This window comes from Cetorhinus maximus, chromosome 23, assembly GCF_964194155.1.
Source record: "Cetorhinus maximus chromosome 23, sCetMax3.hap1.1, whole genome shotgun sequence".
Lineage (NCBI taxonomy): Eukaryota > Metazoa > Chordata > Chondrichthyes > Lamniformes > Cetorhinidae > Cetorhinus > Cetorhinus maximus.
The window spans coordinates 10141245-10213333 of NC_135901.1; the positions used below are offsets into that span (position 1 = coordinate 10141245).

Sequence of the window (72089 nt, forward strand, 5' to 3'; positions counted from 1 at the left end):
ATCTCGCTACTTTTGTAATCTATGCCTCGATTGATAAAGGCAAATGTCCCATATGCCATTTTCACCACCCCACTAACATGCCCCTCCACCTTCAGAGATCTATGGACACTCATGCCAAGGTCCCTTTATTCCTCAGAACTTCCTGGTGTCATGCCATTCATTGAATATTTCCTTGTCAAATTACTCCTTCCAAAGTGTATCACCTCACACTTTTCAGGGTTAAATTCCATCTGCCACTTAACTGCCCATTTGACCATCCGGTCTATATCTTCCTGTAGCCCAAGACACTCAACCTCACTGTTAACCACCCGGCCAATCTTTGTGTCATCCGCAAACTTACTAATCCTACCCCCCACACAGTCATCTATGTCGTTTATATAAATGACAAAAAATAGGGGACCCAGCACAGATCCCTGTGGTACGCCACTGGACACTGGCTTCCAGTCACTAAAGCATCCTTCTGTCATCACCCTCTGTCTCCTACAACTAAGCCAATTTTGAATCCACCTTATCAAATTACCCTGTATCCCATATGCATTTGCCTTCTTTATAAGTCTTCCATGTGGGACCTTGTCAGAGGCTTTGCTGAAATCCATATAAACTACATCAACTGCACTACCCTCATCTGCACACCTGGTCACCTCCTCAAAAAATTTAATCAAATTTGTTCGGCATGACCTCCCTCTGACAAAGCCATGCTGACTACCCTGATCAAACCTTGCCTCTCCAAGTGGAGATAGATTCTCTCCTTCAGAGTTTTCTCCAGTAGTTTCCCTACCACTGACATGAGACTCACTGGCCTGTAGTTCCCGGGCTTATCTCGACAACCCTTCTTAAATAGCGGAACATTAGCTGTTTTCCAGTCCTCTGGCACCTCCCCCGTGGCCAGAGAGGAATTAAAAAACTGCCCAAGAAACAAGTCTAATGAAACTTTGCTGCACTCTCTTCAAGGTAAGTGTATCCTTCCATGGGTAAGTTGTCCAGAACTACACACATTATGACAGAAGCTTTTAGAATCTGATTTGGTGTCTTTTTTCTAGTTTCCTCTCCTATTCTATTTTCTCTTTCTTTATCAATTACTTGGTCATCATTTCCTGAATATTAAAATCCACCCAATCCTCAGGTTTACTATTCTAACATTATAAGTCTCTTCCATGAATCTCATACCATCCTCAGCTTCCCTTGTTGTAGGAATTCTTTCTCCATGGGTGTTTTTATTCTTTAATGGAATGTATATACGTTGCAAATTTGAATTAATTCTTGAAATGTTTGTCGTTGTTTATTCTCCATCATGTCTTTCAATTTATTTTCCCAATTTATCATTAAAATTATTTGGTCATTTCATCTCATTGCTGTTTGTGGGATCTTGCTGTGCATAATTTGTCTCCTGCCTTTCCTACATTGCAACAGTGACGACACTTCAAAAAGTACTTCATTAGTTGTGATATACTTTGGGATGTCCTGAGTTTGTGAAAGGAGCTCTGTAAATGCAGGTTACTATCAGAGGAGGTGAACTTTGGTTCAATCTGTAAGTTGGAATCGTAGAATCATAAAACCTTACAGCACAGAAGGAGGCCACTCAGCCCATTGTGCCGGTGCTGGCTCTCTGAAAGAGCAGTCGTGTTTAGTCCCACACTCCTGCTTTTTGTCTGTAACCCTCTAAGTTCTTCCTCCTCAGGTAGCTCTCAACTCCCTTTGAAAATTATTGATGGATCAGCTTCCACCATCTTATCAGTTAGAGTTTTCCAGAGCCCAACAACTCTCCGAGTGAAAACAATTCTCCTCACCTCCCTTCTCGATCTATTGCCAATGACTTTAAGTCATGTTATTGACCCACTCACTGGAGGGATGAGTTTGTCTATATCTAACCTATCAAAACTGCAGGATTGGAAGTCCCTCCAACCGGGAAATTTATGGAATAGAAAAATCCAAACCCATGGACATGTTTTGACCTCATGTTTTGAACAATAACATACAAAACCCAAGCTGCAGCCAACAGCACAGGGCTGGGCAGCAAGCGGCTAATTCGGACATTTCGTAAAAGACAATGGCTCATCAAAAGGATTCAGACATTGACTGATTTCTATCTTGGGACAATAGTACCAGGGAAATGCCAATAACCTGCCATTGGCTAATGCGATTAAGAGACTGATTACCCTATACGGTGGTACAAGGAACATGCCATCCTCATAATACAATTGAGGAATTGTAACTCAGGCCGGCATCATAGACAACGATTCTGGAATCTGGCCATTGTAACTATGAGTGGTTCCTCTCGAGGAGAGGAATGATTCATTCTAACCTTCATTAATCTAGGTGCTGTTACTGTACTGCTTCAAGACAGCAGGAGAATTGTTTAAACAGTATGAGAGCTGATCATATTCATCTGGGCTATTTTTCTCTGGAATGACTGTCTTGTTTCAACCAGCATAAGCTGATCATGTTCGTCAGGACTTTGTGTGAAATAAACTAAGAAGGTGTTAATTACTGGACATTGGTACAGCATGAACAACAGGAAATATGTTTGAGTTGAATCATTATAAAAAGAAGAGCATATCGGAGTGTGGGGGCTGCAGGTGGAAGAAGGGTCAGGACTGATCATCTTGTCTCAAGACCAACAATCAACATTAGACAGATCAGCCATGTTGGGTACTGTAAGTGTGTCAGCTAAATGGTAGTGATATTAGTCTAAGGATTTGTCAGGTTTTGGGATAAAGGTGTAATGTTTTCGTCTGTATTTTGTCAGATTTTAACAAGTTGCAGTGACTTTGTTATGGCTCAAGGGGGACAGCGGTCAACTCACAGGATGGATCAGCTGGAAATTGAAGGTGCTCATTTCAGTTAGCCGCAGGGGGATTTGAACTGGGGTATTTGCGTCAATTTTGGGGAACTTTTGTAGAACGTCGAAATAAAAACAGAAAATGCTGGAAAATCTCAGCAGGTCTGACAGGATCTGTGGAGAGAGAAACAGAGTTGACGTTTCCAGTCTGTATGACTTTTCTTTGGAGCTTTTATTTTGCTTTCATTTTGTAGAAGGTCTGTTTATTTTTTGTGAGCTTGGGGTCTGTCAGTCAAACCCCAGGGCCTTTTGTACTGGGGACAGGTTGTTTATTTTTCTGGGGGGTGGTTTCTGTGCCATTTCAACTAATCATAGAGGTATCTGTACTGGTGATATTAGTAGGTACAATAAAGCAACAAATTTATGGTTGAGCCAAACCCTGTTTGTTCTTTGTAAATCCTAACGTCGAAGAATTATTTGTAAGCACTGGGGAGGGGGGCACCGGTAACCTTTTACAAAACTGCACACCGTCTATTAGGTCACCTCTGAACCTTCTCTGTTCCAACTTCAACAGCAACTTGTATTTATACAGCGCCTTTAACATCGTAAAACATCCCACGGTGAATAAAACAAAATTTAACACCAAGCCACATAAGGAGATATTAAGGCAGACGACCAAATGCTTGTTCAAAGATTTTTATGATTGGAAAAGTGTCTTAAAGGAAGGGAGAGAAGTGGAGAGGTTTAAGGAGGCAATTCCGGAGCTTCCAAAGAGAACAGTCCAAGCATTTCAGAATTCTCCTCAAGTCCCTCATCCCTGGTAACATCCTGGTACAAACATCCTCTGTACCCTTTCTAAGGTATTCACATCTTCCCTGAAGTCTGTTGCTCAGAATTGTGTTTCTAGCATCATTTGACTGCCCAGCCTTCTGTTTCCAAAATCCTCTCTTGGTGTCTGTTCTGTTCCTGAAAACTCTGCATCCAAAAACCTTCCTCTCTCAGGCTGACCATTTAACACAATGGGTTTTTTTTATTCATTCACGTGATGTGGGCTTCGCTGGCTGGGCCAACATTTATTGCCCATCCCTAATTGCCCTTGAGAAGGTGGTGGTGAGCTGCTTTCTTGAACTGCTGCAGTCCCTGTGGCATAGGTACACCCACAGTGCTGTTAGGAAGGGAGTTCCAGGATTTTGACCCAGCAACAATGAGGAATGGAGATATATTTCCAAGTCAGGATGATGAGTGACTTGGAGGGGAACTTCCAGGTGGTGGTGTTCCCATGTGTCTGCTGCCCTTGTCCTTCTAGATGGTAGTGGTTATTGGGTTTGGAAGGTGCTGTGTAAGGAGCCTTGGTGAGTTTCTGCAGTACGTCTTTGTTATGACCGATGCTGTTGGAACAGCTGAGTTACTTAAAAATCCCAGAGGGATACTTTAAACAACTGTCATAACCTATCATTTTAAGTGTTATGTTTGAGATGCGACTCTAAATTCGGGAATCAAGCCACCAGTTCAAGGTTTTACATTAAACTAAATGAAAGATTTTATGAATTTACACCTTAAAATACACATACACATGGCTACAAATTGCCCATATAAATCCCTTCAGGCTGTATGAACCAGAGAATGTTGGTCATGATATGTAAATGCAAGTTAGTGAGACAACTCATGTCCTGTCTTGAAAGAAGCTGATCTGTCTGGTGTTTCATGTGACATCAAATTTAAACTGTTATGTAATGTACTGTTAACAATATTATGAATAATGTACATTTTTTGCCTCATTATCTCTCCCTCAGGGAGATATCTGTACACTGACTGGTGTCCCTCAATCCCTCTCTCTCAGGGAGATATCTGTACACTGACTGGTGTCCCTCAGTCCCTCTCTCTCAGGGAGATATCTGTACACTGACTGGTGTCCCTCAGTCCCTCTCTCTCTAAGGGAGATATCTGTACACTGACTGGTGTCCCTCAGTCTGTCTCTCTCTATCAGGGAGATATCTGTACACTGACTGGTGTCTCTCAGTCCCCTCTCTCTCAGGGAGATATCTGTACACTGACTGGTGTCTCTCAGTCCCCTCTCTCTCTCTCAGGGAGATATCTGTACACTGACTGGTGTCTCAGTCCCTCTCCCTCAGGGAGATATCTGTACACTGACTGGTGTCTCTCTGCTCCTCTCTCTCAGGGAGATATCTGTACACTGACTGGTGTCTCTCAGTCCCTCTCTCTCAGGGAGATATCTGTACACTGACTGGTGTCTCTCAGTCCCTCTCTCTCAGGGAGATATCTGCACACTGACTGGTGTCTCTCAGTCCCTCTCTCTCAGGGAGATATCTGCACACTGACTGGTGTCCCTCAGTCCTCCTCTCTCAGGGAGTTTTGCAGTGACTGGTGTTTCAGTTTATCTGCTGTGCACAAACTGCTTAACTTTGAAATAAATAAACAGGACAAATCTTTAATCTTACTATTGCTGCTGATCCTCCGCCTGTTGAATATTATTTACCTTTGAGATAAGTAACCAGGACAAAGTGTGACTGAATCTTAAATCTAATATTGTTGCTGATCCTCCACCTGTTGAATAAATAAATAACTTGTAGAGAATTGAAATCTGTGCTGGAGGCGGGGACAGGAAGCTGAGCTTCTGGTTTCAGTGGGTGGGGCTGCTGTTTAAACTGTGGGACCCTCACTCACTCCACTTCCCTATTTAAACAGCACTGACTCCGGCTCCAAACAAAGGCGCCCTGAAGCAGCCGATTTCTGGAGTGGCTCAGTCTGTGTCTGAAAACACAGGGCGATGGGGTTTGCTTCTTATCTCTGTGTCCTTCTGCTCTGTCTGACAGGTGAGAGGTCCCATGGCTTTATCCCCACACAGTGCGGCTGCTTATTCAGAGATTCTTTGACCCTCTGTTTATCCAATGGGTTTATTAACTTCTTTTTCTCTTTTATTAACAGGTGTCCGGTCCGCTATCGTGCTGACCCAGCCTGAGTCAGTTGTGAAAAAGCTGGGGGAGTCTCTCAGACTGTCCTGTACAGTGAGCGGGTACGATATCAACAGCTACTACATGCACTGGGTGAAACAGGTCCCCGGAAAAGGGCTGGAATGGTTACTTGCTTACAAGCGAGGAGAAACCACTTACTACGCGCCTGGAATTCAGGGTCGAATTACGTTTTCAACTGAATCTTCCACAACGTCCATTGAGATTCCTAATCTGAGAGTGGACGACACCGCCATCTATTACTGTGCGGGTGGCACAGTGAGAGGAAGCAGGGCTGGGCTGGTACAAAAACTCAGTGAGAGAATCTGCAGTCAGGGGAATGAGTGAAAGGGGAGGAATGATCGCTCACCCTCAGTTATCAGCACAGCTTTATTCTCATCCTTATTGTGTTGGGATCTGCCGTCCCTGGAAATGGGAATGGGATTATTCACTGAGGATTCCTGGGCTGGAGATGTGATGGGAAACCTGGGAGCCGACAGAAACTCGGGCTCGGGACACGTTTAAAAAAATCTCTATAAACTGTAACACCGCATCCCAAACCATCGTCAGTGTGAATCCGAGAGCAGGATTGCTCACTTGTAGCAGTGTCAGTGTGGTTTAAATGTGAAGTGACTGGGCTCAGTGACAGTGAAAGGGGAGGAGGTTAATGTACGGGTGTGGATCACAGTGTCTATACTACGTGGCACAGTGAGAGAGATGGGGGATCCCTCCATTCAAAAACCTGTCACAGGAAAACTATTTAAACTGGATCCTTTGGGCGATACCACCGACCTTGGTCCTGATTCGTGGATATAAATCAGATCCCGATTACATAATCTGGCTGTGTGAACAACTTTCATTGAAGATGTTATTTGAAAGACAGAAACAAGAGTGAGTAACAGCTGTAGGGTGAAGAGGTCACTGTCAAGTCTGACATTTGTTCCCCATCCCTCGTTACCCTGAGAAGGTGATGGTAACTGAGAGCCTCACTGACCCCTTCAGAGGGCAGGTAAGAGTCAACCACATTGAGTGTGGGACTGGAGTCACCTATAGACCAGACCGGATTTCCTTTCATTCAGGACAAGAGTGAACCAGTTGGGTTATTCTATGACAATTCAACAGATTCATGGTCACTTTTACTGATCCCAGCATTTTCCCCAGATTTTTAAAGCAAAATTCCCAGATTCCCACAGAGGGATTGAACTCGGGATTCCCTGGATCATTAAGACCAAGCCTTCAGATCACTGATCCAGTAACAGAACCACTGAAACATCACATCCCAAACCATCGTCAGTGTGAATCCGAGAGCAGGATTGCTCACTTGTAGCAGTGTCAGTGTGGTTTAAATGTGAAGTGACTGGGCTCAGTGACAGTGAAAGGGGAGGAGGTTAATGTACGGGTGTGGATCACAGTGTCTATACTGGAGTGACACAGTGAGAGAGATGGGGGATCCCTCCATTCAAAAACCTGTCACAGGAAAACTATTTAAACTGAACCCTTCGGGCAATATCACCGACCTTGGTCCTGATCCGTGGATATAAATCAGATCCCGATTAAATAATCTGGCTGTGTGAACAACTTTCTTTGAAGATATTATTTGAAAGGTGAAAGAACAGTGAGTAACAGAGAGAAGATGAAGAACAATGGAAACTCCTTGTGGATTATCTCATCTACCTGTAAAGTCCTGGAAAACCCTGAGTTTGACACCTGGTGCGTGGGAGACACACGGATACAGACTGAGGAGTTAATAAAACTATTGGCTGCTTGTTTGGGACATTTTGTTTCAGGTTGGATCTTATACCCATGGTTTATGATCTGGGGTGAAGCACTGTGATATGGAACCACAGCAGTAGAGAGCTTGACACAAACTCCCCCGCCACAAATGACCATGTGTATCAGAGTCTGTATCCATGGATTCCACACTTGTGTTTCCCAGACTGAAATATTTAAACACTGACTTGGATTGTTGGAGGAAAATGTCGATTTCAGGGAACATAAAACACAAAAAAGAGGCGATTTTGTTTGTTGGTAATGTGCAGGAGCTGGTGTCCGCAGAAAAGAAAACTGCAAAAATACTTCATTTATTCAGACATTTGTAACAGGTTTAGGGTGGAATTTCAGATTAAAATACAGGAAACGCTGTTCCAGGTTAAAACACGGTTTATGTTTACATTACCCTGAGATTATTACATATCGTGGACAAGTTCAATTATTGTATTGGGTGAATGAGGAGACGGAGCACAGTGATTACTGGGGCACCGGAACCTTCCTGGAAGTGACTTCAGGTAAGAAACATCTCAATTCCTCCCTTATCTAATATTTATTTTCTTTAATTTTTGTTTTTTGTGAATTTGGTAATTCAAGTGCAATGTATGATTCACCTGAAATCAGTGAGATATTTAGCACAATTACATGATCCTGCCTGAGAGAGTTGGATTTCTGTAGAGTCAAGAATATACCCAGTATTTGGAGCTGAAATCTGATAACTGGATTTACTCTCAAGTGTTAAGATTTAACACTGCAGAATTGATTCTTGGAATGTAATAAAGCTTCCAGCATCTGTGTAATATGTTCTACATGATCCAGATTATAGTTTTCAGGACTCTTGTTATGTTGGGGCAGGTTTGGTGATTTTGGACTTTAGGATATTTGCAAGCAGTTTAGGATTTTGTTGTAATCTGAGTTAAAACACATCATCCAATTGTGTTGTGATTTAATATTTGGTGTCACAGTTGATAAAAATTTTATTTGCTGAAACAGTTTTTAGGTGTAAAAAGAATAAGTTCCGTATTTCACTTGATAAGCTAGTGATCACGGAGGGAAAATGGTTTACACAGAGTGAGAAATACGGATTTGTGTTTATTAAAAATGCCTCATCCCAACAAGCTTGTAGCATAAACCAGTGAAATGTCCAGGCAGACAGGGAACAGACTGCATGTGGAATAGGATTACGTCTCATTGAGACAGGATTTGATTTGTGCTTTAATAATAATTGTTTAACGATCGGTGATGTACGAGCTCTCAATAGAGAGTTTAAATCATCTGTCGCCTCGAAACCTCAGCTCCAACTGAACCCACACTGAAGGGTTGAGAACTGGAAGGGTTTCTGTGTGGCTCAAATTGTTCTTGGGACAATAACTGTTAGTTATTAATTTATTGATATCATATTTTTCTCATCACTGTTTCAATGTTTACAATTATTGGATTAAAACAATGGAATTTCATGGACATATATTAACTCAACAATTAAATATCACCCTGACTATAAATCCAATGGACAGGGAAAATATTTCTTGTTGCAATGTTAGTGGAACAAGTGTTTAATATTCAGGGGGTTCTGATCGCTCCTTTTTGATGGAGACAGTTTCCCAAATTAAAGTTCAACTTGAGGGAAACAAGATCCTTTTTCAGGGGCAGGTTTATGATCCATTCGAGGTAAAGGAGTTTCAGTGGTGGCTTTAAACCTGCCAGGGTGGGAGAGCCAAGGTTTTGTGAAGGGAATTGCATTTCTCTGAATATTTCTGGGAATGGTAAATTCTCCCAGGATCTATTTATACTAATTTTTCTGCAACTGATTGAAATTTGTGTGTTTCAATTGCATCATTTACTCGATTAACATGAAAAGGACAATGATGATTTCAATATGTCCCTCACAGGAGCTTTACCCAAACAACTGAATTTTATAAAAAGCGCACGGTAGAATTTCATTCCACCTCGTATGTCTACATGGATTCAGTGGGGTGGAAATTCGTCTCGGGTGGTGGTGCGAAACCGGCGGTATCAGAGCGGCCGCCTGTTAAACCCAGTGCCTGATATTTAATTCCACTGACTGAAATGGAACTGAATAACAGGCTCTGTGTATAACTAGTGGGTGGTCCGATAACCACCCATTTAGTGTCACAGCTCGAGATGAATTTCTAGCCTGGAGTGTTTGATTCTAACATCACTGAGCACAAATACTAAGCGAGGGGTTAATTTAACTGGAATAAAATACCTCGGTCTGTGCGATTCCAATTCACATTCTTCTTTCCCAGAAAGATGTTGAAAACTGGACAGTCAAACATTTCTTGCGCCCAGATGATTTTAGACATAGCTTTTTTGCAGTGGTTATCTTTTTTCATTCATTTATGGGATGTAGGCTTCGCTGGCTGGGTCAGCATTTATTGCCCATCCCTAATTGCCCCTTGAGGTAGTGGTGTTGAGTTGGTTTCTTGAAGCGCTGCAGTCCATGTGGTGTAGGTACACCCACAATGCTGTTAGGGAGGGAGTTCCAGGATTTTGACCCAGCAACAGCGAAGGAATGGCCGATATATTTCCAAGTCAGGATGGTGAGGGGCTCGGAGGGGAACGTCCAGGTGGTGGTGTTCCCATGTGTCTGCTGCCCTTGTCCTTCTAGATGGTAGTGGTCGTGGGTTTGGAAGGTGCTGTTGAAGGAGCTTTGGTGAATTCCTGCAGAGCATCTTGTAGATGGTACACATACTGCTGCTACTGTGCGTCGGTGGGGGAGGAAGTGAATGTTTGTGGATGAGGTGCCAATCTAGCGGGGCTGCTTTGTCCTGAACGGTGTCAAGCTTCTTGAGTGTTGTGGGAGCTGCGCTCATCCAGGCAAGCGGAGAGTACTCCATCACACTCCTGACTTGTGCCTTGCAGATGGTGGATAGGTTTTGGAAAATCTGGAGGTGAGTTACTCGCCACCGAATTCCCAGCCTCTAATTTGCTCTTGTAGCCACAATATGTTCTAGTTCAGTTTCTGGTCAATGGTAACTCCCAGGTTGTTGGTAGTGGGGGATTCAGCAACAGTAATGCCATTGAATGTCAAGGGGCGAGGGTAGATTCTCTCTTGTTGGAGATGGTCATTGCCTGGCACCTGTGTGGCGTGAATGTTACTTATTGTTCAGCATCTTGCCTGAATTTACTCACTGGGTTCCCCTTCCTTCCTTTTTCCCACAGCAGAGAGGTGGGGGGAGAGAGAGAGAGAGAGAGAGAGAGAAAGAATAAAGAAAGAGGTTAAGAAATAATAAAGGAGAAGAGAACATAAGGCCAAAAAGGAAAGAAACTGAAGGATGAAAGATAAGAAAGAGGGAAGGAAAGAGGAAGAAAGGAAGGAGATTGTTCTCTTTCTCTCCCTGGGTCCGACAAATCCAGTAGAACAGTCCGACCATCTATTAATCGGGGAAAAGCTTGGGCAGGCCTGGAAAGATGTTGAAAGGATTAGTTCAGTGTGAGCAGGGAGGGCTGCAGTGCGATGTCGGTGCTGTACCGGAATGTACTGTATGAGGCCCATTCCACTTTAATGTATTTGCTTCAGTGGACATGTAAAATGCTTCGGGATTAATTGTTTAGGTTGGATACAGAGTAAAGCTACCTCTACAGTGTGCCCATCAAACACTCCCAGGACAGGTACAGCATGGGGTTAGATACAGAGTAAAGCTCCCTCCACACTGTCCCCATCAAACACTCCCAGGACAGGTACAGCACGTGGTTAAATACAGAGTAAAGCTCCCTCTACACTGCCCCATCAAACACTCCCAGGAAATGTACAGCGCGGGGTTAGATACAAAGTAATACTCCCTCTACACTGTCCCCATGAAACACTCCCAGGGCAGGGACAGCATGGAATTAGATACAGAGTAATGCTCCCTCTACACTGTCCCCATCAAACACTCCCAGGGCAGGGACAGCATGGGGTTAGTTACACAGTAAAGCTTCCTCTAGTCTAAACTGTCCCCATCAAATAGTCACAGGTTAGTTACTTCGAGATCCGTATATTTTGCTTCATTTGAAGCAAACCTTTGCAGTTTGATTAAAAAACTCAAAGCAAATGAGAGGTATGTCCAAACTCTGATTGTCTGCATGCCAAGTATAATCTACCTGAAAGAAAGATATTCTGAATTTCAACATTTTGGGACGCTCAATACCTGAATAATTTTTTCTTAATTGGGATGTCAGTGATTAAAGTCTGGTTTAATTCTGAATAAATTAACATTTCTGATGTATTATTGAGCTTTACTTTTCAAATGAACTGCTAGTTTTTAGTTCGGTCTCTAAGGAAGCACTGCACCAATTCCACATCATCCTTTATAACCCAACTGAGTACAAGTCAGTTTGAGGTAGAGGGACAAAGGGATTTCGAAATACAAATACAGCAGCCACTAAATTTTGGCCACAGTTTAGTAAGACCATAAATAAAAAGCAAACAAGCACTAGCACTTTATTTCAAGCAGGATAGAGTTGAAAAGTAGGGAAGTTGTGCGAAACCAGTATCGAACCTTAGACCACAAGTATTGTGTGCAGTTCTGATGCCATATTATAAGAAAGGATTGCAAGGTATTGGAAAGGGGGCAGAGAGGCTTTACAGGGCTAATACCAGAATAGAGTCTGTGTACATATCAGGAAAAGATTGACTGGCTGGGTATCTACTCTTTTGAAAAGAGAGTTACAGGGAAAAGACAGGAGATTGGTACTAAGTTAAAATGCTCAGAGAGAATGGCCTCCTTCTACAGCACAACAATTCTGTGATTCTGAGAAAACTGATGGGGTGGGGACCTAATAGAGGTCTTTAAAACGATGAAAGGTTTTGATAGAGGGGATACAGAGAGAATGTTTCCTCTTGTGGGGAAGTGCATAACTAGAGACCGTCAGCATAGGATCATCATCTCGAAATCCAATCAGGAATTCAGGAGAAACTCCTTTGCCCAGAGAGTGATGAGAATGTGGAACTCACTACCACAGGGAGCGGCTGAAGCAAACAGTATCGATACATTTAAGGAGAAGCCAGACAAAGATATGAATGAGAAGGGAATAGAGGGTTACAATGGTAGATTTATACAGGGAAAGATGGGAGGAGGCTCGAGTGGAACCAGCATCGACCAGTTGGGCCGAATGGTCTGTTTCTGTGCCATATATTCGATGTAATCCTATGTAGTTATCAAAGCTCTCTGTTATATTAGCCAATATTAATTGTCAATTATTAAAAGTAGATGTGACAGAGAGCACTTGCACTTATATAGCGCCTTTCATAACCTCAGGATGTCCCTGAGCATTTCACAGCCAATGAAGTACTTTTGAAGTGTTGTCAGTGTTGTGATGTAGTGAATACATCGGCTAATTTGTCCTCACCTGGACCCCAGGAACAACAATGAGATATCGACCAGATAAACTGTTTTTGATGATGTTGGTTGAGGGATAAATGTTGGTCAGGACATCGAGGAGTCAGTTTAATGTCAGCACTTCCTCAGTAATGCACTAGAATATTAGCCCAGATTTTGTGCTCAAGTGTCCAAAGAGGGGCTTGAACCCACAACATTCTGACTCTGAGCAGAGGATGAGCCTCAGCCCCGTGAACACCTAGCACCTGTGTTACACCAGTGCCCAAAGTGGCCATTATCCTGCTCATGTCTGCCACAGAAAATAACACCAGGCTGCTTCATCCTTCCCCCTCATTAAACTTCCTGAAACTCTGAACCATCCTGGATCTGCATCACCATACACTCCCGTGCACCAGAGTGTCCTTTGTCATTATTGGGTGATCCAGAATTGCACACAGACTTCTAGGTGAGGTTTCACCAACCACCAAAGATGCAATAGGGGTGAATTTAGTCGCGACTGTAGCACAAACCAGGTGACAGTAAATCACTTGCTTGTTTTACAGATGCCCAGATTTTCTATCCCACTGACTATAATAGGAAAGAGAATGGGACAGTGTGTAACCCAGGCTGATGATTCACTCTCAGCTGATTTACACAATCACACCAGACTAGTTTCACCCCCAATATAAGCTCTCTGCTGATGCAGCCAAGTTCATCATTCTTCTCTTTAGTGCAATACTTCAGCTTGATGCTGAGCGGATCAAACAGTGTTGTGATCTGGTGATCAAGAAATGGATCTGGGGATAACTTTGATAAACCCCTGAGACTCTCAGCGTCTGTAAAACACCCCAGTGTCAGCCTCGGGTAACTCATTAACACGTTCAAATCTTCCTGAATTTAGCTCTTTTTTTCATTCACACTGTCTTCATTTTTATAAAATAGGCAAATTTGTCGTGATTGTTTTGGAATACCTTTCTCCAGAGAATAACATTTTGGGAGATGGTATATGAACAATTAGAGACATGACATGTGGTGAGTGCAGCATGCTTAGCAGGAACAGGTGACTCTGGGCCTATGGTTCCCAAAGGTCTCCATCACTGGGGTTTCTCCATCTCGTGCCTTGATCTGTTGTGGAATAATCAATAGAGATTGAATGCTATGATTGGTCCACAACTTGATGCTCATATCAAATCTAACAGGATGGTGGAAGGTCATCTCGTTGGATCTTTTGGTCCAGTAACTCCTATATTCCTAAGACATTCATGTCAATGTAAAATAGCAAGATTCCTAAGACCGTGCATTAAAATTCCACAAGCCATTTCCAACCCAAGAACCCATCAGTGGATACTCTGTGTTCCCAGATTGTCTGTCTGGCACCATACCTAATGGTTTCTTTTCTGGAACACTTTACTTATGGCACGGATTGGTTTTTGTGGCTATTTAACAGAAGCTGCATCACCAGAGGCCAGAATTAGATCAGCAATTTGCTGGTCTGGCACTGTCTGTTTTAGCCTGAGTAATCTAGAAGGGATAAAGAAGAGAGACAATTTCTCTCTTCTGCCCTCACTTCTATCCCTGCGAATCATGTGCATTAGCCCAATACTGCAAAATTTCTTGTGAAGCCATCAAAATTGCTAACTATGAAAAGCATGTTTAACAATTCAGTTGCAAATATTAATTATTTTGTTAAATCATGTCCATTGTTATTTACGAGTTTTCTGCCTTCTATTTGAGAACAGGAATTCAACAACTTTTTCTTTATTCTTTCATGGGATGTGGGCATCACTGGCAAGGGCAGCATTTGTTGCCCATCCCTAATGGTATATCTCTTTCTCTTGAACAAACTTTCATGTAAAGTAAATATTTAGTTATTCTGCTATTCCCTTGACTGCAAATTCTGGATTCCCGCTTTTGTTTCTAGTTTTAAGTCTGCTCATCTGAAGATGGTCTTCCTGCTGTGTAGGACTCTTATGTATTCTTGGTTTTCGAACAAACCTTTTAGCTTAACCTGTCACTGAGGAACTGACTGGTTTGGGTGAAACACCGGTTTTACACCTTGCTCTATATGACAGTCCATTGGAATTGGTGAGAATAATATTGGGATGGGTATAAAACCGACAACTCACACACTCCATCAGATTCACCGCCCGGCGATTTAGTTTAAACTTACCCAATGCTGACCTTTGCACTGTCCTCCTTTTCTCATCTGTCATTTGGAATTGGTTTTGGAAATGGCTGGTTTGACTTACAAGAAAAGCTCTCCAGTTGCATCCAACATCCTGAATGGAACATAACAGATGCGGAGGGGACTTGACAGCATGGATACCGAGAGGATGTTTTTCCTTGTGGGAGAGACTAGAACTAGGGAACATGTTTTAAAAATAACGGGTCTCACATTTAAGATGGAGATGAGGATTTTTATTCCTCTCATAGGGTCGATAGTATGTGGAATATGTGGAATTCTCTTCCCTAGAGAGCAATGGAGGCAGGGTCATAGAATATTCTCAAGGCTGAGTTAGATAGATTTTTGATTAACAAGGGAGTCAAAGGTGAAAGAGGGTAGACAGGAAAGTAGATTGAGGCCACAATCAGATCAGCCATTCTCAAACGGCAGAGCAGGCTCAAAGGGCCAAAAGGCCCACTCCTGCTCCTAGTTCGTATATTTGTATGTGTTTATTTACGAGGCTTATCTGTGTGAAACTATTTACATTTCAGTTGCCCAGTCTGCACCATTGGTCTACATCCCCAACCCTTCCTGTGGCATGAACTCGAACCAAGATGAGGTCAGCCTCCTCTGCCTGATCAAGGACTTTCATTCTAAGAGCATCACTCAGACATGGTCCAGTAACAATGGGGTCATTACCACTGGAATTCAGAAGTATGCAGCAGTCCAGGGGAATGATAAGAAGTACACGATGAGCAGCGTGCTCAAAGTCTCTGCGTCGGATTGGAATGCCAATACAGTCTACCACTGTAAGGCAGGTTACAAGTCAAATGAAATGGTGGAGCGTCAGATCAAGATACCTAAAGGTTAGTACAAGATATTATTTGTCATTTAAAGCTGTACTGGTGTTGGAGTGGGTGATGATGAAATCGGACAAGAAAACATCAGCCACCAATGTAAGAGGTTGTTGCACAATAGAACCTGAATGAATTCTTGGACCCATATATTTTATCCCTGCATGCCAGCAGTACTGCGGTAACAAAAGGAAGGACAATGAGGTCCCATCAGATTGTAAAATAGTGACTGTGATTCCTCTATTCAAGAAAGGAAGGAGACAGAAAGCAGAAAACTGCAGGCCAGTTTGTTTAAAATCTATCGTAGGGAAACTGTTGGAATCTAGCATTAAAATAGTTATAGTGGGGCACTTAGAAAATCTCAATGCAATGAGGCAGAGTCAACACGGCTTTGTGAAAAAGAAATAATTTTTAACTAATTTATTGGAGTTCTATAAGGAAGTAACAAGCAACATCCATAAAGGGGAACTTGTGGATGTGCTGTGCTTAGATTTCCAGAAGGCATCTGACAAGATGCCACATAAAAGATTATGATGCAAAATAAGAGCCCCTGGCGTAGGGGGAAACATATTAGCACGGATAGAGTATTGGTTAGCTAACAGAAAGCAGAGAATAGGGACAAATGGGTCTTTTTTGTGTTGAACAGATGTGATGAGTAGAGTGTCGCAGGGATCAGTGCTGAGGCCTCAAATATTTACAATTTATATCAACGACTTGGATGAAGGGACCAAATGTATATTTGCTAAATTTGTTGATGACACAGAGAAAGGTAGGAAAGTAAGTTGTGAAGAGGATATAAGGAGTCTGCAAAGGGACATAGATAGGTTAAATGAGTGGAAAAAATTTGGCAGATGGAGTATAATGTGGGAAAATGTGAACTTGTCTACTTTCGCAGGAAGAATAGAAAAGCAGCATATTATTTAAATGGAAAGAGACTGCACAATTCTGAGGTGCAGAGGGATCTGGATGTCCTGGTACATGAATCAGGAAAAGTTAGAATATAGACACAGCAAGTGGTTAGGAAGGCAAATGGAATGTTGTTGCTTATTGCAAGGGGAATGGAATAGAAAAGTAAGGGTGTTTTGCTACAGTTGTATGGGACATTGGTGGGACCACATCGAGGGTACTGTGCACAGTTTTGGTCTTCTTATTTAGGAAAGGGTTTAAATGCATTAGAAGCAGTTCAGAGGAGGTTCACTCGACTGATACCTGGGATGGGGGCGTTATCTCATGAGGATAGGTTGGACAGGCTGGGCCTGTATCCATTGGAGTTTAGAAAATTGAGAGGTGATCTCATTGAAACATATCAGATCCTGAGGGGACTTGACATGCTGAAAGGACGTTTCCCCTTGTGGGAGAGACTTGAACTTGGGGGAACAGTTTAAAAATAAGGGGTCTCCCATTTAAGATGGAGATGAGAAGAAATCTTTTCTCTCATAGTGTCGTGAATCTTTGGAACTCTCTTACCCAGAGAGCGGTGGAGTCAGGGTCAATGAATATTTTTAAGGCAGATGAAGATAGATTCTTGATTAAGGGAGTCAAAGGTTATTGAGGGAATGTCGAGTTGAGGTTAAACTTGTCCCCGTTATTATGGAGAATTGTAAATTCTGTCTGAAATTCCCAAAGTGTCAGCAACAACTTTATGAAATGCTACCCTATTGGTGCCAATCTCAGACCGGTTATCGGCACGGTGAGATTGTCAGGTACCAGTAAGAAAAAGTTGAACGTGTGCAGTAAGAAACACGGGAACTAAAATTTGAAAGGTTCAGCCCATTTGCCGGAATCTAAAACTGAAAGGATTAGCAAATATTTCAGGGGAGGGTCAGAGTGAACCCAGTCAAATCGATAATGAATGGGGGTTGGCATCGTGCCGGTTACTCTAGATGCTGAAGGAATAGAGTACATCTTTCCTGTGGCAAAACAACAGTATAATCTGAAACATTGAATTGTGTTACAGCTCTAGCGCCGATTGTCACCACCCTTGTTCCATCTGCGGAGTTTGTCTACAATCAAACTACCACTGTCCTGGGCTGTATGATATCCGGATTTGCTCCCGACAGCATACAGGTTTCCTGGAAGAAAGGCCAAGTGGACCAAACGGGTTTTGTTCTGCCTTCCCGACCGGGAACAGACGCTACATTTGAAACAGTCACTTACCTGACTGTTCCTGTGGCGGAATGGAAGAAAGGGGATGAGTATGCCTGTGAAGTGTCCCATACACCTTCGAGCTTCAATAAGAGGATCAGCATGAGATACCAAGAGGGTAAGTGGTGTCTGAGGGGGAAGAAATGAATATATCATCAGTAATTCAGACTTGTATTAACTTAAGATAAAAGCAAAATACTGCCGATGCTGGAAATCTGAAATAAAAACAGAAAATGCTGGAAAAACTCAGCAGATCTGACAGCATCTGTGGGGAGAGGAACAGTTAACGTTTTCACTCTGTATGACCTTTCTTCAGAGTCATATTGGGCTCAAAATGTTAACTCAGTTTCTCTCCCCACAGATGCTGTCAGACCTGCTGAGTTTTTTCCAGCATTTTCTGTTTTTGTCGTATTAACTTAAGGTGCAAACGCCCACCCTCAATCTGTGAATTGCTGTCGCTAATATCAACCCTGTTGGGAAAGGTGAATGTTTAGTATTTTGTGTTTTGTTATTGAAGCTACACTTAAGGGGAGTAACTTTAACCTAACGCAGCAAGCAGTGAAGCTGCTGGAATTGGGTCAGCTGCCTGTTTACACCCTAATCCAATGTGACTCTCTGTGACTAGAATTGAAAATGGGACAGGGTGTGAAATGGTCCATCTGATACATCCCATCTGATACCAACCTATCTAATACCATCCACGGTTCAAGTCGTCTAACTTTTCCTTTTCTACTCCCTCCCAAGTGCTGTTTTAAGAAGGAAATCTTTCCAATTTTGCATTTGAAGGAATTGCGTGGATCTGCTTCACCGTCTCCTGAGCCTGTTCCAGAGATTGATCAATCTATTGCTCCATTAATTTTGAATTGAATCCACCCCCCTTCCCCCTTCAAGCACAAGTCATTTCCCCTGATCTTACTATTCTAGACAAGGTGAACCAGCTTTTCATTGTCCACCTGATCAGGTTCCTTTAGGATCCTACAAAGACAGGACTGAGCAGAGTTTTGAGGCCGTGTGGAGTTCCCACTTACCCAGCACGGAGTAGGGGAGGTGAAAATGTATAACGCTTAAATCTGCAACTCTTCCAATTCCAGGTGTAAACGCATGTCGTCCAGTTCCACGTTCTCCTTGTTCTTGTTCTGGCTGTACGCCGATGTTTCTCTACCAGACTAACCTCAATGTGACCCTCAAAAATGGTGATCAGCTCCAATATGACTGCTACCAACAAAAATGTGAAATAAAGTGATGAGTTTGTGAATGGAATTGGCCATTGAATTTTATTACAATCAGGCAGGTTCAAATCTATCCCAGGGTATCTGTCTGAATGAAAGTGTGAATACTGCGAGAAGTTACAGCCCTAGTTTGGGTTCCCCCAGACAACCCACTCCTGATCTAAATGGTCATTTTTTTGTGACCTGCGCTGGGTCAGAGTGAATAAGGACCCGACCCCACCGACTGACCATTGTCTCTCAAGTCTGACTCAAGTTGGAAAGGATTAGAAGCCTGTTTGTCACCCAGAGAGGCCGGGAGGTGCTGGAGTGGGACTCATTGATCCAGTGAAATGGCCGGGTTGGCCCCCTTCAATGATCCTGAGGCAAGTTGGTGATTCAGCACACAAGGATTTAACTGGTGCCCTGAATGGCCTGGTCAGTTTTAGATGAAATTCTGGGTTGCAGAAATAGAAACAGTTCCCTTCACTCTCCCAACCTGGATACTCATCTCAGTCAATGACAGGAGCTCAATGTTCACAGGAATCCAAGTCGGGGAAGTGTTTTTTCAAAATTCCGCACAAAGGGTAAATGGAATTAAACACCTCTTGCCCAATAATGTTATTATTTTACAGGGATAAGGGGACTGTTCCCGGCCCTGTGAGGTTTTATCATGGGAGAGCAACGTGAAAAAGGGACTGTTAAACATCTGGGCTTAATCATTAATATATTGAGCAATCCCAATCTGGAAGGAAATTAATCAACATTTTGTTTAAAAGGCAAGAGAGAGAAACAGAATAAATAACCTAATAAAAGACACAGTCCTATTAGACAGACACTGAACATCAGTTGAAACTGCAGCTGGAAGAGTTAATATGTGGTGTCATGACAGGTTTTGATATGGACACAGATAGAGTAATCCAGTCTCTCTGTAAGTGTTAACATTACGAGAGAGAACAATTTATGTGGATCAAACCAGTTGTGATTCACGCAGTGAATGTGTGTGTGCGTGTGTGTGTGTATATGTGCGTGTGTATATGCGTGTGTCTCTGTGTTAACAGTGTACAGAACACGCAATGAGCTGCGGGATATCCGAAGAGATTGTGATCCGTGGGAGATGAGCACAAAGGAGAAAATGTGAAGAATTCAATCAATCATTCCCTTCCCGGGCCAGTAAATTCCGGAATGAAACAAGGGGAAGTACGTGTTATGCAGAAATGATCCCCAACCTGCAGGGAGAGAGGACTTCTGTTATTCCCTCTGATTCATGGGGGTTGTTCTCCCAATGAAAACTAACCTTCTTTGACAGGGAATGATCACCAATGATAACTTGAGTTGATATAGAGACTTTAATGTAGTAAAACATCCCAAGGTGCTTCACAGGACCAAAGCCAAAGCAAAACTGATGCTGAGCCTCCAGGAGGGGATCTCGTGGCCAAAATCTTGGCGAAAGAGAGGGTTTAAGGAGCGTCTCAAATGAGGGGAGAGGTGGCAGGTCGCTGAGGTTTAGGCAGTGAATTCCAGGCATTAGAGCCTAGATGGCTGAAGACACGGCCACCAATGCAGGGGGAAAGGGAGATAAGGATGTACAAGTGTCTAGAGTTGTGCAGAGTTTCTGGGCGGCTGTAGGGCTGGAGAAGGTTATAGGTGAGGTGAAGCCATGAACATTAGGATAAGAATTTTAAAACTGATGTGATCCGGGCCGGCTCCACTTAGAGGAAGAAAAGTAAAGGAAGGCTTACATTTACATGTCGTCTTTCGTGACCACAGGACATGCCAAAATGCCTCACAGTGAATGAAGTACTTTCGAAGTGTAGTCACTGTTGTAAAGTTGGAAACACAGCAGCCAATTTACACACATCAAAGAGTAATGTGACAATAACCAGGGAACCTGTTTTTGTGATGTTGAGTGAGGGATATATACTGATCAGGGCATTGGAACGAGCTCCCCTGATGTCCTTCTTTTACGCCTACCTAAGGCGGCATTCGGCACCTCATTTTCAGTTCTCATCCAAAAGGCAGTGCTCTGACAGTGCAGCACTCCCTCAATACTGCAGTGGAGTATCAACTTTGAGTTTTATGGGACATGATCTGGCACAACGTTCTGATTCGTAGGTGAGCGTGCTACCAACTGAGCCACAGCTAAAAGAAATGGGCCCTTCATTCATTCAGGGTGCTCAATGTCAAAAATCATTCCACAACCCCACGCAGTGAAAAAGCATTTACTGAATTGTTCCTTTTGCTAAGCAGTTTGTTTCTCTGTTTCACTCCATTTCACAAACCATTTTTGCTAACATTGTCACGTCTAAAAGCCACTCACCCCACAACTCAACTGCAGTCCTCACTGTGGATCTATTGGTCACAGTAAGGGCAGACAGATTCAAAAGGGATCCAGTGGGTTCTTGGTTGTCCTACGATGTTTTCTCAGTCAAAACTTGCAAACTGAGAATTGAAAGACATTTTTTAAACAACCCTGGGATTTTCTAATGTTCAACTTGTTAAAAAATTTAGGTGCAGTGTCGCATGATCGATTAGCAACTCCAGGTGAAACACATTAAACTGGATTCCTGTTTAAGGCCACAAGCGGCTGATACTAAATAATGCCCATTCTTCTGATTTGTATCCTTTCCCCTTCCCAGAAATATCTGTCTTTATCCAAATTCCACCTATGGAAGAGGTTTGGATCAACAAGACAGCTACCCTGGTGTGTACAGTGGTCTGTTCTGATCCAAACCAGGTTCGCATCACCTGGATTGTCGACGGGAAGGAGAGAACCTTTACCACCCAGCGAGAGAGAGAAGAAGGCACCCAAAACATTGTCACTAGCCGACTCCGAACCACTGCGGAGGAATGGGAAAGCGGGGTGGAGTTTGTGTGCTCTGCTCGGAGTGGTTCCTCATCCTCACCCATTTCAAAACAGGCAAAGAGTGTAAAAGGTGGGCTAAAGATCAGAAATTACATAACTAACTTTGTTAACCTTCAGGGAAGGAATTTAACAGCTTCTTTGATTTGCCCAACTATTCCAGTCGAGCCAAAAAGTCCCAAGGTCAGACTGCTGTCTCCACCAGCCCAAGAGGTCAAGAATCAGAGCACAGCCACACTCGAGTGTGTGATCACTGGATTCTACCCGGAGCTCTTACACGTCTCCTGGCAGAAAGATGGTACTCCGATCTCCTCCAACACCCGCGCTGGACTCACCGCTCTGGAACAGGCAGGGACTTTCAATGTCAGGCACTACCTGACTGTGAGTACAGAGGAGTGGAGGACAGGATCAGCCTTCAGCTGTACAGTGTCTCATCCACTTTCCAACATCATCGTTAGGAAGGAGGTGAAGAATGTCCCAGGTAAGGTCCTGGGCCTGATTCCAATATTTACATCATGGTCTTCTCATATAAATTCTCTTGGGGCCAGGCAAATTCAAACCTCACAATGTAGGTGATGTGATGTAGTGATTACCTAGGTGGATGAGTAATCTAGAGGCCAAGTAAAGAAAGAACGATTGTTCATCCTGCCCCCTTCAAACAGAGGTTATACCCATTGATTTTACTGTTCTGGACAAGGGAAAAACAGCTTGTCAGTGTCTGCATGATCTAGTTGTTTTAGGATCCTTAGAAGACAGGACAGAGCAGAGGCCAGGGGCTGCATGGAGCTCCCACTTCCCCAATAGAGGGGAGGGGAGGTGAAAATGTATAACACTTAAATCTGCAGCTCTTCCAGTTCTAGGTGGAAACACAAATCTTCCTGTTCCGGGTGGAAATGCTGCTTGCTCTTGTCCGACTGATTCTTGTTCTGGCTGTATGCTGAGGTTCCTGTATCAGATTAACTGTAACATGACCTTCTCTGATGCTGATCCATGCCAATATAAATGTTGTCAACAAATGTGTGAAATTCGGTGATGGGTTGGTTGTGAATTGAATCGCATTGATCCAGTAAAAAAAGGCTGTCCCATTTCAATGATGTTGGTCCTGAGGCAAACCGCTGAGACAGGCTGCAGGTTTCCTACTGGGTCCTGTACAATCCGGTAGGTTCTAGATGGGAATCCATGGCAGCAGAAATGATAAACTCTTCCATTCACCCATCTCAAGTTAATGAAAGATAGGGTCTTGTTAGACACTGGCCGGGATTTTCTGGCCCCGCTGCAGTGGGTCCCTCCGCGGCAGATGTGGCGAGCCACCCAAATGGCCATTGGAAAATCCCACCACTGTGTCCAGGACATCATCTGAAACTGTAGCCGGAGGAGTTGGTTCTCGAAGCTCATGAAAGGATTTGATCCTGGTGCAGTGATTGTCATCCTCCCCATCACACCCAAGTGTTAACTGTTCATTATATAGAGGGAGAAGAGTTGTGATTTGCACAGTGAATGTGTGTTTGTGCGCGTCAATGGTGTTCAGAACACGCAGTGAGCTGCGGGATATCTCAAGTGACGATGGTCTTTTGGGAAACAGCTGGCAATGGGGAAAACGTATGAAGTACTCGGTAAAACATTTGCTTTTTATCCAGTGTCTTGGACATGAAACTGGAGATGGGATGTAAACGTTATGCATAAATTATCCCCGAGCTCCAGCAAAGGGGCCCTTCTGTCACTACATCTGATTTGTGGCTTGCTCTGCCATTGCAAACTAATCATCTTTCTTCACAGAGACTTATCTACAATAACCTGCTTTTATATATCACCTTTAGTGTGGACAGAGGTCTAAAGTTCTGCATTGGAGAGTAATCGGACAGAAATTGACAAAGAGCCAAAGGAGGACGGGGGGAGAGGTAGTTTTTATGGAGTGTCTTAAAGGAGGAAAGAGAGCTGGCCATGTAATTGTGATTCAGGGACAGACTTCCAGAGAGCAGGGTCTAGATGGCTGATGGACAGCTGCTACTGCTAGGGCGAAGGGAGTGTGGGGTGTACAAGCGGTTAATGTTGGTGGAAAGCAGCATTTTCAGACGGTTATTGGGCTGGCAAATGTGACAGAGATATGGAGAGGCAATGCCAGCGAGATGTCAACACTAGGATAAGAATTTTGAAATGGAGGCAATCCGAGGCTGTCTCCAAAAAGGGGACCTCGTTGATTCAATCTGCTCAATGTCACAAATCAACCATACAACAGCGGGGAGGTGGAGGGGCTGTAAGTAAATAAGCCTTTATTCAATTCTTTCTATTGCTAAGCGGTCTGCATCTGCCTCACTCCATTTAACAAACTGGACTTTGCAATTGATTCACAGCGTCACATCTAAATGTTGCTCAGTCCCAGAATGCAATTGCACTCCTCACTGTGGGTCTATTGGTCACAGGCACAGCAAACAAATTCAAAATGGATATGGCTGGTTCTTAGTGCTCTGATTATGTTTTCTCCATCATAACATGTGAGTCAAGAATTGCTAGACATTGCTTAAGCCACCCTTAGATTTTCTAAAGGCTCAGTTTGCTGCAAATTTAAATGGTATGTATTTCACCCAGTATCAACTCAAGAGATTAAAACAGGCGGCAGTTTAAAGTCATTTCTGTGTTGACCTATTATCCACCATCATCAATAGGAGAGGTCACCCTAAAATTCTGAAGCCTGCCAACACCAAATAATGTCAATCCTTCTGAAGTTTTCTCTTTCCCCTTCCCAGAAATGTCAGTTTTTATCCAAAATCCTTCTGTTGAAGAGGTTTGGATCAACAAGACTGCTACCCTGCTGTGTACAGTGGTCTGTTCTGATCCGAGCCAGGTCCGCATCACCTGGAACGTGAACGGGCAGGAGCGAAGTAAAGGGGTTGCAACTCAGCGACAGAGAGAGGAAGGAACCCAATACATCGTCACCAGCCGACTCCGAACCACTGCGGGGGAATGGGACAACGGGGTGGAGTTTGTGTGCTCTGCTCAAAGTGGTTCCTCATCCTCACCCATTTCAAAACGGGCAAAGAGTGTAAAAGGTGGGTGAGAGGTCAGAAATTACATAACTAACTTTGTTAACTTTCAGGGAAGGAATTTAACAGCTTCTTTGTTTTGCCTGTCTATTCCAGTCGAGCCAAAAAGTCCCAAGGTCAGATTGCTGTCTCCACCAGCCCAAGAGGTCAAGAATCAGAGCACAGCCACACTCGAGTGTGTGATCACTGGATTCTACCCGGAGCTCTTACACGTCTCCTGGCAGAAAGATGGTGCTCTGATCTCCTCCAACACCCGCGCTGGACTCACCGCTCTGGAACAGGCAGGGACTTTCAATGTCAGGCACTACCTGACTGTGAGTACAGAGGAGTGGAGGACAGGATCAGCCTTCAGCTGTACAGTGTCTCATCCACTTTCCAACATCATCGTTAGGAAGGAGGTGAAGAATGTCCCAGGTAAGGTCCTGGGCCTGATTCCAATATTTACATCATGGTCTTCTCATATAAATTCTCTTGGGGCCAGGCAAATTCAAACCTCACAATGTAGGTGATGTGATGTAGTGATTACCTAGGTGGATGAGTAATCTAGAGGCCAAGTAAAGAAAGAACGATTGTTCATCCTGCCCCCTTCAAACAGAGGTTATACCCACTGATTTTACTGTTCTGGACAAGGGAAAAACAGCTTGTCAGTGTCTGCATGATCTAGTTGTTTTAGGATCCTTAGAAGACAGGACAGAGCAGAGGCCAGGGGCTGCATGGAGCTCCCACTTCCCCAATAGAGGGGAGGGGAGGTGAAAATGTATAACACTTAAATCTGCAGCTCTTCCAGTTCTAGGTGGAAACACAAATCTTCCTGTTCCGGGTGGAAATGCTGCTTGCTCTTGTCCGACTGATTCTTGTTCTGGCTGTATGCTGAGGTTCCTGTATCAGATTAACTGTAACATGACCTTCTCTGATGCTGATCCATGCCAATATAAATGTTGTCAACAAATGTGTGAAATTCGGTGATGGGTTGGTTGTGAATTGAATCGCATTGATCCAGTAAAAAAAGGCTGTCCCATTTCAATGATGTTGGTCCTGAGGCAAACCGCTGAGACAGGCTGCAGGTTTCCTACTGGGTCCTGTACAATCCGGTAGGTTCTAGATGGGAATCCATGGCAGCAGAAATGATAAACTCTTCCATTCACCCATCTCAAGTTAATGAAAGATAGGGTCTTGTTAGACACTGGCCGGGATTTTCTGGCCCCGTTGCAGTGGGTCCCTCCGCGGCAGATGTGGCGAGCCACCCAAATGGCCATTGGAAAATCCCACCACTGTGTCCAGGACATCATCTGAAACTGTAGCCGGAGGAGTTGGTTCTCGAAGCTCATGAAAGGATTTGATCCTGGTGCAGTGATTGTCATCCTCCCCATCACACCCAAGTGTTAACTGTTCATTATATAGAGGGAGAAGAGTTGTGATTTGCACAGTGAATGTGTGTTTGTGCGTGTCAATGGTGTTCAGAACACGCAGTGAGCTGCGGGATATCTCAAGTGACGATGGTCTTTTGGGAAACAGCTGGCAATGGGGAAAACGTATGAAGTACTCGGTAAAACATTTGCTTTTTATCCAGTGTCTTGGACATGAAACTGGAGATGGGATGTAAACGTTATGCATAAATTATCCCCGAGCTCCAGCAAAGGGGCCCTTCTGTCACTACATCTGATTTGTGGCTTGCTCTGCCATTGCAAACTAATCATCTTTCTTCACAGAGACTTATCTACAATAACCTGCTTTTATATATCACCTTTAGTGTGGACAGAGGTCTAAAGTTCTGCATTGGAGAGTAATCGGACAGAAATTGACAAAGAGCCAAAGGAGGACGGGGGGAGAGGTAGTTTTTATGGAGTGTCTTAAAGGAGGAAAGAGAGCTGGCCATGTAATTGTGATTCAGGGACAGACTTCCAGAGAGCAGGGTCTAGATGGCTGATGGACAGCTGCTACTGCTAGGGCGAAGGGAGTGTGGGGTGTACAAGCGGTTAATGTTGGTGGAAAGCAGCATTTTCAGACGGTTATTGGGCTGGCAAATGTGACAGAGATATGGAGAGGCAATGCCAGCGAGATGTCAACACTAGGATAAGAATTTTGAAATGGAGGCAATCCGAGGCTGTCTCCAAAAAGGGGACCTCGTTGATTCAATCTGCTCAATGTCACAAATCAACCATACAACAGCGGGGAGGTGGAGGGGCTGTAAGTAAATAAGCCTTTATTCAATTCTTTCTATTGCTAAGCGGTCTGCATCTGCCTCACTCCATTTAACAAACTGGACTTTGCAATTGATTCACAGCGTCACATCTAAATGTTGCTCAGTCCCAGAATGCAATTGCACTCCTCACTGTGGGTCTATTGGTCACAGGCACAGCAAACAAATTCAAAATGGATATGGCTGGTTCTTAGTGCTCTGATTATGTTTTCTCCATCATAACATGTGAGTCAAGAATTGCTAGACATTGCTTAAGCCACCCTTAGATTTTCTAAAGGCTCAGTTTGCTGCAAATTTAAATGGTATGTATTTCACCCAGTATCAACTCAAGAGATTAAAACAGGCGGCAGTTTAAAGTCATTTCTGTGTTGACCTATTATCCACCATCATCAATAGGAGAGGTCACCCTAAAATTCTGAAGCCTGCCAACACCAAATAATGTCAATCCTTCTGAAGTTTTCTCTTTCCCCTTCCCAGAAATGTCAGTTTTTATCCAAAATCCTTCTGTTGAAGAGGTTTGGATCAACAAGACTGCTACCCTGCTGTGTACAGTGGTCTGTTCTGATCCGAGCCAGGTCCGCATCACCTGGAACGTGAACGGGCAGGAGCGAAGTAAAGGGGTTGCAACTCAGCGACAGAGAGAGGAAGGAACCCAATACATCGTCACCAGCCGACTCCGAACCACTGCGGGGGAATGGGACAACGGGGTGGAGTTTGTGTGCTCTGCTCAAAGTGGTTCCTCATCCTCACCCATTTCAAAACGGGCAAAGAGTGTAAAAGGTGGGTGAGAGGTCAGAAATTACATAACTAACTTTGTTAACTTTCAGGGAAGGAATTTAACAGCTTCTTTGTTTTGCCTGTCTATTCCAGTCGAGCCAAAAAGTCCCAAGGTCAGATTGCTGTCTCCACCAGCCCAAGAGGTCAAGAATCAGAGCACAGCCACACTCGAGTGTGTGATCACTGGATTCTACCCGGAGCTCTTACACGTCTCCTGGCAGAAAGATGGTGCTCTGATCTCCTCCAACACCCGCGCTGGACTCACCGCTCTGGAACAGGCAGGGACTTTCAATGTCAGGCACTACCTGACTGTGAGTACAGAGGAGTGGAGGACAGGATCAGCCTTCAGCTGTACAGTGTCTCATCCACTTTCCAACATCATCGTTAGGAAGGAGGTGAAGAATGTCCCAGGTAAGGTCCTGGGCCTGATTCCAATATTTACATCATGGTCTTCTCATATAAATTCTCTTGGGGCCAGGCAAATTCAAACCTCACAATGTAGGTGATGTGATGTAGTGATTACCTAGGTGGATGAGTAATCTAGAGGCCAAGTAAAGAAAGAACGATTGTTCATCCTGCCCCCTTCAAACAGAGGTTATACCTACTGATTTTACTGTTCTGGACAAGGGAAAAACAGCTTGTCAGTGTCTGCATGATCTAGTTGTTTTAGGATCCTTAGAAGACAGGACAGAGCAGAGGCCAGGGGCTGCATGGAGCTCCCACTTCCCCAATAGAGGGGAGGGGAGGTGAAAATGTATAACACTTAAATCTGCAGCTCTTCCAGTTCTAGGTGGAAACACAAATCTTCCTGTTCCGGGTGGAAATGCTGCTTGCTCTTGTCCGACTGATTCTTGTTCTGGCTGTATGCTGAGGTTCCTGTATCAGATTAACTGTAACATGACCTTCTCTGATGCTGATCCATGCCAATATAAATGTTGTCAACAAATGTGTGAAATTCGGTGATGGGTTGGTTGTGAATTGAATCGCATTGATCCAGTAAAAAAAGGCTGTCCCATTTCAATGATGTTGGTCCTGAGGCAAACCGCTGAGACAGGCTGCAGGTTTCCTACTGGGTCCTGTACAATCCGGTAGGTTCTAGATGGGAATCCATGGCAGCAGAAATGATAAACTCTTCCATTCACCCATCTCAAGTTAATGAAAGATAGGGTCTTGTTAGACACTGGCCGGGATTTTCTGGCCCCGCTGCAGTGGGTCCCTCCGCGGCAGATGTGGCGAGCCACCCAAATGGCCATTGGAAAATCCCACCACTGTGTCCAGGACATCATCTGAAACTGTAGCCGGAGGAGTTGGTTCTCGAAGCTCATGAAAGGATTTGATCCTGGTGCAGTGATTGTCATCCTCCCCATCACACCCAAGTGTTAACTGTTCATTATATAGAGGGAGAAGAGTTGTGATTTGCACAGTGAATGTGTGTTTGTGCGCGTCAATGGTGTTCAGAACACGCAGTGAGCTGCGGGATATCTCAAGTGACGATGGTCTTTTGGGAAACAGCTGGCAATGGGGAAAACGTATGAAGTACTCGGTAAAACATTTGCTTTTTATCCAGTGTCTTGGACATGAAACTGGAGATGGGATGTAAACGTTATGCATAAATTATCCCCGAGCTCCAGCAAAGGGGCCCTTCTGTCACTACATCTGATTTGTGGCTTGCTCTGCCATTGCAAACTAATCATCTTTCTTCACAGAGACTTATCTACAATAACCTGCTTTTATATATCACCTTTAGTGTGGACAGAGGTCTAAAGTTCTGCATTGGAGAGTAATCGGACAGAAATTGACAAAGAGCCAAAGGAGGACGGGGGGAGAGGTAGTTTTTATGGAGTGTCTTAAAGGAGGAAAGAGAGCTGGCCATGTAATTGTGATTCAGGGACAGACTTCCAGAGAGCAGGGTCTAGATGGCTGATGGACAGCTGCTACTGCTAGGGCGAAGGGAGTGTGGGGTGTACAAGCGGTTAATGTTGGTGGAAAGCAGCATTTTCAGACGGTTATTGGGCTGGCAAATGTGACAGAGATATGGAGAGGCAATGCCAGCGAGATGTCAACACTAGGATAAGAATTTTGAAATGGAGGCAATCCGAGGCTGTCTCCAAAAAGGGGACCTCGTTGATTCAATCTGCTCAATGTCACAAATCAACCATACAACAGCGGGGAGGTGGAGGGGCTGTAAGTAAATAAGCCTTTATTCAATTCTTTCTATTGCTAAGCGGTCTGCATCTGCCTCACTCCATTTAACAAACTGGACTTTGCAATTGATTCACAGCGTCACATCTAAATGTTGCTCAGTCCCAGAATGCAATTGCACTCCTCACTGTGGGTCTATTGGTCACAGGCACAGCAAACAAATTCAAAATGGATATGGCTGGTTCTTAGTGCTCTGATTATGTTTTCTCCATCATAACATGTGAGTCAAGAATTGCTAGACATTGCTTAAGCCACCCTTAGATTTTCTAAAGGCTCAGTTTGCTGCAAATTTAAATGGTATGTATTTCACCCAGTATCAACTCAAGAGATTAAAACAGGCGGCAGTTTAAAGTCATTTCTGTGTTGACCTATTATCCACCATCATCAATAGGAGAGGTCACCCTAAAATTCTGAAGCCTGCCAACACCAAATAATGTCAATCCTTCTGAAGTTTTCTCTTTCCCCTTCCCAGAAATGTCAGTTTTTATCCAAAATCCTTCTGTTGAAGAGGTTTGGATCAACAAGACTGCTACCCTGCTGTGTACAGTGGTCTGTTCTGATCCGAGCCAGGTCCGCATCACCTGGAACGTGAACGGGCAGGAGCGAAGTAAAGGGGTTGCAACTCAGCGACAGAGAGAGGAAGGAACCCAATACATCGTCACCAGCCGACTCCGAACCACTGCGGGGGAATGGGACAGCGGGGTGGAGTTCGTGTGCTCTGCTCAAAGTGGTTCCTCATCCTCACCCATTTCAAAACGGGCAAAGAGTGTAAAAGGTGGGTGAGAGGTCAGAAATTACATAACTAACTTTGTTAACTTTCAGGGAAGGAATTTAACAGCTTCTTTGTTTTGCCTGTCTATTCCAGTCGAGCCAAAAAGTCCCAAGGTCAGATTGCTGTCTCCACCAGCCCAAGAGGTCAAGAATCAGAGCACAGCCACACTCGAGTGTGTGATCACTGGATTCTACCCGGACCTCATAAACGTCACCTGGGAGAAAGATGGTGCTCTGATCTCCTCCAAGACCCACGCTGGACACACTGCTCTGGAACAGGCGCGGACATTCTGTGTCAGGCACTACCTGACTGTGAGTACAGAGGAGTGGAGGAAAGGCTCACTCTTCACCTGTGCAGTGTCTCATCCACCCTCCAACTTCAACACCAGTGAGACAGTGAAGAACTTCCAAGGTATGATCCCGGGCCTAACTCCAATATTGACATTGTTTATCCCTAAGGCTATAAACTCTATGAGGGTCGGAAAGTTCAACGCTAGCAACTTACATCTGGTTGTGTAGTGAGTATGTGAGTGGAGTAGTATTCCAGAGGCCTGGACAAAGAAAGAAACAATAGCATTAATGTTGTAGCTTTGGCATCCTCAGGATGTTCCAAAGTGCCTCACAGCCAAAAGAGTACTTTTGTTGAGGTGTAGTCACTGTTTCAATGCAAAGAAAGCATCAACTAATTTGCATAAGGCAAGGCCCGATAAACTGCATTATGATGAAGACCAGGTAATCTGTTAAACATTGGCCCCTCTCCCCTTTTTTCCAAAATGGCGACAATGTGATCTCTTTTGTTGGCCTGAGAAGGGCCTGTGGCTTAATGTCTCTCACTGAAAGGCGGCATACCCAACAGTGCAGCATTCCCTCAGTATCGGCATTGGGTTTGTCACTCTTGATTTTGTGCTTAAGTATCCATGGTGGGTCATGAATGCACAACCATCGCATGTAGAGGAGCTAGCCCTACCAACGTGCCAAGGTTGACACGTACAATCACTAATGCAGAGAACTGAGTTCAAATCTAAGACAGCTTGAGAATTTGAATTCACTTATAGAAAGTAAAAATTGGTAATAAAACGTTAGAATCAGTAAAGTGACCTTGAAGGCGTTAGATTGTCATAAAGACCCAACAGGCTTGTTCATCTCCCTTGAGGGAAGGATACCTGCTGTCCTTACCCTGTCTGCTCCAGATGTGGCTACAGGCACACACCAATGTGGCTGATTCAGAACTGCCCTCTGAAAGAGCCGAGCAAGCCACTATTGTACATGTGGCAAAGTGCATGAAATGCCAGCCTTGCAAGCGATGTCCACGTCCCATGAGGGAATCATGAAATAACAATTATAATTTTTCTCCCAGATGTATGTTTGGACATTGGGATCTCAGTCACCTTAAGGAAGCCTCCTTTTGAAGAGATCTGGAGGAACAGGACGGCGACTATACTTTGTGAGGTACTTCACAGTGATTTAGAGGGAGTCAGGGTAACCTGGCAGGCGGATGGAATCAAGAGAGAAGATGGAGTGAAGACTCAGGGTCCCAAGAGGAATGGAGACAAAGACATGATCTTCAGCAGACTGACGGTCCCTGCTGCAGAGTGGGAGAGTGGGGTAGAGTATTTGTGTTTGGTGGAGGACAAGAGTTTGCCAACGCCTGAGAAGAGGTCAATCAGAAAAGCCCAAGGTACGTGTGGATGAAATTGTGGGTCTGGTCTGAGCAAATGAAGTGATTTATGACCACCAAGTGGTAAACTATCTAGTACGGGGTGTCACACCATGTTAATGGCCTAGGGATGTGCAAACCCTGCTAAGAAATGGATCAGATAAAACCTCAAATTTCCACAATGGCCTCACTCCAAACCACACAAGATGAAGAGGAATTAGCAGCTATCACAACATTAGGAAGTGCCTGAAACAAGTCAGCTATTGGAGCGGTGAGGGAGACTGTCCGTCTGAGGCCAAGGTTGAAGATGAGCATGTCCATTAAGAGGAAAGGGAGATGGAGCAGACACCACAGGACAAGATTAATTCCTGAAGCCTACCTCTTTACAACAGTAAGCAGGGGCTGGGAAGTGGATCGCTGGTATTTCTCAGAGAATCATGTAGCACAGGAGGCAATTTGGTCCATCATGCCTGTGCCAGCTCTTTGCAAGAGCTATTCAATTAATCTCACACCCAATCTGCTCTTTCCCAATAGACTTACAATTTTCTCTTTTCCAAGCATATGTCCAATTCCCTTGTGAAAGTTGCTATTTAACTGCTTCCACTACCCTCCTTTCGACAGTGCATTTCAGATAATCATAACTCGCAGAGCAAAAAAAAATTCTCATCTTCCCGCTGGTTCATTTGCCAGCTCCTCTTTAACAACTGCCCTCTGTTTACTGACTCTCCTGCCAGTGAAATCCCTCATGATTGTAAGGGTTTTGATTAATTTGATCATTTTAAGGTCAGCACATCCTATTAACCAGCCGAACACTCTTCCTGCAGATTCCCAGTAGTTCATTGCCTCCCGAAGTTTAAAATCAGCAAGATTGATGATCCTGCCCCTTGCACCCTGCCCCAACAATGGCCAGAAAGAGGTCATTGCCTTTAGTTTCTGATATAAGAGGGGTCCCTGGGGATGCAGAAGTTGCCCAGATTTGTGTTAAGAGCAGAATATGTCGAGTGAATGCAGGATGAGAGGGGGCTCAGTCTAACCTACACTGTCTCTGTTTCCAGTTGACATTAAGACTCACCCTCAAGTCTACCTCCTTCCCCCTTCGCCGGATGAGATGGAGACAGATCACACCGCGACCCTGGTTTGCCTGGTCACCGGATTCTCCCCTGCAGAGATCTACCTGGCCTGGATGGCCAATGACACCCTTCTGAAGTCAGGATTTGTGAACCAGCCGGTGACCGAGGATGGCAGAAGCGGCTGGAGCTCGGGCAGTCGGTTGACAGTCTCCGCAGACGAGTGGAACAGAGGCACCACTTACTCCTGTGTGGTGGGACACGAGTCAGTCACAACAAATCTGTTCAGGAGCATTAATAAATCTCACAGCAAACCCACCCTGGTCAACGTGTCACTTGTCCTAACTGATGGCTTCAAATCCTGTTCATAACATCTAACGATTCAATCACCCATTTACATAATCCTTGTAAATGGATGGTTAAGACAACCAGAGGATTGTCATGGTTGCTATGAAATCTCGCTTCTTGTCGCAGATCACTTGAAAATGTGAACAAAATCTGACCTTGTTCAATAACTGAGAAAGAAATTATTTAAATTCAAACATCTGATCCTACAACAAACATCGTTCTCTCTAAATGTTTGAAGTTCTGAGTTTCTTTTCAAACATTTTTTGTGCTGCATTTGTTCAAGTGTGAAACCTGTGTGAGACCCCAAGAAGGGTTAATTGTATGTGGCAAAATGTCAATGTACTGACCCAATTTCAATAAACATAATGTGAAAAGGTTTCAGTTTTGAGTGCTCATTGTTGTTGTGTTTTGGGAGACAGTAAATGAGTATCTTCGGACATGATGTGCGGTGAGTGTAACATGCTTGTGAGGAACAGGGGTCCTTGGGCCTACGGTTTCCAATGCTCCCACCATTGGGCTTACCTCGCCTCCTGTCTGGGTTTATTGTGGACTAATTGATAAGAGACTGATTGCTATGATTAGTCCACAACTCTACTATCATTGTATCATATGAACATCAGGATGGCTTTGGTCTTTCTTGGTTTACCAATTCCAATTTGCGCACAGTAATTCCCACCATAAGAACTGTGATAATGACCAGATCATCTGGTTTTAGGTGTTTTGGTTGAGGGATAAATGTTGGCAGGCTCAGAACATTGCAGAGAACTCCCCTGCTCTTCTTCCAATTGTGCTGTGGGACCATTTACAAGTTTACATCAAAACCACATCTCAGTAATCCATGAATTGCAGACTTTCAGATCCCATTTGGTGCCTCACTCGCTCACATCACCACTCACAAGAATTTGTGCCATTGAGCAGATGAGGTCAGTGTTTTACCTGGTGACTACACAAGTTCATTTAATGCTGCCTCAGGAAATATTAGGTTGATTAAAATGTTATAGAAGCAGAGAGTCAAAAAGAAATAAATATTTGAAGTTACTAAGAATATCACCCTGGCGATGGGGATTATCTCAGGGCGCTTCACAATCAACGGTTTGTTTGCGGGTCAGAGTGTTATTGGAGTCAAGGAGTCGGAAACTTGTGTTTGAGCTGGTAGATTGGATAATACAATAGAGAGATGGAGAAACAACTGGGGTGACTGAAGGACTGAGGTTTTGGAAACAGTTTTAGCATCATCTGTTGTTTGTTTGTGCACATTTGAGGGAAACAGTAAGTGTTACAGACAGAGAAACTGAGAGTGACAGTGAAGCAGAAACAAGGGGACAGATTCTGTGAGGGATAGAGGAAAGGCAGTGAGAGAGGGAGAAAGACAAAGACAAAGTGGGAGACAGAACCAGGAAGTGACAGGTCAAGAGAGAAAGACTTTTCAATTATTCACAGCTCCCAGTGCTCCTCCACTGTGATCTTCTCCCTCGCTATTATCTTCAAACTGAGACATTGTGGACCTTGATGAAATGCCCAGTGTCATCTTTATCAGCTCCAATTTCTCTTTGTTTCAGTTGACGCTCCAAATGTGATAGGAGAGGAAGGAAAGGAAGAAGTGGAAGGTTTGGAAGGAGACGACAACGCACTGACAGTTGCTGCCTTCGCCATCCTGTTTACTCTAAGTTTCCTCTACAGCACCTTTGTTACTGTTGTCAAGGTAACCAGACTTTAACTATCAAATGAACAACAACGTACCCATACTGTAAAGTCACGAATCACCTTCAATTTATCGCCACATCTTATTATCTGACTCTGAGATTCCAACTATCAGACTGGGTGCAGACGGACAGCGCAGTGGGGAACCTTTCACAGCCACTGGCATTTTGAAGATTTTCTCTTTACCTGATCTGAGGGTCTTGATTCACCTCAGAAGAAGGTCAGATTCCCTGTCCTTTAGGCCTCATGTCCCAGAATAAGCTCAGACAACCTGTCCTTAAGGCCCATGTCCCAAAATAGAGTCAGACCGCCTCTCCTTAAGGCCCCATGTCCCAGAATACGGTCAGACCACCTCTCCATAAGGCCCCATGTTCCAGAATAAGAACATAAGAAATAGGAACAGGAGTAGACCATTCGGCCCATCCAACCTGCTCCGCCATTCAATAAGATCATGGCTGATCTTCTTGTGTTTCGATTTCCACATTCTGATCTAACCCCAATGACCTTTGATGCCCTTGCCTAACAAGAATCTATCTACTTCTGCCTCAAAAATATTCAATGGCCCCGCCTCCACCACCTACTGAGGCAGAGAATTCCAAAGTCTCACAACCATCCAAGAAAAAATTTCTCCTCATCTCTGCCCGAAAAGATCGACCCCTAATGTTAAAACAGTGTCCCCTTGTTCAGGACTCACCCACAAGAGGAAACATCCTTTCCACATGCACCTTGTCAAGGGCGTTCAGGATCTTGTATACTTCAATCAAATCACCCTCACTCTTCTAAACTCCAGTGGAAACAAGCCCGGTCTGTCCAACCTTTCCTCGTAGGACAGCCCACTCATTCCCCATGTCCCAGAATGAGGTCAGACAGCCTGTCCTTTAGGGTCCATCTCCCAGCATAGGGTCAGACCACCTCTCCTTTATGCCCCATGTCCCAGAATATGGTCAGACCACCTCTCCTTTAGGTCCCATGTCCCAGAATAGGGTCAGATCATCTCTTCTTTAGACCCGATGTCCCAGAATAGGGTCAGACCACCTCTCCTTTAGGCCCCATGTCCCAGAATAGAGTCGGACAACCTCTCCTTAAGGCCGCATGTCACAGAATAGGAACAGACCACCTCTCCTTCAACCTCCTTCTCCTCTAAGAATAAGATTGGACCACTTGTCCTTTAGGCCCCCGTCTCCAAAAACAAGGACAGTTTGTCCTGTTGGATTACACTACATTTAACCTTGGGAAACACAAGACAATGACTACAACCCAGAACAACAGAATCCTCAATAATCATGGCCCCGAGCACAAGGAAGAACTCATTCTGCAGGCATCATCTCCCAGAATAAGGACAGATCCCCGGACAGAATTTTCCGGCTCTGCCGTGGCGGAACCCGCCGCAGAAGTTGAAGTAGCCCAGCCAAAACTCGACAGACCTTCGGCAGGACTAGACAATCCCGGGGCAGGTGGGGCCAGGAAATCCCACCCCCTGTCCTTTAGGGCCCAGCTCGCAGAATAAGGACAGACCCCTTTTGCTTTTGGGTCCATTTCCCAGAATAAGTTCAGATCCCCTGTCCTTTAGGGTCCATTTCCTAATAAGCAGACAGACCACCTGGCTTTTTGGGTTATAACACCTGATATACGATTGGCACACACAAGTATCTTACTCTCCTGTTTATATTACAGGTTCAGCAGTGACCAGCAGATACATGCGGCTCACATTCAGACTTACACAAGATGTGAATTGTCCAGAGATATCCCTGTGATGTTTGGGAATGGAGCTTTCCATCGCACACTGGAATATACTCAGCTACTGCACTGCAACAGCTCATTCTGGGAGATAAAACTTCAAATGGACTGGGGAAGATTGGGAAGGGGAATTGGGATGGGAGGGGTGAGTTTGGAAGGAGAGGGGGGAGGGGGAATAGGGAGCAGGGGAGATGGGAATGGGAGAGTAGGGAAGGGGGAGTCAGGAGGGAGTATGAGTATGGGAAGGAGGGAAGGACTGATTCTCTGGGTCTTGTGTAAAGTATTCTTAAAACAAATGTTGTTCAGATTACTGCCTGCAGCTTTTGCAAAAATGTTTTCACTGATATTAAAGATTTGGTTTGAAATTAAATCAATAAAAAATGAAATGAAATAAGTGGTTGTGTGAAGAGATGGATAGAACTGAGGGAGACTGAGTGTACTCATTGGGCAAATATACCGAGGACCAGATATTGGAGAATATTCCCAGCCCCATGTATGAGTGAATCCCCCAGTTACTGGGCAATATAACCAGGGTCCAGATATTGGAGAATATTCCCAGCCCCATGTATGAGTGAATCCCCCAGTTACTGGGCAATATAACCAGGGTCCAGATATTGGAGAATATTCCCAGCCCCATGTATGAGTGAATCCCCCAGTTACTGGGCAATATAACCAGGGTCCAGATATTGGAGAATATTCCCAGCCCCATGTATGAGTGAATCCCCCAGTTACTGGGCAATATAACCAGGGTCCAGATATTGGAGAATATTCCCAGCCCCATATATGAGTGAATCCCCCAGTTACAGGGGAATAGACCCAAGGGCAGATATTGGAGAATATTCCCAGCCCCATATATGAGTGAATCCCCCAGTTACAGGGGAATAGACCCAAGGGCAGATATTGGAGAATATTCCCAGCCCCATGTATGAGTGAATTCCCCCAGTTACAGGGGAATATACCCAAGGGCAGATATTGGAGAATATTCCCAGCACCATGTATGAGTGAATTCCCCCAGTTACTGAGGAATACACCCGCAGAACCAGACATTGAATCCCAGTCCCATGTATCTCCGAGTTATTGAGGAATACACACCGAAGACCAGATATTGAAGGAGTTTCCCAGTCTGCTGAATGAATAGCCCCCAATCACATTCATTGGGGAAACAGGAGGAGATGGTGCCAGAGTGGTAATGTCACTGGATTAGTAATCCAAGGGTCAGGCTAAAGCTCTAGGCACATGGGTTCAAATCCCACCATGACAGCTGGTGGAATTTAAATTCAATCAATTAATAAAATCAGGGATTCAAAGCTCATCACAGTAATGGTGACCAAGAAACTATCATTGATTGTTGTAAAAACCCATCTGGTTCACTAATGTCCTTCAGGGAAGGAAATCTGCTGTCCTTACCTGGTCTGGTCTACATCAGACTCCAGACCCACAGCAATGTGGTTGGCTCTTAGCTGCCCTCTGAAATGGCCTAGCAAGCCACATTCAAGGCTAATTAGGGATGGGAAACATGCACAATGGAATCCCCCAAGTAGGGCCATTGGGAAGAAAATACCAGGATCAGGTATTGGAGGGATACATCCTAGGTATCTAAAAATAATCACAGCCCCATGCATGAGGGAATACCTTTCCCCCATATGATCATGGGTGGAGAACATCCCTGGACTTGATATTGAGGGAGATTGCCAGCCCCATGTATGAGGAAATTCCCCGGATAGTCAAAGGGGAAATACAATGCAAGACCAGGTACTGGGTGAATAAACCCAAGGGCTAGAAACGAGTCACAGATACACCCTAAGGCCAAATATTGAGGGTGGGGGGGCATAACAAGACCACAAAGAGTGTGCAAATAACCCACCTGTATGTCATAGGGGGAATATCCTCCAGCAAACTGATATTACGAGACTGAACCACATGGGGGACAGATATTAGAAAATGCAACCCAGGTCCAGATAATGGGGAGATTTTCAGAAAAATGCATGAACTAATTTCCCGCCAAGCTTGTTCACTGGGTGGGGGGAACAGGCCCCAGAAACAGGTAAGGTGGAGAAAGGGATCCCAGATCCATGTACAAGGAAATCCCACAAGTATAAAGAAGTGGGGAGTACACCCAAGAGCCATAGGTTGGCGGGAAGGTTGGGAATTCCCAGTTCCATGAATGAGTCAAATGTCTTTTTGGGGAAATGCACCTCAAGACCAGATATTAGGGGGAGATTTTCAGTACCCTGTAAAAGAGATTCCCCAGGACAAAGAGTGTGGGCTCGTACCTGTGGAAAGTATATAGGGGAAGATTCTCAGTCACAGCTATGAGGGAATCCGCCCAGTACAAACAGTGGGGGCATGCACCTAAGGACCAAATATTGGGGAATTGGACCTTAGGACCAAATATTGGAGGAGATTTTCAGACCCACATATAACACAACACCCAAGTACAGTCATTGGGCAATGCAACCCAGGACCTGAAATTGGGGGCATGAAACCCAGTCACCCGTATGTGGGAATTTCCTTGATTACATTCATCAGACGATTACATCCCAGCACCAGATATTGGGGGAATACAAATCCAGCCCAGATATTGAAAGAGACTCTCAGTCTGATGTGTGAGAGAATTCCTCACCAAGCACATTCATTTGGACATATGCATAAGAGGCAGATATTAGGAGAATATACCCAAGGATCAGATATTGGAGGAGATTCCCCATTCCCCCAGTGATTTCTCCCCCAGTCACATTCATTTTGGTCAAATACACCCCAGGACAAGATATTGGGGTAAGGTCGGGGGGTGAAACCGGAGTCCCTTGTAAGAGGGAATTCCCCCCAGTGCAGTCATTTCGTAAATACAGAAACAGGTATTGGGCACTACTCCCAGAAACAGATATTGAAGGAGATTCCTAGTTACGTGTATGAGGGAATCCCTCATACAATTATAGGGAGAGCACACGATCATCCATTTGGGTTGCAACATAGTCACAGTGCAGTCATTGGGGGAAACACATCCTATGGCCAGAATTAGGGGAGGTGCTAAGTTGCAGAAATTGCAGGAATACTCAGTCGGTATCGTCATAGGGGGTATACACCTCATGAACAGATATTGGGGTAATATACCCAGGAAATTATAATGGGAGAATTACACACCAGGTGCAGAGAAGGTGGGAGGGTTCCAGTCCCATATGGGAGCAAATTTTCGCTGAAGCACATTCGCAGGTGGAATCGACCCCAGGAACAGGAGTGTGCTGCTTTCCAGTCCCATGTACGAGGGAGTCTCCCCCAGTACAAAGAATGGGAAAGTGCATCCAATGACATAAGAACTAGGAGCAGGAGTAGGCAATTCAGCCCCTCGATCCTGCCCCACCATTCAACACGATCATAGCTGATCTCATTTTGTCCTCAACTCCAATTTCCCGCCCTCTCCCCATAACCTTTCAACCCGTTACTAATTAAAAATCTGCCTATCTCCTCCTTAAATTTATTCAGTGTCCCGGCATCCACTGCACTCTGAGGTAGTGAATTCCACAGATTCACGACCCTTTGAGAAAAGTAATTCCTCCTCATCTCTGATTTAAATCTACCGCCCCTTAGCCTAAAACTATGGCCTCTCATTCTAGAATGGCCCACAAGGGGAAACATCTGCTCCATCTCTACTTTGTCTATCCCCTTTAGCATCTTATATACCTCAATTAGATCTTCTCTCATCCTTCTAAACTCTAGCGAGTATAGGCCTAAATTGCTCAATCTCTCCTCATAAGACAAGCCCCGCATCTCTGGAATCAATCTAGTGAACCCCCTCTGAACTGCCTCCAATGCAACTACATCGTTCCTCAAGCAAGAGGACCAAAACTGCACAGTGCTCCAGGTGCGGTCTCACCAATGCCTTACACAGTTGCAACAACACTTCCCTATTTTTATACTCTATTCCTTTAGCAATAAATGCCAAAATTCCATTTGCCTTCCTTATTACCTGCTGTACCTGCATACTAGCTTTCAGCAATTCATGCACGAGGACACCCAGATCCCTCTGCACTGAAGCATTCTGAAGTTTCTCTCCATTTAAATAATAAGTTGCCTTTTTATTCTTCCGACCAAAATGAATAACTCCATCTGCCAAATTTTGGCCCATTCACCCAACCTGTCCATATCCATTTGTAAATTTCTTATTTCTTCATCGCAACTTACTTTCCCACCTATTTTGGTGTCATCTCCAAATTTAGCTATAGTACCTTTTATCCCTGAATCTAAGTCATTAATATAGATTGTAAATAGTTGGGGCCTAAGGACCGAACTCTGTGGCACCCCACTAGTTACAGCTTGCCATCCAGAAAAAGACCCATTTATCCCGACTCTCTGCTTTCTGTTGGTTAGCCAGTCCTCTATCCAAGCTAATATATTACCCCTAACTCCGTGTGATCTTACCTTGCGTATTAATTTTTTGTGCGGCACCTTATCGAAGGCCTACTGGAAGTCCAGATATGTTACATCTATAGGATCCCCATTATCCACTTTGCTTGTCACATCTTCAAAGAACTCTAGCAAATTAGCCAAACACAATTTACTCTTCATAAATCTATGCTGACTCTGATGGATCGCATTTTGACTTTCCAAATGCCCCATTACTACTTCCTTAATAATGGATTCCAACAATTTCCCAATGGCAGACATTAAACTAACTGGTCTATAGTTTCCTACTTTCTGCCTCCCCAGCTTTTTGAGTAAGGGGGTTATATTAGATTTTTCCAACCCACTGGAACCTTTCCAGAATCCAGGCAATTTTGGAATATTATAGCCAATGCATCCACTATCTCTGCTGCCACTGCCTTTAAGACCCTGGGATGTAGGCCATCAGGTCCTGGGGACTTCTCAACCTTTAATCCCAATAGTTTTCTCAGTATTTTTTCTCTAGTGATGGTGATTGTTCTAAGTTCCTCCTTCTCTATACCCTCTGCACTACCTGTTACTATTAGGGTGGTACTAGTGTCCTCCACTGTGAAAACTGAGGCAAAATATTGATTCAGCGTCTCTGCCATTTCTGCATTCCCCACTATTAACTCCCCAGTCTCATCTCCGAGGGACCAACATTCACTTTAACTGCTCTCTTTTCCTTTACATGCTTGTAGAAGCTTTTGCTATCAGTTTTTACATTTTGCGCTAGTTTTCTTTCATAATTTTCCTTTGCTCTTTTTATTTTTTTTTTAGTAACCCTTTGTTGATCTTTAAAAGTTTCACAATCTTCCAGCCTGCCACTGATTTTGCAATTTGGTATGCCTTAGTTTTTGCCTTTATGTTATCTTTATCTTCCTTGCTTAGCCATGGATGCTTTTTCCTCCTCTTACCATCTTTATTGCTCTTTGGAATATATTTTACTTGGGAGGAATTGAATATCTCCTTAAATATCTGCCATTGTTCATCAACTATACTACCTTGCAGTCTTCCTGCCCAGTCCACTAGGGCCAAATCTGCCCTCATGCCTATGCAGTTACCTTTGTTTAACTCCAGAACACTAGTGTGGGACTCACATTTCTCGCTCTCAAAATGAACATGAAATTCTAGCATGCTATGATCACTCTTCCCTAGAGGATCCTTTTCTATGAGATCATTAATTAATCCCATCTCATTACACAAAACCAAATCCAGAATAGCCTGCTTCCTGGTTGGTTCCATATTGTTCCAAGTAACAATCTCTAATACACTCTATGAACTCTTCCTCGAGGCTACCCTTGCCAATTTAATTAGTCCAGTCTATATGCATATTAAAATCACCCATGATTATTGCCTTGCCTTTCTTACATGCTCCTAGTATTTCCTGGTTTATACAGTGCCCTACGGCTGAGCTACTGTTTGGGGACCTATAGATAACTCCCACCAGGGACTTCTTTCCCTTGCTATTTCTTATTTCTATCCAGACTGACTCTACGTCTTGCTCTTCAGTGCCTATACCATTCCTCACGATAGCACTGATCTCTTCCTTTACTAACAAAGCTACACCATCTCCTTTTCTTTCCAGCCAATCCTTCCGAAACACTGAGTACCCTTAGATATTCAACTCCCAAGCCTGTTCTCCCTGTAACCATGTCTCAGTAATCGCCACCAAATCATACCTATTTATCTCTATTTGCACTGTTAACTCATTAGTTTTATTCCGAATGCTACACGCATTCAGATACAAAGCCTTTAAATTTGCCCGATTGTCAACTTTCCCTACTCTTATATAATTCTTCAGTGCAATATGGTGTTCACACACTCTGTCCCTTCCTTTCACTTTTTGGTAACAATCAGCCTCGCCACTAACCTGCACCCTTCCCCTCTCCATAAACTTTGATTTTTTTACATTTCCATGCAACTGCACCCTCCCCCCAATATTTAGTTTAAAGTCCTATCTACAACTTGAGTTATGCGATTTGCCAGGGCACTGGTCCCAGCATGATTCAAGTGGAGACCGTCTGAACGGAATAGCGCCATATTTCCCCAGTACTGGTGCCAATGTCCCATGAATTCAAACCCATTTCTCCCACACCAATCTTTGAGCCACGCATTTGCCTCTTTAATCTTATTGACCCTGTGCCAATTAGCTCGTGGCTCAGGTAGTAATCCGGAGATTATTGCCTTTTTGGTTCTGCTTTTTAATTTAGCCCCTAGCTGCTCGTATTCCCTCAGCAGAACCTCTTTCCTCGTTCTACCTATATCGTTGGTACCTACGTGGACCACGACGACTGGATCTTTCCCCTCCCACTCCAAGTTCCTCTGCAGCCCAGATGAGATATCCTTAACCCTGGCACCAGGTAGGCAACACAGCCTTCGGGACTCTCGATTCTGGCTACAGAGAACAGTATCTATTCCCCTAACTATATTATCCCCGACTGTTACCAAGCACAAAGGGAGATGGTTACAGTTGGTCGAGGTTAATCATCTCAGTCCCAGGACATTGTTGCAAGAGTTCCTCAGGACAGTGTTGCATGCTGAACTAACTTCTGACGCTTCATCAATGATCTCCCCTTCATCCTAAGGTCAGAAGTGGCCTGGCCGCTGATGTTTGCACAAGGTTCAGCACCATTCACGACTTCTCAGATATCGAAGCAGCCCATACCCATATGCAGCAAGGCCTGGACAACATGGGGAGGTGATGGTATAGTGGTATTGTTACTGAGCTGGTAATCCAAAAAAACCCAGTGTAATGCTTGGGGAACATGGGTTCAAATCCCACTGTGACAAATGGTGGAATTTGAACTCATTAAAAGTCTGATGATGACCATGAAACCATTGTCGATTGTTGTTAAAAGCCCAACTGGTTCAGGGAAGGAAATCTGCTGCTTTTACATGGTCTGGACTACATGTGACTCCAGACCCACAACAATGTGGTTGATTCTGATGAATGTCCTCTGAGCAAGGGTAAGTAGGGATGGGCAATAAATGGTGACTTGGCCAGTGATGCTCACATCCCATGGCTGAATAAAAAAATGACATTTGGGCTGATAGGCAGAAAGTAACATTTGCACCATAGTAGTGACAGGCAATGACCATTGCCAACAGAGAGAATCACCTCCTGAATTCAATTCTTTTGTCCATGTTTGGGCCAAGGCTGTAATGAGGCTAGGAGATGAGTGGCCCTGGCAGAACTCAAACAGAGTGTCATCGAGCAGGTTAATGCTGAGTAAGTGCCGCTTGATAGCAATGTCAATGACCCCTTCCGTCAATTTGCTGATAATCGAAAGTGGACTGATGGTCCGGCAACTGGCCAGTTGGATTTGTTCTGCTTTTTGGACAGAGTATACCTGGGCAATTTTGCATTTTTCTGGGTGGATGCCAGTGTTGTAGATGTACTGGAATAGCTTGGCTAAAGGTTCAGCTAGTTCTGGAGCACAGGACTTCAGTATTATTGCTGGAATATTGTCAGGGCCCACAGCTTTTGCAGTATCATATGCCTCCAGCCTTTAGTTGATGACACATACAGTGAATTGAATTGGCTAAAGACTGCCATCTGTGATGCTGGGGGCCTCAGGAAGAGGCAGAGATGGATCATCCACTCGGCACTTATGGCTGAAGATTGTAGCAAGTTCTTCAGCCTTATCTTTTGTACTGACGTGCTGGACTCCCCCATCATTGAGGAGGGGATATTTGTGGAGCCTCCTCCTCCTGTTAGTTGTTTAGTTGTCCACCACCATTCATGACTGGATGTGGCAGGACTGCAGAGCTTAGATCTGATCCTTTGGTTGTGGGATTGCTTAGCCCTGTCTGTCACTTGCTGTTTTGCTGTTTGGTATGCACGTCGTCAGGATTTGTAACTTGACCAGGTTGTCATCTCATTTTTAGTTATGCCTGGTGCTGCTCCTGGTATGCACTCCTGAACTCTTCACTGAACCAGGGTTGATTCCCCAACTTGATGGTAATGGTCGAGTGGGGGATATGCCGGACCATGAGGTTACAGATTGTGGTTCTGAGCAATTCTGCTGCTGCTGATGGTCCACAGTACCTTATGGATGCCCAGTTTTGAGATGCTAGATCTGTTTGAAATCTATCCCCTTTAGCCTGGTAGTGGCCACACAACACAGGATGGAAAGTATCCTGAATGTGAAGATGGGGCTTCTTCTCCACAGCAGCTGTGCAGCGGTCACTCTGACCAATACTGTCATGAACAGATGTACCTGTGACAGGTAGATTGGTTAGAATGAGGTCAAGTAGGTTTTTCCCTCTTGTTGCTTCCTTGACTGTCTGACACAGACCCAGTCTAGCAGCTATGTCCTCCAGGACTCGGTCTGCTTGATCAGTCGTGGTGCTACCTAGCCATTCTTGGTGGTGGACATTGAAGTCCCCCAACCAGTGTACATTCTGTGCCCACTCCACTCTCAGTGCTTCTTCCAAGTGGTGTTCAACATGGAGAAATACTGATTCATCAGCTGAGGTGGGGTGGGGGGGAGCGGGTGCAGTATGTGGTAATCAGCAGGTTTCCTTGCCGATCTTTGACCTGATGCCATGAGACTTCTTGGGGTCTAGCGTTGATGATGAGGACTCCCTGGCCAACTCCCTCCCCACTGAATACCACTGTTCCGCCACCTCTAGTCTATTCACACAATTAACTTTAACCAATTCTCTGCTCATACCTATGTAACTTGTTTTGTTTAAGTTTAAGATTTTTGTTTGTGATTGGAATATGTCACTTTCAAACTTAACATAGAGTTGAATGTGTTATGGTCACTATTTCCCAGTGGACCTTTGACGAGGTCATTACTAATTAACCCTGCTTCATTACACAATACTAAATTCACGATAGCTTTACCCCTAGTCGGTTCCACTGCGTAATACTCCAAGGAACTGTCACGAAAACATTCTACAAACTCATCTTCTGGACCATTCTTGCCAAAATAATTCTCCTGGTCTATATGAAGATTCAAGTCCCCCACGATTATGACATTTCCTTTGATACAGGCGCCAGTAATTCCTTATTTAATGCTCTGCCCAATGGTATAACTGCTGTTAGGTTGCCTATAAACTACTGCCAATGGTGTTTTCTGACTCTTGCAATTCTTAATTTCCACCCATACTGATTCAACTTCATGACCTTCAGGGGCCAGATCCTTTCTCACTTATGTCCTTATGTCATTCTTTACTGTAAGGGTTACCCCACCTCCTTTTCAATCCTGTCTGTCTTTCCGAAATATTTATTTCCCGACCTTGATCACCTGCAACCATGAGCAGCATTATCTGTTCGGCGTGCTGGGGCGGGCCCTGTTGACATGTAAAATGATGCGCGGTGATGTCGGGAGTGCGTCCCGACATCACCGTGCATCTTTCCGTTCTTTCGTTCGGTGGGCACGCACCGGAGCCAGCTGCGCGCCCACCGAACTATCAAAGGCCTGTTAAGGTCATCAATTAACTGCTTAACCAATTTGACAGGGCTGCCCATCCAACCATAAGGTTGCTGGGCAGACGAAGAGCCCAGCCGGCCTTCGCATTTTTCTTGAAACCTCATCGACGGGCGGGATGAGGTTTAATGAAGGTTTTATGAAAATAATAAATATTTTTTAAACATTTCATAAACATGTCCCAGCTCATGTGACGCTGTCACATGAGGGTACATGTGTAAATGATTTTTAACTTTCTTTATTTTAAACTTTGAGGCTGAACTTCATCTCCCTGAGGCAGCTCTGTGCCTCAGGGAGATTTCTGCGCTCTTTCGCGCGCATGCATGAAAGAGCGCAGGCCCTCACTCTCCCTCCTCGCCTCGCCTGCACAGGTAGTGCTGAGCACTACTGGGTGTGCATAACGCTGGGCGGGCCTTAATTGGCCTGCCCACGTAAAATGGCTGCGCGCAGCTTATAACGAGCGTCCACTCCTGACTGGCCCACCCGACGGGGAGAAAATTCTCCCATTTTTCTGTAATGGCAATTAGATCTAAATCATTTACCTCCATTTGTGCCACTAATTCAGCTACCTTGTTGCAGGTGCTTTGTGCATTCATATAAAGAAACTCTAATTTCATTTTTTTACTTTTATTCCTTACAATGACCTTATTTGCTAGTGAACACTTTTTTGTTAAAATCTTTGTCCTTCCTGTCCCAGTCTAATTGTCTTTACCCACATCACTATACTGTTGTCTTTCTCTTCGGGTTTCTAAATCCCCCTTCACCTGGCCCCTCCCACCCGTCCACAGTCCTAGTTATACGATTGGCCAGTTCACTGGTCCCAGCCCAACTCTAGTGAGCCCATCCCAATGGAGTAGCTCACTCTTCCCAAAGTACTGCTCCCAGTGCCCCATGAATCAAAACCCCTTCTTCCCACACCACTCTTTCAGCCATGAGTTTAATTCTCTAATCTATTTAACTCAAGGACAATTGGCATGTGGCTCAGGTAACAATCCAGAAATGATTACCTTTGATGTTGTGCATTTTAGGTTGGACTCTAACTCCTCAAATTCTCTGAGCAGAATATCATTCTTGGTTCTACCTATGTCATTGGTTCCCACAGGGGCCATGACAATTGGATGTTCCCCCACTGGCTCCAAGTTCCTCTCCAGTCACAAGGTGATGTCCTTAACACTGGCACTGGGTAGGCAACAACTCCAGAGCTTCCTGTCACGGCAGCAGAGAACAGTAACTATCTCCAGTGAGCAGCTCATCTCCCCAAAGCCTGTCCACCATCTACAAGGCACAAGTCAGGAATGTGATTGAATACTCTCCATTTGCCAGGATAAGTGCAGCTCCAAAAACACTCAAGAAGCAGCACAAAGGAGCCAGCTTGATTGGCATCCCATCCCCCACCTTCGCATTCACTGTCTCCACCACAAACACACAGTGGCAGGAGAGTGTGCCATGCACAAGATGCACTTTGCAACTCACCTTGGCTCCTTCGACAAACCCATGACCTCTACTACCTAGAAGGACAAGGGCACAGATGCATGGGCACACCATCACCTGCAAGTTCCCCTCCAAGCCACACCCCATCCTGACTTGGAACTACATCACCGTTCCTGTACTGTCACTGGGTCAAAATCCTGGAACGCCCTTCCTAACAGCACTGTGGGTGTAACCTACACCACATCGACTGCAGCGGTTCAAAAAGGCAGCTCACCACCATCTTCTCAAGGGGATGGGCAATAAAATGCTGGCCTAGCCAGCGATGCCCACATCCTGTGAACAAATAAATAAGAAAAAAATCTTCCAAAGACAAATAGGTGGAAAATACTCCTTAGGAATAGATATTGGGGGTGGGGTGGTGGAATTTCCCATCCCATGTATGAGGAAATTCTCACCATACAAACTTTGGGGGAATACACCAAGGAACAAACATTGGGGAAATATTATATCAAGGCAGCATTTTACTGAGGTGGCATCAAGCAGCCGGAGCAAAATTGACATCAATAGGAATTAGGGGGAAGACTCTCCATTAGTTGGAGATGGTTGTGGTTGTTGGAGGTGAGTTCAGTCCAGTGCATATGGGAATCCCCCAAGTAGTGTCAATCGGGGAATATTCTCAAGGATGAGATATTTGAGGAATAAATCTGAGAACCAGCTACTGGAACAGATTCCCAGTCCTATTTATAAAATCACAGAATGGTTACAGAACAGAAGAGTCCATTCGGCCAATTGTGTCTTTGCTGGCTCTCTGCAAGGGCAATTCACATAGTGTCACTCCCCTGCCATTTGCCCACAGCTGTGCAAGTTTTCCCACTTCACATAACTTTCTGATTTGCTTTGAAAAGTCACAATTGAATCTGCCTCCACAACACTCTCAGGCAGTGCACTCCAGATCCTAACCACTCGCTGCTTTAAAAAGTTTGCCATCATTTTGCCATTGCTTCTTTTGTCAATACCTTAAAATGATGTCCTCTGGTTCTCGACCCTTCCACCAATAGGAACAGTTTCTCTCTATCTGCTCCGTTCAAACTCCTCATGATTTTGAATACCTCCATCAAATCTCCTCACAATCTTCTCAGATATTGCAGGAATTCTCAGGCCCCTTTCTGAGTGAATATATGAGTAGCGTTGTGGTAATATCACCAAGTTTATAATCCAAAGACACAGACTGATGTTCTGGGGGCGCATGTCAAATCTCACCATGACAGCTGGTAAAAATTCATTTCAATGAAATCATAAAGTTCATCTAAATTAATTCAAAATCTGGAATTGAAAGCTCATCTCTGTAAAAGTGACTATTAAAACTATCATCGATTGTTATAAAAACACATCTGGTTCATTAATGCCATTTGGGAAGGAAATCTGCCCCTTACCGTCTGGCCTACATGTGACTCCAGATCCACAGCAATGTGGTTGACTCTTAACTGCCCTCTGAAATGACCTAGCAAGCCACTCAGTTGCACCAAACTTCCACAGAAAAGTCAAAAAGGAATACATCCATACAAGCACCTGGCATTGACTTCAGCACAGAAATGGCACGGCACAACGGCACACCCAGCCATGTTGACTTTGCAAAGTCCTTATTACTAACATCTGGGAGCTTGTGCCAAAATAATGAGAGCTCTCCCACAGATTAGTCACACAACCGCCTGACACAGTCATACTCACTGAATCATACCTTACAGTCAATGTCCCAAACACCACCATCTTCATCCCTGAGTTTGTCCTGTCCCACCAGCAGGACAGAGCCCGCAGAAATGGCACCACAGTGGTATATATACAGGAAAGAGTGGCCCTGGGAGCCCTCAAAAGTCCATGGCATCAGGTCAAACATGGATAAGGAAAGCTCCTAGTGACTGTCACCTACCTTTCCCCCTCAGCTGATGAATCAGTACTCCTCCATGTTGAACATGACTTGGAAGAAGCACTGAGGCAAGAGCAGAAAATGTACTCTGGTTGGGGGCTTCACCAAGAGTGGCATGGTAGCACCAGTACTGACCAAGCTGGACGAGTCCTAAAGGACATATCTGCTGGATTGGGTCTGCAGCAGTTGGTGAGGGCATTGAAGTGCACGAATAAAGAAGCCTTGCTACAATTGTGCAGGGTTTTGGTCAGATTTCATCTGGAATACTCTGTGCAGTTTTGGTCACCACATTTAAGAAAGGATATACTTGCACTGGACGCAATATAGTGAAGGTTCATTTGATTGGATGATGGGGTTGACCTATGATGAGAGATTTTGTAAAATGGGCTTATATTCTCTGGAGTTGAGAAGAATGAGAGCCAGCCTAATTGAAAACTACAAAATTCTGAAGGGGCTTGATAGAGTAGATGCTGAGAGATTGTTTCTGCTGGTTGGAGAGTCTAAAACGCAGGGGCACAGTCTCAGGATAAGGGGCCCATCATTTAGGAGGGAGATGAGAGGAAATTGATTCACTTAAAGGCTTGAGAATGTTTGGAGTTTGCTATCTCAGAGGTTTGCGGATGTTCCATCATTTACTATATTTAAGGGTGGGATAGAGAGATTTTTAATCTCCCAGGGAATTAAGGGATATGGAGAGCGGGCAGCATGATGGAGTTGAAGCCCAAGATCAGTCATGATCGTATTGGATGACAGAGCAGGCTCAAAGGGTCATATTGCCTACTCCTGCTCTTATTTCTTCTGTTCTTGAGTCAAGTTGACTCGATCAGGACCTCGCCAAACTACTGTCACAGATGCACCTGCCCATGACAGCAGAGGTATGAGTGACCACCGCACAGTCCTTGTGAAGACCAAGTCCTGTCTTCACATTGAAGATATCCTGCACTGTGTTGTGCGGATCTATCACCGTGCTAATTAGGATAGATTCAGAAGAGATCTAGCAGCTAAAACCTGGGCATTCATGAAATGCTGTGGGCCAACAGCAGCAGCAGAATTCTATTCAACCTCATGGCCCGGTGTAACACTCTACCAATACCGTCAAACCAAACGATCCACCCTGGTTCAATAAAGAGTGTAGGAGAGCATGCCAGGAGCGGCAGGCATAAATTGAAGTAGACAAATGTATTTCTTGAGAATTCTTTCTAGACATGATGGGAAATATAACGTAAGCACTATATCTTAGTGCTGATGGACTGTGAATTAAAATTAAAATGGCTGCAGTTACAGGACATGTCTACTGGAACAGGATGAGGGATATATACAATATTGCAGTTCTGGAACAGAGTGTGCCATCAAAGACAGGATGGTGCCATAAAGGAGTCCTGGACCAAGGGAGCTGCCTGGCAACAGCAATTTAATTGGCTCCTCACCAGGTTATGTGTGAAGCTAGTGTAGCTGAATAGCTCCTAGCTTGAAAAGAACAAGACCTAAAACCTCTTTCTCCTGTGTGTGGAAGATTCCAGTAATTCCACAATAATAGCTAGCTGGTTTTTCTCCTTTTTTCTCCATGTAACCTGCTCTCTCTGAAAACCCCTGACAAGAGGCAAAGGGGAAAGTCACTGTTAGACACATTGAAATACAAGTTCTCAACCAGTGAACTAAATACCGAAATTAATGGAAGACCACTTTGTGTCATTAACAAGAACTCAAAGGAATTTGGAAGACATCGATCAAAATTAACTCATTGAATCCTATACTCCGGATTGGTGCTATTGAACTGTTTTATCCCATCCTTAAAATCCATCTTTTGTGTGTCTTATGCGTCTTGTGTGTGTGCATGTGCGTATAGGGATTTAAGAAGGAGTTAGAGTTTAAGTTAGAGTGTTAGAGGGTAGCAGTTCATTTTTCCTTCTTTTGCCACTAGTTAAAGACAATTTGTTCTATAAACAGTTATTTACTTAATCAGTTCACAAACCTGGTGCTCGTATTCTGTTCACCTAAATTAAACAGTTATGTAGAATTGGGGCAACCTGGTGGTTTGGTCAAACATTTCATATTTGTCGCGGCTCAGGGAACAGTGGGGCTTGATATTACAGCACAGTACCCAGTGAGTCATGACAAAGTTTGGGGGCTCAGGTCCGGGATATTTTGGAACAAAAGTCAACGACGATTTGGGTGTAGATTTGGGAAGTAATAAAAGCTAAAAGGAAACACCAGGTTTATACTATCAAAAATAAGATGGCACTGGAAACTGCTGAAGATTTCCTGCAAGTGGAAGAGATCTTCCTGATAATTTTACAAGGGATCCCAAAAGCCAGATTAATCGAATTGCAACTAAATTTAGGGTAAGATTACCTGCTAAAGATAGGAAGGCAGAGATAATCGAAGAGCTGGCACAGCTTTTGAAATTAGAAGGAATAAGCGGATGATCGAGTTCTCCAAGGGGTGGTTCATTGGAATGGGCTCAAATCAAGTTGCAAATGGAAAAAATGGAATTAGAGGCAGCAGAAAAGAAAGAGCATTTCAAAGGGAACAGGCAGAAAGGCAGGAGAGAGAAAGAAAACAAGAAAGGGGATTAGAAATGGTGAGGTTAGAAAAGGAGGAAAGACAAAAAGAGAGAGACAGAGAATTCCAGCTTAGAATGCTGGCACTCAATAAAGGAACACCAGTAGGTGAGGCAGGACTTATGTCCAGATCAGAACCCAGAGGGGAGATCTTTAAATTTGCGCAAGCTCTTCCGAAGTTTGAGAGAAGGGATTTTGAAGCATTCTTCATTACATTTGAGAAGATGGCTAAACAGATGAACTGGCCAAAGGAAAACTGGACATTGCCCATACAGAGCAAATTGACAGGTAGAGCACAGGAAATTTATGCTTCGCTGTCAGAGGAGGTTCCTAGGGATTATGATGCAGTGAAAAAGGCCATTTTGAGTGCATATGAGTTGGTCCCTGAAGCATACAGGTAAAAGTTTCGAAATTTAAAGAAACAGCCTGGGCAACCTTACATTGAATTTGAAAGGATTAAGCAAAGTAGTTTTGAAAGGTGGATACGAGTTTTAGGAGTTGAAACTACCTATGAAGTTCTCAGACAGAACATTTTCTTGCAAGAATTTAAAAACTCCCTACCTTATGTAATAAGAACCCATGTTGAAGAGCAAAGGGTTGCAACTGCTAGACAGTCAGCAGTAATGGCTGACCATTATGAGCTGATCCATAAAACTATTTTCCTAAAGCTTTTTTCCCATCACCCTCATAAAATTTGAAGAGATTAGAAAGTGGACAAGTGAAAGGAAGGCAAGCAGCCAGGGTAAAGAATAGATAGCTGGGAATACTTGAGATCTCCACCGCTGATCAGGAAGGAAGGTACTGAGGGTGGAAGTGAAACTCAAAGGCCCAAGTGTTTCCGTTGTAATAAAGTGGAACATATTCGTTCAGAATGCTGGAAATTGTGAGAGAAGCCCATGGGACTTATTGGGGTTTGTAAGAGTGAGTCCGGAAAGGGAACGAAAGAGAAAAGGCCGTGGATCAAATTGTAGCTTTAACTACAAATAAGGGTCTGGAGGTAAACACTGCTCTGAATGCAGGTGAAGTGAACGCAGATGAGAGATATAAAGGGGCTTTGTCTAAAGGAAAGATAACCCCTTTTTCATCAAATGTTGCAGCTAAATGTTGCAAGTGTTTCTCACGTGCAAATGCAGACTCGATGGGCAGAAGGGCCTCTTCTGCACTGTGTGATTCTGTGTAAACCCATAACTGTATTAAGGGACACAGGAGCTACTCAAACTCTTTTGCTGGAGAAGGACCTAGTTTTCCCTCCAGAGAGTTCAATGAAAGCTAAAGTATTGTTAAACGCGATAAGTGGAGGGTATATCCCAGTTCCATTCTACAAAGTACAACTGGAGTGATTTGTTGTCTGGATTGGTTGTTGTAGGAGTGGTTAAGAAATTACCCGTGGATGGAGTTCATTTACTCCTGGGGAATGATTTGGCAGGAGTGAAGGTTATAGTTTTACACATAATTACGAAAAGTCCGAGAGAAGCTAAAGAGACAGAGCAGTTACAAGAACAGGTTCCTGGTATTTTCCCATCATGTGCGGTGACCAGGGCAATGGCTAAACAGAGCCCATCACCAGAAGTCAAAGTAATACCACGAGCAGATGTTACAGTAGCTGAAACTTTCTTTAAGGATGAGGATAATTCAAAGGAAGTGTTTGGCATGTCTTCATTAATTGATGCTAAGAAACAGATCCAGAATTAAACAAGTTAGCACAGTCAGCTCACGCTGAAGTTGAGGCTGAAGGAATTCCAGAGTGCTTTTACATTAAAAACGGAGTTCTGATCAGGAATGGGAGACATCCTCAAAGACCTGCGGATGAGGATTGGACGGTGGTTCATCAGATAGTGGTACCGCCCAAATATTGTAAGGAGATGTTGCGAGCAGCACCTGAAATCCCGATGGCAGGACATGTAGGAATATGGAAAGCCCTAGCATCGATAAATAGGCATTTTAACTGGCCAAGGCTTCATAAGGACATGGTGCAATTTTCTAAGATGTGTCATACATGTCGGGTAGTAAGTAAACCTCAACAAGCAATCAAACTAGCACCTTTAAAATCGATACCAGCTTTTGAAGAACCATTCAGTCGGCTTCTAGTAGATTGCGTAGGACCTTTACCCGAAATGAAAGCACAACATCAATATACCCTTGCAATCATGGCTATGACAACCTGATTTCCAGAAGCTATTCCTTTAAGGACAATTACAGCTAAGGTGGTAGTGGGAAAGTTAACTCAGTTTTTCACACATTATGGCCTACCAATTGAAATACAATCTAACCAAGGTTCTAACTCCATGTCTAAAATTTTCCAGGACATAATCAGCATTTGGGTGTCAAACAATTAAAGTCTACTGCCTATCACCCACAGACACAGGGAGCTTTAGAGAGATACCATCAGACTATCAAATCCATGATTAAGGCCTATTGCCATGAATAACCAAAGGATTGGGACAAAGGATTAGATTTGTTATTATTTGTTACCAGAGATTCTCCAAATGAATCTACTGGATTTAGTCCAATTGAATTGCTCTATGGTCATGGAATAAGAGATCTTTTAAAAGTGATTGAGGAAAAGTTCCTAAAGCAGAAAGGTGAATCCTCCATGTTGGATTACGTGTCCATCTTTCTAGAAAGTCTCACAGGATCATGTAAATTTCCCAAGCCAAAATGAAACATGCTACATCTAGAAGGTTCCAAGCAGGAGATGAAGTATTGGTATTATTACCTTTGCGGGGTGAAACCCTGAAAGCAAAATTCCGTGGCCCCTAGATGATGGCTAGGAGAGTTAGTAAAGTGACTTTTCTGATAGATACTCCTGAGCATAGGAAGAAGGAACGGTTATGTCACATAAACATGTTGAAGCAATATAATCGCAGAGAAGATGATAAGACAGAGCAATTATGCCAGGTGGTTGGAGTATTGGGGAATGACAGAGACAGTAAGAGCAATGTAGAAGGAGAAGTAGACAGTGCCCTAGGCGAACCTCCTACAATTTGACTAGCCAATATGACAATACTGAGACATATAGGCACTGTGTTCTCAGATTGAAAGGAAGGACCAAAGAAAGATCCAATAAGTTACTTAGGAGGTAAAAGGGAATTTGTAGGGACAGAGAAGCCGGTGGGGTACTTTTCCAAGAAGCTTAGTCAATATCAGAAGAAGTACTCTACAGTAGAAAAAGAAACACTAGCATTGTTGTTGTCTCTTCAACACTTTGAAGTTTATGTCCAACAAGATAACAGAGAAATGCTAATCTACAATGACCATAATCCGCTGGCGTTCATTGAAAAGTTTAAAAGTCGAAATGCGAGACTGTTTAGATGAAGTCTATTGTTTCAACCATTCAATGTAAAGATTGTTCACATTGCCGGTAAAGATAATGTGTTCGCGGCTGCATTGTCCGGCGTATAAAATGCTAAAATAAACTAAGGGCAGGATTTTCCCGTCGTCGAGCGGAGGGCAGGGCCCGCTCGCCGACGCGTAAAATGACGCTCGGTGACATCAGGCGGAACTCCTGATGTCATCGTGCCCCATTTAAATTTTCCAGTAGGCGGGGGCACAGCAAAATCAGCTGCATGCCCGTCAACTTGTCAATGGCCAATTGACTAATTGGCTAATTAATGGACCTGACTGTCCAACCTTCAGGTTGGCGGGCAGGCCAGGAGCCTTGGTGGGAATTAGAAAAAGCATGACTCCTCATCCATGGGCGGGATGAGGTTTCATGTAGGTTTTAAAAAATGTTATTAAAGTTTTTGTAAAAATTATGGGCAGGTCCCAACTCATGTGACAGTGTCACATGAGGGGACAATTCAGGATATGTTTTTTCTCTATTTTTAATCTTTGTCACAGAACAGCCGATCTCCCTGAAGCAGCACTTAGCCTCAGGGAGATGAGTGCGCTCTTTCGTGCACATGTGCGAAAGAGCGCACTCTCGATTTTGGGATTCCCCCCACCGCCCACACAGGGAGCACATAGTGCTTCTGTGCGAACGTCGCGCTGGGCGGGCCTTAATTGGCCCGCCCACGTAAAATGGCGCCGCGCCCCCAATCGGGGCACCATTCGGAAGTGTGTCTGTGCGCGCCCGTCATTCAACTGCGCCCCCAACGGGGGGAAAACCTTGCCCTAAGCGGGGAAGGAATGGTGAAGATTGTATAAAATTGTATAAGGGGGAGGAAGTTTAAATGAAAGTAAGTCTCGTGTTTTGTTGTCCATGTGTCACATATCTTGTGATGAAATGCATTTTATAAAAAGATGTTTCATCTCTTTTAAGGGAGGAGGCATGTAAGGGCCATATCTTTTATCTCTGTTCGACTGTTAAAAGAACATATCTTTTTAGTTTCTGTTGGACTGTGAGTTAAAATTATAATTAAAGGACATGTCCACCGGCACAGGATGAGAGATATATACAATGTTGCAGTCCTGGAACTGAGTGTGCAATGAAAGACAGGATGGTGCCAGATAGGAGTCCTGGACCAAGGGAACTGCCTGACAACAGCAATTTAATTGGCTCCTGACTAGGTGACCAGGTTTTGTGTGAAGTTAGCGCAGCAGAATAGCTTCTAGCCTGAAAGGAACAAGACCGAAAACCTCCTTCTCCTATGTGTAGAAGGTTCCAGTAATTCCACAATAATAGCTAGCTGGTTTTTCTCCTCATTTCTCTATAACCTGCTCTCTTTGAAAACCTCTGTCAAGAGGCAAAGGGGAAAATCACTATTAGAGACATTGAAAAGCAAGTTCTCAGCCCGTGAATTAAATACTGAAAATGTTCTGAGTTCTGATGAAGAGTCATATGGACTCGAAACGTTAACTCTGTCTTCCTCTCCTGCTGAGCTTTTCCAGCTATTTTTGTTTTTATTTCAGATTTCCAGCATCCGCAGTATTTTGCTTTTAAATACTGAAATTGCTGGAAGACCACTTTGTGTCATCAACAAGAGCTGAAAGGAATTTGGAAGACGTCGATCAAAATCAACCCATCCAATCCTGTACTCTGGATTGGTGCTATGGAACTGTTACATCCCGCCCTTAAAATCCATCTTTTGTGTTTCTTATGGGTCTTGCGTGTGTGTGTGTATGTGTGTATAGGGATTTCAGAAGGGGGCAGAGGTTAAGTTATCACGTTTGAGGTTAGCAGTTCATATTTCTTTCTTTGGCTACTAGTTAAAGACAATTTGTTCTATAAACAGTTAATTAATAACAGTTACTTCATAAGTTTACAAACCTGGTGCTCGTATCCTGTGAACCTAAATTAAACAGTTAGGTAGAATTGGGGCAATCTGGTGGTTTGGTCAAACTTTTCACACTTGTTGCAGCTCGGGGAAGAGTGGGCTTGATATTACAGTGCATTATCCCCAGTGAGTCGTGACAATCGCCAGGACTGTGGGAACCAGCTAAGAATCACAAGCCACAAAATTAATGGTTTTCACAGCTTGTATAAACAGGGTGTTAGAGAGATAAGGAAACAGGCAGGGAGTTATTAGGCACAAACAATTCTGAGGCCAAATGCTGAGGTAACAGGGAACATCTGCAATAATGCACCTCGATAAGTTTAGGTGATGTATATTTTCGGGCAATACCAGTGGGTGATTGTGGGTTGTACCACACAGTGTTTTGCTATTTGAGAACCTAGGACTATAAAATTGTGACACAGACTTTGCATTGTAAGAGATCCTTGGGAAAGTAACCAAGATGATTTTTTGAGCATGTGCTTGAATAAAACCTTTACTTACTGGAAACTCACACACTTGCGTGGTCTCATCTTTTTACCACAACAATTGGTGTAGTTGGCAGGACCCTCGCAATATCGGTCATGGGCACCGGATTGAACGTTAACATGAGCGAATACGCTCATTTCCCACTCATTAGATCGGGTGGCTGCGTTCGAGATGGGAAGCGAGTGGGCCAACTTGAGGATCTGAACCAGAGTATGGGTCTGTGATTGGAGCAACTAAGGGCAGTGTGGCGCAACTTGACCAATGGCCGTGCAGTAAAAGGGCATTGACCATTTCCTAGTGTCCGGTGTAGTGAGAAAACTGGTGTGGTAAAATGGTATTGACTGTTTCCCAGTGTTTGGTGTAGTGAGAAAACTGGTGTGGTAAAATGGTATTGACCGTTTCCTAATCTCTGCTGTCGTGGGAAAACCGGTGCTGTAAAACTGTATTAACCATTTCCTAGTGTCCGGCGTTGTGAGAAAACCAGTGCGGTAAAACGGTATTAACCATTTCCTAGTGTCCGGTGTTGTGAGAAAACCAGTGTGGTATAACGGTATTAACCATTTCCTAGTGTCTGGTGTTGTGAGAAAACTGGTGCAGTATAACGATATTAACCATTTCCTAGTGTCTGGTGTAGTGGGAAAACCGGTGCGTTATAACGGTGTTGACCATTTCCTAGTGTTCGGTGTCATGAGAAAACCGGTGCGGTAAAACGGTATTGACCATTTCCTAGTGTCCGGTGTCGTGAGAAAACCGGTGCGGTAAAACGGTATTGACCATTTCCTAGTGTCTGGTGTCGTGAGAAAACCGGTGCGGTAAAACAGTATTGACCATTTCCTAGTGTCTGGTGTAGTGGGAAAACCGGTGCGGTAAAACGGTATTGACCATTTCCTAGTGTCCAGTGGTGAGAAAACTGGTGCAGTAAAACGGTATTGACCATTTCCCAGTGTCCGGCGTAGTGAGAGGACCCTGGAACAGGGAGGAACCTGTCTCCTCATGAGAAAGTAATAATAGTAGTCGGACTATCAACATAACATCAGCCATGCCAAACTAAAATTTAGAGGAGAGAAAGAGAGAGAGGGTGAGAGAGAGAGAGACCCCTAGGGGTTATTGGTGTTGTGAGCTTCAGTCGTTTTAATTGTCTCTGTAGGTGGACGGATAGAAGATCCCTTTACCCCGCACTACTACTTGACGTTTCGTTTAGAGTATGAACGTTTTAAGTTGCTAAGACAAATGTTATAAGAATGGAAATATACATATCTTTCTACATATGTGTGTCTGCGCGCAATGCAGATTTTGTGTGTGAGCATTAACGTGTTTTCTTACCTTAATTGTCATTTGTGCGTGGAGTGCAGCACTTTGAGTTAAAAGCCTCAGATTATGAATTGCATGAAAGGAAAGTATACTCAAACATTACAATTTAAGTTAGAAGGTTCGAGTTGAGATTTCTGGCCAAAAATCACAAGTCGAACATACTCTAAAGATACAACAGGGTTTTCCGTTGTTTGAAACAAACCAGCCTTTGCCCCACCCTCTTGCAGACTAGCAGGGAGTTAACTCTTTCCACCAGCAGCTTCAGCTTTCAGGATGCTGAATTAATCCATTTCACCTCGAGCAGAATGGACCCTTCTACTTTTATTTAGAGATAAATAGAAATGTCACAAGATTTCTAGCAGCTTTAAGAATCTAAGAATTTAAGTGTAGATTTTCAATGTCGCAGCATAGCCATGGTTTAGAGGCTTTACTTTACTTTTTAAAAAAATGGACTTCATCCATTCAGGCCAGGAGATCCGATACAAACACACTGACCAATGAGAATCAGACCTTTAGGAAGTTACTTTTGAAAAACTATGATGCCATCTAAGATAAAGAATATTTGTTGATAAACATGTAGGACTTTCAATCTGGATACAAATTCATACACATCAGAGAGGGGCAGTTTTTATTTTGAGAGTGTAAATTACAATTCTTACAAAGTTTAAAAATTTGAGGTTTGGTTCCTGTAAAGGAAAGGGAATTCAAATGCTGCAAACTTCTGTGGTGAAAGAAAGGAGTTTAAAATGCACTTGTCAGTCTGTTCCCAAAATATACAGATAAGCCTGAATCCTTGATGAAGTTTGGCAGAAATCCAATTTTTGGCAGAGTGAAAGAAGGTAGCTCAACAATACTGCTATTTGAATCTGGGATAATTTTAAAATGAAGAAAAAGTCAGACACAATCTAGTGGGTTACTTTTGAGAAAACAAAATGTTGTTTAAGGGGAAGAAGACAAAGAAGCAAAACATGTTAATGTCTGAAATCAAATAGAAATGTGCGACTTCTGTTTTAAAAATAATACTTCATTGGAGTGTAAAGTCTCTCCAGATATCTCCCGGAACTCAGGCTGTAAACACTTTGCACATCAATCCCATGACCCATACTGATGGTATAGGTTAAATTAGATTTGGTGATGTGCCGCCGGCAAGAGGCGCTGACACATCCCTTGGGTTCAAACAGCCAAGATGCCATTGTGCCGTTGCAAGAGGGCTATGGATTTGGTAGGTGGAATGTAGTCCCGGGTCTGGGACTTGTATATTACTTGTGTCCCATTGTAACTTCCTGATAACACAACTTGAATAAGCAATGACTGCTGGTAGTGACCCTATCAGAAATCCAAACGCTCGGTTCCCTTGTCCACTCTCTGCTCCCTCCTTTAGGTAGCTGCACATACTGTCCTGCATGCAGACAGAATGAGATAAGATGGTAACTATTGCATGTGTGCAACGGTATGAGGAAATGATTAAGGTAGGGGATAGAGTTAGGAAAAGAGGGCATAATATACAAACTTTTTAAGAGAACTGAATTTGATCATCTGGTCATCGCCTGAGACATTGCAATCGCACACTCGGGATAAGCAAAGATCGAGAGACAGCGACCCTCTTTGACATGACATAGTTAATATGACCTAAAGAGTAAGGAAACATTTTTAAATGATTAAGGAAATAGAGAAACTGGTTTTAAGAGAATCTTCAGATGATCATGGTCAGAGGGAATTAAAAATTTTTTAAAGTAAAACTATAAAGAATCTGTGGTTGAGGCAATTGCAGTGGGAGGAGAAATAATACTTAACAACAATTTACCACAAGGTGGATACAGGTAAAGAGAGAGCTGGAAAAAGGATGGGTGAATGCGTTACTGGCCATATTAAGCTACAACAAGGAGGACTACAGGATTAACACCATGATTAAGTTAAGTGGCTTTGAGAGGGAACCACCACTGGAAGTGAGGATATTGGGCCATTGAAAGATAGGATAAGAATGTGCATTGTACAGTTGTGTAGACAGTTTAAGTTTAAGGAATTGAGGTCCAAGGTGAGACAGCAGCAGGATGTAGCAGACTGAGCAAGAAGTGAGGGGGAGCAGCTCCCCCAGCATGTGCCAGAAGTAAGTGATAAGGTAATGATTAAGTGGGCACCGGAACGGCCGGGATCTACCCTGCGATGGTAAGGGCCTTACCAGATAGTAATGACCAGTGACACATGTGCATGTTTGGAAGCATTCGCTACAGGTGAAACCTTGCATCTCACAGTCTGTTTCTGTCAGCAGGTAAGCAACTAGCAGCTTGCTTAACTATTTTGTTTCAGACAAATCCTCAGAACAACGGCAATCTGGAGGACAACAGCAGCAGTAATCACCCTCTTAACAATAACAGCAGCAAGGGGGGTGCCCATTGTAAACACCAATAAAACCACCTCTCTGCATGCAGGACAGTATGTGCAACTACCTAAAGGAGGGAGCAGAGAGTGGATAAGGAAACCGAGCGTTTGGGTGTGTGCTAGGTTCACTACCAGTAGTCATTGTTTATTCAAGTTGTGTTATCAGGAAGTTACAATGGGACACAAGTAATATACAAGTCCCAGACCCGGGACTACATTCCACCTACCAAATCCATAGTCGTCTTGCAATGGCATAATGGCATCTTGGCTGTTTGAACCCGAGGGATGTGTCACCACCTCTTGCCGGCGGCACATTACCAAATCTAATTTAACCTATACCATCAGGACGGGTAATGTGATTGATGCGCAAAGTGTTTGCAGCCTGAGTTCCGGGCTGGGTATATAGTATTTAGCGTGCAGGGAAACTGGGAATGGTAGTATTAATATCTTCAAGTTTAAGACAACTGTGAACATCATGCCAGATGGACTAATCTCCCCCCATTTGCTTGGGAACTGGGATTGGAGGGGCAATACTGTCAAGAACGTCGTATAGACATTATTGATCGGCCTGGTCCAAGCAATACATGGTGTGTTAATTTGTCAACTTGCAGGTAACATTAACCCACCAAATGCCCAGCCACCATGTCACAGCCCCCAGATGGGATAGTTAAAATAGGGAAACCTAAAGTAATATTACATGATGTCACGATGGAGACCTTAGAAATGACCTATAATTTGACTAGGCTCGTCCCAACCCTACTCGCGGCATATGGCAATATTGCAGAATCCACTAGCTAGGTGAAACAAAAATTACTCCATTTGACCCAGGATGACCAAACCCACATTGCCCCAGGAATTCAGGATATCAGGAAGGGGAGAAGGAAGAGGCGGAGCTTCTTGGGGGATCGGAGAGGCTTGTTGGGAAAAGCCAATTCAGCCCTGAATTCACTGCAAATCTCCAATACGAACGATTATGCCTCTTGGGTAGCGGGAGGAGTGCAGTTCACAGCAAGGTCAACTGAGTACACGCTTACGGCTGTACAGGTCCAGGGAGAAAGTATAATGGAAAAGTTAAAACTATTATTCCAGGCTATTATTAATCTAACAGATTCACAGTCAAAGGGGAGGGCATGCTGGCCCATGGCCTGATAGATAATATATGGTCCGATAACGAAGATATAAGATTTTGTACTGTGCCTCGACATATATATCAGACTGTGGGGAAATTAGATCTTATCAATTTACAGGAAGGAAAACAGGAATTAGTAGCTACACGGCCCCTAACAGGAGGCAAGGGAGACAGAACAAAATTTCTGATGAGTATATCACAGCAACATATTTCCGGAAGATACCGGTGGGGTGGCGGGGGTGTGGATATAAATTTGAATCCCTGGGAGTGGGAAAGAGTGCATGGGTGCACCAGGTAGGATCCTGGGGATATCTGGTTCCAGGCTCGAATAGCACCCTTCTAATGACAACATGAGAATGTTGTACTGAATTGCAGCATTACATAATCTGCTCCTGTAATACCCTGAGGTCTATCAGTAATGATTCTACCATGGTGATGTCAGTTAGCACTCTTGAAGGGGCCATCAAAGCATCAAACCTCTCCTACAGAGTGATGCTTTCTGACGGACAAGACAAGACTCTTATATGGAGGATTAGAGTGTGACGATGTCCACATTTTTTGCTTACAGATCATCAACTCCTTCACTGTGGGGGATTGTCACCTTGCGGTAGGGCCCTCACCGCCTATGTATTCAGTTCATGGTGTAAAAGCAGGCATTTTGAAGTGGAGATAAACAAGCTAAGGTGGGATACCAGTCGATACAGCATGAATATGAATTTGTATTAGGAGATAATTAAGGAGTTGAAGTTCTTGCTGTTGAATTTCAAATAGAGAAACAAAGGAAGTTCGACAAGTGGCAAAAATCATAAATGGATAAAGCAAAGTTATTACGTTTCTTTTTCCCAAAAGCAGCCTCCATAAAGATAACATGAAAAATTTTTATATTCTGGGAAAGGTAACTTCCAAAGAAAGTTAAGAGCAATGGTTTTAAAGATGAAAGAGAAGAAACAAATTAAGGAAAGATTGAAAGCTGTATGGGGTGTGTGACCATGTGAGATCTTGAAGGGTGTGCTGTGCTACGACAGTCCTGTGAAGGAAGCCGCCTCCAGCCACCCAAGGGAAGTGTCTGGCTGTTCCAGAAAACAAGGTTTTGCTACAAGCCTTGGATTTCCATTGTCGAGTGAGAGGGAGAGGGAAGCTTGTGATATACCTCCCCTATAGCAACAGTGGGTGCCTTGCAAATATTACTGGATTTTTTATAGATCAGGAATCTTTATGGGTTGTTGCCTGGAAAAGAGTGTGTATTCGTGAGTCTAGCTAAATAGAAATCCTTTGGAAAACGTTATTAGATTAAATATAACTGTGTAACTGTAATTTTTGTGTGTTTAAGTTTTCTTTTCTTTTGTTAATATATGTTTTAATTTAATATTTAAAATCTCCAAAAGTGGTAGTGGAATCTTTACTTCTGACTTCAGTACACCTACCTTCTCGTAATAAATACAAATTGCAAATTGTTGTGATAGCTTGACCAAGTTTCCCTTTGGGATTTGGCCAGCCCGGCAATTACCACCTGCCATATCATAACACCACTGCAACTGAAACTCGCCTCCCAAGAAATACAAAAATCGGCAACATTTATGAAGATATTGCAATGTCAATGAAATAATGGTTCTGGGCCAAGCTTAGGTCATAGTACTTCGGTGAAGCTGTAAGAGAACAGTAGAGTAGCAGACCCATAGCCCACTCGACTCTAGTAAGATCCCTAGAGCTACTGGTGGGCCGAGGCTCTTGGAAATGTCCCATCTGGGTCAGGTAGTGCCTGACCAGGGGTCCAAAAGGAGGGACTTAAGTGGGGTAATTGAAATAATTTAACATTAAGATTAAGATGTGCATTAACAACTTTGAAGTAGACAAATATAATTATGAGAGCTCCTCCTAGACATGATGAGAAATATAGCCAGTACTATGGGAACCAGCTAAGAATCACAAGCCATAAAATTAATGGCCTTCACAGCTTGTTTAAACAGGGTGTTAGGGAGATAAGGAAACATACAGGGAGTTATTAGGCCCAAAAAATTCTGAGGCCAAATGCTGAGATAACAGCGAACATCTGCAATAATGCACCCCACTCTTGATGAGTTTAGGTGATGTGTATGTTAGGGCTATACCAGTGATTGGGGGTTGTACCGCACAGTGTTTTTCTATGTGAGAACCAAGGACTATATAATTATGAAACAGGCTTTGCATTGTGAGAGTTTCTTGGGAAAGCAACCATGCTCATCTTTCCAGCATAAGCTTGAATAAAACCTTTGCTTCCTGGAGACTTGAGTGGTCTCATCTTTTTACCACAACAGCTGAAGCACTACAAAGACTTCAGGTCCTGACAACATCCTGACAATAATCCTGAAGGCTTGCACTCCAGAACTAGCCCCTCGCCAAACTGTTCCAGCATAGACACAACACTGGCATATACAAAGCAAGACAAATTTAATCAGTCCAATTTCAGCCGATTCAGACCCCTCTCGATCATCAACAAATCAATGGGATATGTTGTCAACAGTGCCCATCAAGCAGCACTTACTCAGCAATGCCCTGCTCACTGGTGCCCAATTTGGGTTCTGCAGGGCCACTCGGTGCAGACCTCATTTCAGCATTGGTCCAAACATGGAGAAAAGAGCTGAATTCCACAGGTGAGGTGACAGTGGCTGCACTTGACATCAAGGAAGCATTTGGCTGAGTATGATATCAAGGTGAGTTTTTTTCATTTCCGTTCATGGGGCGTGGACGTCACTGGCTAGACCAGCATTTATTGCTCATCCCTAATTGCCCTCAAGAAGGTGGTGGTGGGCTGCCTTCTTGAATCGCTGCAGTACATGTGGTGTAGGTGCACCCACAGTGAGGGAACAGCGATATATTTCCAATTCAGGATGATGTGTGGGGCTTGGAGGGGAACCTCCAGGTGGTGGTGTTCCATTGTATCTGCTGCCCTTTTCTTTCTAGATGATAGTGCTCGTGGGTTTGAAGGTTGCTGTTTGAGGAGTCCTAGTGAATTCCTGCAGTGCATCTTGTAGATAGTACTCATGCTACCACTGTGCAGCGAAGGTGTAGGGAGTGAATGTTTGTGGAAGGCGTGCCAATCAAGTAGCTGCTTTGTCATGGGTGTTGCTGAGCTTCTCGAGTGTTGTGGGAGCTGCACTCATCCAGGCGACTGGAGAGTATTCCATCACACTCCAGACTTGTGCCTTGTACATGGTGGACAGGCTTTGGGGTGTCAGCAAGTCAATTGTTCACTGACGGGTTCCTAGCCTCTGACCTGCTCTCGTAGCCACAGTATTTGTATGGTGTCTCTAGTTCACAGTCTGGTCAATGGTTACACCCAGGATGTTGATAGTGAAGGAATTCAGTGATGGTCATGCCATTGAATGTCAGGGGGCTATAGTTAATGCCAGGAATACTACAGCTAAAACGGAGGAGTTAAGGGTGAGGATTGGCATGTGGAATTGTGATATACTAGCCATCACTGAGACGTGGTTGAGGGAAGGGCAGGATTGGCAGCTCAACATTCCAGGATATAGAATCTTCAGGCGAGACAGGGGCGGGGGTAGAAGTTATTATAGATAGTTATTATAGATAGATAATATTATTATAGATAGTTAGTGGTAAATTGAGGAGCAAATATGTGCACAATTTGTGGAGGTGTGTAAAAACAATAACAATAGGGTAATTATATTAGGTGATTTCAACTTTCCCAACATTAATTGGGATAGACATAGTGTTAAGGGCTTGGATGGAGTGGATTTCTTGAAATGTGTACAGGAGAACTTTTGAGGTCAATATGTAGAGGGTCCAACAAGGGACGGTGCATTGCTGGACCTAATTCTGTGGAATGAAGCCGGACAGGTGGCTGAGGTGGTGGTGGGCGAGCATTTTAGTGATAGCGACCACAACATGGTACAGTCTAAGTTTGTTACCGACAAAGAAATCGACAAATTGAAAAAAAAATGTTTTGGATTGGGGGAGAGTGGATTTTAGTAAAACAAGGCAGGATCTGGCCAAGGTAGACTGGGAAAAGTTACTTGTGGGGAAATCTACAGTGGAACGGTGGGGGGCGTAAAAAAAGTAAATGGGGAGGGTACAGGCTCAACATGTTCCCTCTAGGGTTATAGGAAGGAGTAACAAGCCCAGGGAAACATGGATGACCAGAGATATTCAGGTTACGATGAGAAGGAAAAGAGAGGCTTTTAGCAGGTACAAGGGAAGCAAATCAGCAGAGGCATTAGTGGAGTACAGACAGTGCAGGGTGGAACTTTAGAAAGCAATTAGGAGAGCAAAGAGGGGATATGAGAAAGCTCTGGCTGGTAAAAGTAGGGAAAATCCCAAGATATTCGATAAGTATATCAATGAGAAGAGGATAACCAGGGAAAGAGTAGGGCCCATAAGGGACCAGGGGACAATCTATGGGTGGAGCCAGAGGACATCGCTAGAGTGCTGAATGAATACTTCACGTCCGTCTTCACCCAAGAGAATGAGGATGAAGCTATCGAACTCGGGGAGACTGCGAGGTTCTTAAAGCAAATTGATATAGGGAGTGACAGGGTATTGAAGGTGTTGGCAGGCTTCAAAGTGGACAAATCTCCAGGTCCAGATGATTTGTGTCCCAGACTGCTGAGGGAGGCAAGGGAGGAGATCGCAGGGGCTCTGACCCAAATTTTTAATTCCTCTCTGGCCACGGGGAAGGTGCCAGAGGACTGGAGAACTGCTAATATGGTTCTGCTATTTAAGAAGGGTTGTAGAGATAAGCCAGGGAACTACAGGCCAGTGAGTCTCATCTCAGTGGTAGGGAAACTATTGGAGAAATTTCTAAAGGAGAGTATCTATCTCCACTTGTAGAGGCAAGGTTTGATCAGGAATAGTCAGCATGGCTTTGTCAGAGGGAAGTCACGCCTAACAAATTTGATTGAATTTTTTGAAGAGGTGACCAGGTGTGTAGATGAGGGTAGTGCAGTTGATGTAGTTTATATGGATTTCAGCAAAGCCTTTGACAAGGTCCCACATGGGAGAATTATAAAGAAGGCAAATGCATATGGGATACAGGGTAATTTGATAAGGTGGATTCAAAATTGGCTTAGTTGTAGGAGGCAGAGGGTGATGACAGAAGGATGCTGCAGTGACTGGAAGCCAGTGTCCAGTGGCGTACCACAGGGATCTGTGCTGGGTGCCCTATTATTTGTCATTTATATAAACGACATAGATGACTATACGGGGAGTAGGATTAGTAAGTTTGCGGATGACACAAAGATTGGCTGGGTGGTTAACATTGAGGTTGAGTATCTTGGGCTACAGGAAGATATAGACCGGATGGTCAAATGGGCAGATAAGTGCCAGATGGAATTTAACCCTGAAAAGTGTGAGGTGATACACTTTGAAAGGAGAAAGTTGACAAGGAAGTATTCAATGAACGGCATGGCACTAGGAAGTTCTGAGGAACAAAGGGACCTTGGCGTGTGTATCCATAGATCTCTGAAGGCGGAGGGGCATGTTCGTGGGATGGTGAAGGCATATGGGTCACTTGCCTTTATCAATCGAGGCATAGATTACAAAAGTAGGGAGGACATGTTGGAGTTGTATAGAACCTTGATGAGGACACAGCTGGAGTACTGTGTGCAGTTCTGGTCGCCACATTATAGGAAGGATGCGATTGCACTGGAGGGGGTGCAGAGGAGATTCACCAGGATGTTGCCTGGGATGAAACATTTAAGATATGAAGAGAGGTTGAATAGACTTGGGTTGTTTTCGTTGGAGCAGAAAGACTGAGGAGCGACCTGATCGAGGTGTACAAGATTATGAGGGGCATGGACAGGGTGGATAGGGAGCAGCTGTTCCCCTTAGTTGAAGGGTCAGTCACAAGGGGGCATAAGTTTAAGGTGAGGGGCAGGAGGTTTAGGGGGGATGTGAGGAAAAACTTTTTTACCTAGAGGTCTGGAATGCACTGCCTGGGAGGGTGGTGGAGGTGGGTTCCCTCACATCCTTTAAAAAGTACCTGGATGAGCACTTGGCACGTCATAACATTCAAGGCTATGGGCCAAGTGATGATAAATGGGATTAGGTAGGTAGGTCAGGTGTTTCTCACGTGTTGGTGCAGACTCGATGGGCCAAAGGGCCTCTTCTGCACTCTGATTCTGTGATTCAGAACGATTCACTGGGGGAGATTGCCAGTCCCATGTCGGGGTCTAGCACCCAGGACAGCCAATGGGTGAATATACCTCAGCACCAGATACTGGGAAAATACATCTCAGGAACAAATACTGGAGGGGATATGCACCAGGACCAGATATCTGGAAGATTCCCACCCCTGTTTATGAGAGAATCACCATAAACTTCAGGACTCCATAGATGTTGGAAGTTACTGCCAGGCCGATGTTTGCATGAAAGAGCGCACCTCTCCCTGAGTTAGCGTGCTGCTTCCACGTTGAAAAATATTAAAAATAGAAAAAAAAATTCCCTAACATGTCCCCCTCATGTGACAATGTCGCATGAGATGGGACATGTTCATAATTTACCAAATAACTTAAAAAAAATTTTTGAAACCCTGCATGAAACCTCATCCCGCTGCTGGATGAGGTTTCATGTTTTAACTATTTGCCGCCGGGGCTCCTGGCCTGCCTGCCAACCTTAAGGTTGGATGGGCAGGTCCTTTAATAGTATAAATGATTCTGTCAATGGCCTGAATTGGCTATTGACAGGTCTGCGGGCCTGCAGCTGATTTTGCTGTGGGCCCGCCTTCCTGGGAATTTAAGTGGGGCGGGATGACGTCGGGGGTTCTGCCCGACGTCATCCCGCATCATTTTACGCGTCGGTGAGCAGGGCACCCCCTGCTCGCCGACAGCAAAATTCTGCCCAATGTTTCGAGAACAAGAGAACACCTCTTGGAACGACCTGCTGAGTTTTTCCAACACTTTCTGCTTTTATTTGAGATTTCCACCACCTGCAGTGTTTTGCTTTTATATGAGGGAAATCAACCCTTCCTCCAAGTCCACATGGCAATGGAATTCACCAGGATTAATTTCAATACAATATAGGTGTGGGTGAATCATAATACAATATAGTGGTGAATAAATCATAATATAAAATAGTGATTGATCAATCATAATTCAATAAAGTGCTGAATAAATCACAATACAATATACTGGCTAATCAATTATAAGATGAACTGCAGGTGTATAACTCCATTTTCCCTCTCTCGCTCTCTCTCTTTCTCTCTCTCTCTGTTCCACTCTACAACATCATCATTCAATATTTTTCCTCTTGTGTGATCTCTCACAATCTCTCCTTATTCTCCTTCCCTCCAATTCTTCTTCCCTGCTTCATAACACACTCCTCCCCTCTATTTTCACTGCTGTCTCTATCTCTCTCTCTCCCCATCCTATAACATGACATCCATCTCTCACAGTGTGACAGGCAGCTACTGCATCATTTCCCTGGTTAGCAACCAAAGCCCCACCCTTCCACACCCACAATTCACCCATCTACAAATCCAGTACCATGGAGGAATAAATGACTCCCTTACCATGTCACTGGGCTCCTCTCCCTGCAGCAGTTTGTGTCAGCTCCCGACACTGGCCAGCTCTTTCTCTCTCTTTTTCTCTCTCAATCTTTCTCTCCCTCTCTCTCTCTCTGTCAGTGAGCGAATGCCGAGGCCCTCTGTCCTCACCATAATTTTCACACTCACTAGCTTCAAATAACGACCCAGGCCTCTGCTTCCTGTTTTGTGTTTATTGCTTCTCTCTGAGCAGTTATTGCCCAGGCTGTCAGTTTTTACAAAGTCCAGCTAGTCGCTGAGTGCCAACTTCTGCCCCTGTGCAGGCAGGGTGCAGAGGAAGGGAGGGCAAAGGAGAGGGAGGCAGGAGGGAGGAGGGAAGAAGGGGGAAAGAAGGAGGGAGAGAGAGAAAGGAGAAAGGGAAGATAGATTAGGAAAGGGATGGACAGATAGATGGGCAGATGGGGGGATAGAGAGAGGGAGCAAGAGGAGAGGGCAGGGGTAGAGCAGGGAGGAGGGAGGGAAGGGGAGGGGGGAAGGGGGCAAGTATGGGAGGCGATAGAGGGAAGAGGGAGAGGGAAGCAGAGAGGGATAAACACAGTCTGTTCAAACACAATGCAGCCAGCCTGTCAGTGCCAGCTCTGTTCCTGTACAGGGCAAAGTAGAGAGAGAGAGAGAGAGAGAGAGAGAGAGGAAGAGGGTGACAGGGTGGGAGAGTGGAGGGGTTGGGGGGGAATCCACTTGTAAACT

At 44.1% G+C, this 72089-nt stretch overlaps 1 protein-coding gene and 2 gene segments (V, D, J or C); all 3 read left to right on the forward strand.

The window, feature by feature from the left end:
* The first annotated feature begins 6635 nt into the window (after window positions 1–6635).
* Window positions 6636–20345, forward strand: LOC144697792 (pancreatic IgW, short secretory form-like). The gene is made up of 4 exons (XM_078569787.1): window positions 6636–8033; window positions 15552–15866; window positions 17812–18117; window positions 20266–20345. Exons 2-4 carry the CDS (start codon window positions 15599–15601, stop codon window positions 20343–20345), a joined length of 654 nt encoding a protein of 217 aa, XP_078425913.1. The 5' UTR covers window positions 6636–8033; window positions 15552–15598.
* A 397-nt stretch (window positions 20346–20742) lies between these two features.
* On the forward strand, window positions 20743–37987 carry LOC144697793 (Ig heavy chain C region, membrane-bound form-like). The segment is given in 8 exon segments: window positions 20743–20851; window positions 21844–22548; window positions 24812–25114; window positions 25205–25522; window positions 27786–28088; window positions 28179–28496; window positions 35690–35832; window positions 37506–37987. Coding segments are annotated over 8 exon segments (2211 nt in total).
* On the forward strand, window positions 31206–34506 carry LOC144698152 (Ig heavy chain C region-like). The segment is given in 3 exon segments: window positions 31206–31470; window positions 32416–32736; window positions 33771–34506. Coding segments are annotated over 2 exon segments (504 nt in total).
* Window positions 37988–72089: the final 34102 nt, after the last annotated feature.

Excerpts from the sequence above, each read along its gene's own strand:
- LOC144697792 (XM_078569787.1), top strand. The coding sequence starts at position 15,599 with ATGAACTCGAACCAAGATGAGGTCAGCCTCCTCTGCCTGATCAAGGAC. Across the intron at positions 15,867-17,811 it reads TCAGATCAAGATACCTAAAG|CTCTAGCGCCGATTGTCACC; the intron begins GTTAGTACAAGA and ends ATTGTGTTACAG. Across the intron at positions 18,118-20,265 it reads CAGCATGAGATACCAAGAGG|TGTACAGAACACGCAATGAG; the intron begins GTAAGTGGTGTC and ends CTGTGTTAACAG.